Source organism: Lactuca sativa, chromosome 3 (genome assembly GCF_002870075.4).
Source record: "Lactuca sativa cultivar Salinas chromosome 3, Lsat_Salinas_v11, whole genome shotgun sequence".
Classification (NCBI taxonomy): Eukaryota; Viridiplantae; Streptophyta; class Magnoliopsida; order Asterales; family Asteraceae; genus Lactuca; species Lactuca sativa.
Window position 1 is genome coordinate 267,156,369 of NC_056625.2, and position 72,089 is coordinate 267,228,457.

General features: G+C 38.5%; 1 protein-coding gene across 5 annotated transcripts; it reads right to left on the minus strand.

Moving 5' to 3' along the window:
* Positions 1 to 13,572: 13,572 nt before the first annotated feature.
* On the minus strand, positions 13,573 to 24,778 carry LOC111919150 (uncharacterized). 5 transcript variants are annotated; one of them, XM_023914767.3, is made up of 7 exons: positions 24,574 to 24,778; positions 21,222 to 21,782; positions 16,557 to 16,829; positions 15,292 to 15,988; positions 15,092 to 15,207; positions 14,353 to 14,465; positions 13,573 to 14,091 (listed from the first exon to the last, which is right to left on the minus strand). In XM_023914767.3, the coding sequence occupies exons 2-7, from the start codon at positions 21,235 to 21,237 to the stop codon at positions 13,987 to 13,989; spliced, it is 1,320 nt and encodes a 439-aa protein (XP_023770535.1). In that variant the 5' UTR covers positions 21,238 to 21,782; positions 24,574 to 24,778; the 3' UTR covers positions 13,573 to 13,986. The 5 variants fall into 5 exon arrangements, with proteins under 5 accessions (XP_023770535.1, XP_023770539.1, XP_023770537.1 ...); XM_023914771.2 differs by lacking the exon at positions 21,222 to 21,782 and having other exon boundaries at positions 16,557 to 16,715; positions 24,574 to 24,777; XM_023914769.2 differs by lacking the exon at positions 21,222 to 21,782 and having other exon boundaries at positions 16,557 to 16,729; positions 24,574 to 24,777.
* Positions 24,779 to 72,089: the final 47,311 nt, after the last annotated feature.

Genomic DNA, 72,089 nt, shown 5'->3' on the forward strand with positions numbered 1-72,089 from the left:
TGAATATCAAAGTTCTTAAAATACTATTCAAATGTGGGGTATTGTTGGCGTTTGAATAGAAAATATGGGGTATTATTTGAACTTTGCTTATAGCCTAAAAGCATTATCCCACATTGGAGAAAGAAATAACATTGACTAACTTTATAAGCCTTTTTCTCCACATATTCTTAAATGGATAAAGTAAGACAAGAAGGCATTTGGGCTAGAATTATGGCATTGGACTATCAAATTAGTCTTGGATTAAGCTTATCATTAAATATAATTAATGGTTAAATGATAGCCTTGGGCCTTGGGGCTCTTGGGCTCTTCTTGACTAATTAATTAATTTTTATGTACACAAATTTCAAAATTGATTTTTTAATTAAAAAAATATGTTAATTGTTAATTAACTGATTGAATGTTAATTAGGCAGTTAATTTCGGTTTTAGAACATGTATGATGGTTGGTAGTTTTTAACTGCTATTTGATAGGCTATAAATTGATAATCAATTGGTAGATTAAATGGTTGATCACATAGACAATAACACCACTTCTTTCACTCTTGTTTTTTCTAGAAAATCAAGAAAGCATGAAGAATTTCGTCAGGATCAAGATTCAATCTTGATCAGATTGTTGTATCTTCTAGATAGATCCCTACCAAGGAAATTTTTGTTTTAATACACTGCAAAGCAAGCCTCAATCTCTACTTAATTTCGTGATTATTGAAACTGTTGTAAACATCCAAATACAAGTATGTTCTTCTGATTTGAGAGTCTTCGTATATTAATTTGATTTATTTATGTTTCAATTTGTCCAATTTAATATTTGATTGCTTTTGTCATAACATAAAAGTTCACGTCAGGAGTTGTAATTAAGTAGGTCAAGGTCGGGTATCAAAGGTGCAACAACACAAATATTGGTAATTCAGTATGGCTTTTCAGAAACGAGGGTGGGAGGGGTGCTGGAGTTCTTCATGACAAACTAAGATGATATCGGGCGGCTGGGTAATTAGGGCTGCAGGAGAGATATGAAAAGAAGAGAGGATACAAAGATAATTAGGCCGATACCATGATAAACAATATTTTTCCCATGAAACGTGATCTTTCATTAAAGAAATAAATATATAAGGATACAATTACAATATTAACAAGGAAGATGCACATATTTAGATATTTGCACACATTCATTTTACGGTTTAGATCATGTATAAACTGCCATTGAGGCAGGTCCTGGGTTTAAATCATTGTACGAATTCGCTTTAATGGTGGCATGCAGATCGAACAATGACTTCAAGATATTATATGGATTAGTATCTTCACCAAAGATGACCCCAATCTCTAACCTCGAAATCAATGAGAAACCACAATAAGCTATATAAGCAAACAATTTTGTCTCTAATAAGTTCCTTCAATCGGTTTTCCATTAACATGGTGTTACTGAACTAACATTACTAATTAACAAATATTTCTAAAATTGAAAAAACCCACAATCAATTTTAAAATTAAGATTAACCTTACGGCACAATCTCTTTAAAATACGAAAACTAGAAATCTAAGTTTAAAACTTTAACCAACATTATCAAAAGAACTAACAACTGTAAATAATGTCTTAAACTATTGATTAATAGTGTGGATTTATTCAATTTGAACAATGAAATATTTATTGATGCTCATTTTAACTTGGTACGATTACCTAACAAAAATATTTTAAAATTTTTGAGACGTTAAAGGTTGTATATTTCCTGCCATCCTAATTACTAGAACTCATGATCGATGCTGCTGAGTTATTTTGGTTAATGCAGATTTGTTGAGGGATTTAAGTGGAATAAGTTAAAAGTTCATGGGTTGTATCAAAGATGATATATGGCCGAACATGATTTATTTCAAGAAGTACAACTGTGCAATGAGTTACATTAAAAGATATGGAGCTCAAGAAAGTGTCTTCATGTAATTTGTTTGTCCGACGTCGAGTACAAAAACAGTTTCTTATTTTATTGTGTCACCTAATATATATATAGAGAGAGCTTATTGCATTGAGAGATTAGCATCAGCTACTTTCTCTATCATATCACATATAGAAACCCCACAAAGTACTTATTGTCTGCTTCAACCTTTTGTGTCCTTGATTATTTTTCTTTGAAAATTCATAGACTGCTTGTGTAATATTGTGAGGTATGTTTCATTCTTATTAGTTATATAAACAGAAAAATGTACGAGTGTTCTTTGTTAGGTCAGTAGTTTGATTTGTTGTTGAGAAAAGTAAAGGTTTTAATATCAAACTTAAACATTAATTTATAAAGGATTCAGGGTAAGTATTGTATTTTATATACTTGTGTGGGTGTGTTATGAAAAGTGTGCAAGTTATGTCGGGTTTATACGCGGGTTATCATCCGGGTTAAGGGTGTATCCATGGTGTTAGTGACCCGGGTATATATCTGGTAGCTGGAGACTGTTTGTCTCATTCACATCAAGATATTTTACAGAGTTCATTTTCTCTCGTTCTTTTATCATCAGTTCAGGGTTTGTTCATGTTCAAGAGTTAGATCTAGATTAACAGATTTAGTTGTTCATATGAGAGTAAGTGATTTATTTAGTAAGGTTTGAGTTGTAATTTGTTTGATGTATAAACCATCTGTTTCATAGTGAATGAAATGATGATGAAGTTGGGAAATCGTTGAGTTGTTTAGATTCTTTAGATGGTATCAGAGCTATAGTGTTGGGTCAAAAATATAGTTTATACTTTGTTTTTCTAGAAAAATATATAGTATTTTCCTAGAAAAGCAAAATATAAACCATATTTTTGACACAACAATCTCTCCCTTGGTTTATAGCTTTCTTTTCTAATTGGCCCAACAAACTCCCCCTAAAAAGTAGTTGGCTTTTCTTGTTAATCTTCATTGGGAGCTTGGCTTCAACTTTAATCTACAAATTTCTTCACAGCATCAAGATGAACATATGAATCTTCAATAAATGACTTCATGTTGAGCAGTTGGGATTTTCTTCAGAATTTGGCATTGAACGCACGTTAGGTGAGGAGACTTCTTGATAAGATTCTTGAAAGATAACGCTTTCAACTTGAGAATCTTCAGAGAGAAAATATCAGAGAGCGAAACTTCTGGATCACTTCAGCAGGTTCAAGAATAGCAGCAAATTGATTGAGGAGGCTTCAATGCAATATGTCACATAATCTTCAAGCGCAGCTTGACCTTGCTTCTGGGATTGAAGGATTGAGTGTTTAAAGAATAATCTTCATTTCTTGCTCCTTCGAATGAAAATTCTTCGATGCTCACGGATGAAGCTTCGGCTCAGAAATCTCGATACAGACTTCATGAGTCTCATCTACATCTGAATTCATTTTTCAAGACAAAACAAAACTAAAATAAAACTTTAGCACACAATATTTTTTTTGGGTTTTTCATATTTTTTGAAAAAATAAAATAGAAATAACACTATTTTTTTTATTTTGAATTTTCTAATTTTTGTTTGATTTTTGAATTTTTCTGATTTTTTTTTTATTTTTGAATTTTTTTTTTTTTTAATTCTCTCCCTAAATTTGTGCAAAGAGGAAAACTATGAACAAATTTAACAACAAGAAAAATATTTGAGATCAAAGTTGTGAGACAGCCTGAACTTGTTTATCAGTACCTTCACCTTCATGAATAGATCTGGTCAATTGTCGGTATTGTGGTCTACTTAAACACTAAAGATGTCAACAAACTTTTCTAAATAAACCATTTAGCTAACGACGACCACAGGTATTGTTGTCCACTTAAATTAAGCAGCGAGATCTACAGACAACCTCTAAATGATTCAATTTCAGTTGCACTGGAACGTGTTCCCCACTTCCTGATATACCCTGGTTATCAAGAACTTCCTAAGGACTCCTTACTTTAGGTGAGTAAACAATTATTAAGGAGGAAGTCAGATTTAGAGATAGATGCATATGTTGTGTCCCAGGTCGGATCTCTTTCAATCACGCAGAGGGGACAACATATGACTATCAGAGATATAGGGATTGAGAGGTAGAATGTTGCATATGCTGTGTTCCAGGTCGGATATGTTTCAATCACGCAGAGGAGACAACATATGTCTAACAGATAGAAAGAATTTCATAGATAAGGAGGTGCATAGAAATAGAGTTGCATATGTTGCATTCCAGGTCGGATCTCTTCCAATCACGCAGAGGAAGCAACATATGACTGACAGATAGAAAGCAAGAAAATAAATTCCTACAAACCTACTTTATTAGAACCCCCCCAGTCGCCCTATCAGAACCAGAATTAAGGACATAAGTCCGTACATCAAGGAAAAGTTAAGCCACAGTTCTAGATGCGTATTAATTTAGTGTATCCTATGGGTTCTCGTGTTTATCTCACTGCTCAATCTACCCGAGCATCGTATGGTCAGTCCAACAATCCTATCTAAATCCACAGTGTCAAATCCTTCGTGCCTACCAGCAAATTGAACATAGAGTCTAGACAATTCAGATTCAATCCCTTACACATGTTTAGACTGCCCTTTATCACTTTATCTTGATATCACTTCCCAAACAATACCTACTAACGAAAAAACTATTAGGAAATAAAGTTTGTCTTTGAAATGAATCAGATTAAGATAAACTCAGGAGTATAGAGAAGAAAACTCAAACCGTAATTCACTGATTGAATTTGCATCCAAAAGGTCTGAGAACAGCACACATAATCTTAGAATAGATCCGAAAATTCTTCATGACGTTAAGCAAAAACTCCATGTGATCCCTTCCTTTCTTCCCTTCCCGCAAAGGACACATACCCTCAAACAAAATTCCGAGTGTTATACAGTTGAGAGATGCCTCCTATCATGTGCCTGGAACAGCCACTATCAACAAACCAAAGTCTGATGATATGCCTCCATAGTTGCTCTGACACAGTGCGAGATCAATTGGTCTTTGGAACCCAATCCATTTTGAAACTGGGTCGACCTTTATCATCAATGCAAGATACATTCTCCCATGACATGTCCTGTTTATCACAAAGTGAAGATGTAGAAATATTAGAATCATTAGAAGATTTGGGAGAGTGAACCTTTGGTACCCATCTGTAGTTGGGTTTAACCCATTTCTTGTTGGATCGGAAGGGTGCCTAGGTACATGCTTTTGAACTTGAAGTCGGCCGTTGAGATAACTTTGATTTTGGCTTCACGGGAACATCTCTTGGATTGGACTTCTGGACCGACTTTCCCTTCTTGTTTTTAGGAGTTGGATTCTTGGCATTGTGGGTTTGATTCTTGGCTTTCTGCGCATTCCAATCACCATTGCACGATTGTGACCTTGAATGATTTCTTTTGTAGAGTCTCCCACTTTGCGCGTTTTGCCAGCCTTGTGCATAGTAGGGAACGTATGCGCGATTAGGAAAATTTCTGGCAATGTGTCCTGGTGTTCCACAGTGAAAACATGTCTTTTTTTTCACTGTGAAGTTGTTTTTTCCTACCCGTGGTGGCGTACCCTTGCCTTGTTTCTGGTTGCTCCTACAAGCACAATTATAGCAGGCACTCTGTTTAGCATGTATTTACCAACAACAGGTTGATCAGAAGTAACTGAGTTAGAAGCAATAGATTCAGAGTTCAAGGAGACATTGGTTTGTTCAATAGTGTTCTCCTTGTTCTCATCTTCCACTACTTTACCTGCACATGAAGTAGAAACATTAGTATTCTTCACCTCAACACCCTCAGTTGGCCCTGATTGTTCAGTCTTAACTGGAGCTGGTTTAGGGAGTGGGCCAAACTGAGCAGGTGTCTCTTCCTCATGGGTCTCAAGGGTGGGTTATAGTTGTCATTAAAAGGAGGTTGCACACTGTGATACCCTAGACCCTTGTTTTGATTATCTTTGAATTTTAATTTCTTCACAATCATCGAGGCAACTACCTCACTTGACACATCATATTTTCTAAAATTAAAATCTGCATTTTCAAATTTGTTTTTCAATGTGTCAAGTTCGGCAGTCACATAAGCAAGTTGTTTCTTAATATAGTAATAATTTTCACATTTATTGCTATATTCTTCTTGAAGTTTTTGGAAATCTTTAGTTTTGGCATGTATTTGTGTTTTTAAGGGTTTTTTACCTTTCCTTAGAGTATAGCCTTCGTATTTTAGGTCCTCATTTTCCCCTTTTAGCAAATCCATTTGTTCGCGAAGAAATTTAATTATAGCTTCACAAGATGGAGTACATGAAACTTCATTTACCGGAATGGATGAGAAACTCATTTTTAAAAAATATGCCCTTTGACTAAAAACTCAAACGTCAACCTTAAAAGTCAAATTTAAAAAGTCAAACTTGAAAGTCATACCGAAAAGCTAAATTTGAAATTTTAAAAGGTAAACGAAAAAGTCAAAGGTCAAACTTGAAGGTCAAAGTCAAAATTTTAAGTAAAAAGTCAAAAAATAAAAGTCAAAATTTAAAAACTAAAATTTTTGTTTGAAAATATAATTTAAAAATGAAAGAAATTGATTTTTGGGGTTAAAAGTGTAAAAAATGTGAAACTTGGTGCGACAGGAAGTGATTTTGAATTTAAACCGAAAGGAAAGAATCAACAAACAGCCTAGCTGAGTTGGCAAGACACGGAGGTAAAGATCCAGGAGACCCGGGTTCGATCCCCGGCACCTCCAATGCGTTTCACCCTTTTTTTAATATGAGGCTACGATGCGAGGATGCTGCTTGCGAAGCGAGGACAAGGTTCGAACTTCGGACCCTATGCGAGGATCGGACCGTACACGAGACTGAGCCGCACACCAAGTTGGCTGCACACACCGAGCCGCACACCTTCAACAGCCTCGCGAAAAAACGAAGTTTTTCATCCTTTTTTGCTCTAAAACTAGATCAAAAACTCATTTTTATGAAAAATGCACAGAACAAACCCCCCTTATTTTTCAGAGATCTATCCACAAACGCAAATATATTTTCAAAATAAGATCAAATAAGCTCCAGATCTGACAAAATTGACTGATACAATCCAAGCTCTGATACCAATTGTAACTCCCCGATCTGCTTGTGTATCAATCAGATCCAATTGATGGTGCGGAATCCCAATCAATTGGATGATGTCAAATCAAATAGAAGACAAGGAGAAGAAGAAGAATATGAATATTGTGATGTATTCAAAGATATAAGTGATGCTCCAACACATAAGATTCTCTCTCACACACTATTCTTCTCTCTAGTTTCTCTCTCTACAATATGCTCCCTTTGTCTCTACTCTTCTAGCCCTTCCACTCACATGAATCCTCACCCTATATATATGAGACACCATCTGTACATGTGTCTACAACCGCACACCCTGTGTACGGCCGTACACACATGTACGGCCATACACAGCCACAAAATTAATGTAATATGTAATTTTGTGGCTGTGTACGGGCGTACACAGGGTGTGCGGTTGTATACACGTGTACGGCTGGTGTCTAATATATATATATATATATATATATATATATATATATATATATATATATATATATATATATATATATATATATATATATATATAGGGTGAGGAGTCATGTGAGTAGAAGGGCTAGAAGAGTAGAGACAAGGGGAGCATATTGTAGAGAGAGAAACTAGAGAGAAGAATAATGTGTGAGAGAGAATCTTATGTGTTGGAGCATCACTCATATCTTTGAACACATCACAAGATTCATATTCTTCTTCTTCTCCTTCTCTTCTATTTGATCTGACATCATCCAATTGATTGGGATTTCGCACCATCAATTGGATCTGATTGATACACAAGCAGATCAGGGACTTACATATAGGCTTCGTTCTTCTTCTTATAACACTCAACGAGTTCGTTCATCACTTGATCGTCAGGTATCTTCTGATTCTTTTACGTTTTTTTATTTGAATTTGTTTATTGTTGATAGATCTAAGTGTTCCTTTAAACTCTTATATTGTTTAGTCATAAACTGTTGATCATTCGATTTGATTTTAGGTTTATTCCTGTGAGGTTAGATCGAACTTGTTCTTTGTTACGTTATTTCTAGATCCTGGTACTGCGAGACTTGTTTTTGTGATTGCAGGTATCTACTGTGGGGTTTTTTGTGGTCTATGACTTTTGTATCTCCTGTGGATCGTCATCGATTGAAAAAACCTGATAGATTTGTGGTTCATCATCAATTGAAAAAACCTAATCGATTAATCTTCTTGTCTGAAATAACTCTCTAGGGGTCGGATTTTATCACCGATAAACCCTAGTAGGGAACGTATAAGGAGAGTCGATTCCTTCTTCTATTATCTTCAGCACTGTGAGAAGTCTCTTGTTCCTTTCTTCCTCTTTTTGATATCTGTTCTAAGAGATCCTAGTGTCGTGTGTACACTAGCTACTTTTCTTGTTTTGTTTTTTGCTTGATTAGTTCCTTCTGTACTGGTTGTCTTGGGCCCCGACATACGTGGTGACCATCTGGACTTAATATCAGTACATAAGTGCGTTCTTGTTTTCTTTCTGTGTATTGTATATGGTTGGTGGTTCTACTGATCCACCTGGTGGATGTGGAAAGGATGATCAAATCAATGTTGATGATCCTCTTTACATCCACCCATCTGATAATGTTGTTACATCAATTATTACAACAAAATTAACTGGAAATGAAAACTTTAGACTATGGAGGAGTTCTATTTCTAGGGCTCTTAAGGCCAGGAATAAACTTTGTTTTGTGAATGGAACTTTTAGCAAAAGTAAGGTTGATGTTTCCAAACAGTCTAAATGGGATAGGGCCAATGTTGTTGTTTGTTCTTGGCTCTTGTCTTCCATTTATGATTCCATTTATCAAAGTCAAGCTTATTCTGAGGTTATAGAAGAAATTTGGGAAAATCTTTTTGAAACCTATAATAAATCTGATGGGTCAGATGTGTTTAACATTCACCAACAGATTAATTCTCTTAAACAAAATGGTGTTTCTATGTCAGATTACTTCAATAAGCTTGATTCTTTGTGGAAGGAATTTGATGGCCTTACTAGCTTAACTAAGTGTACTTGTGATGCTTTTGTTAAACTTAAAGATCATTCTAATCTCATGAAACTTATGCAGTTTTTATCTGGTATAGATGATTCTTACAATAAATTCAAAAGTCACATTTTATTAATGGACCCTTTACCTAATGTAAAAACTGCTTTCTCTATTGTGTCAAGAGAAGAATCCCTTCAAAGGAATAGATCCTTTTCTTCTTTTCAGTCATCTCAATCTATGACATAGACTCAGTCAATTGCTTTTAATAGCAGATTTAATAACATGTCTAATGCTAAAAATAAGGGTCAAATTGTTCAGTGTAAGAATTGTGGTATTAAAGGACATACTATAGAGAAGTGTTATAAGTTGATTGATTATCCCAAGGACATTAAACCAAGAAATGAAAATAACAATTAGAATAATTTTGTGAAATTTTTTTTGCTAATTCTTCTACTACTTCTTCTGGAAATGGAAGTACTTTTATTTTCTTGATTCTAATGGGGATTCTGAGTTTCATCAACTCACTAAGGATCAATATGTCAAGTTTTTGCAACTAATTGGTGATAGACATGTCAGTGAAGAGTCATCTGTCAGTGCTAATATGGCAGGTACTTGTTTATTTTAAGCTTGTAATGCTTTTGTTAACTCACCTAAATGGATTGTTGACTCAGGAGCTAATTAGCATATGATTGCTTCTGAGTCACTTCTTCATGATACTTTGGATGTGTCAAAATTAGATTTAGTAGTTAGTCATCCTAATGGTACATTTTCTAAAATTGAGAAAATTAGTAATCTGAATTTGTCTGATTCTTTAACCCTGTTTGATGTACTTGATGTTCATGATTTCAATGTGAATTTACTGTCTGTTCATAAGGTTTGCAAAGATAGTAATTGTGAATTTGTGTTTAATGAACATAGTTGTAAAATTCAAGGTTTACAGTCAAAGGTGATGGTGGGGAATGGTAAAGAGTCTGGGGGTCTCTATTAAATAAATAGTGTACCTTCGGGTATTTCTTCTAGTCTCTCTACATCCTCTTCTGTTTGTTGTGTGTCCAAACTGACTTGGCACTATAGGCTTGGTCACCCTTCTGATCAAGCTTTGGGAGTTTTAAAAACCACACTTAGAATTGGTAATGAAAGTCTTCCTCCATGTGATGTTTGTCATAAAGCTAAACAAACTAGAGAACCTTTTCCTGTTAGTCAACACTCTACTTCTAAACTTGGTGAGTTGATTCATCTAGATGTTTGGGGTCCCTATAGGGTGGCAACTGTTGAAGGATTCAGATATTTTTTAACCATTATGGATGATTATATTAGGGCTACTTGGGTCTATCTGTTGAGGTCCAAAGATGAAGTTTATGATTGTATTGTTGTTTTCTTTAATATCCTTCTTAATCAATTTTGTGTTAAAATTAAAATTGTTAGGTCAGATAATGGGACTGAATTTTTAAATAACGGGATGAAATTTTTAATTGAGTCAAAAGGAATTTTGCATCAAACTTCTTGTGTTCATACTCCACAAAAAAATGGGATTGTGGAGAGAAAACACAGACACATTTTAAATGTTGCTAGGTCCCTTATGTTTCAATCTGCTATTCCACTTAAATATTGGGGAGATGCAGTTTAACCTCAGTTTTTTTAATCAATAGAACTCCTACTTCTATTTTAAATGGTGCTTCTCCTTATGAACTAGTTTATAATAGTGTTCCAGTTTTTGATAAACTTAGAGTGTTTGGTTGTTTATGTTTTGCCATTAAATTGAATAATTCAAACAAATTTTCTGAAAGAGCTGATAAGTGTATTTTTCTTGGATATTCTTCTGATAAAAAGGGTTACAAAGTTCTTAGTCTTGAATCAAATCTAATTTTTGTTTCTAGGGATGTAAAGTTCTAAGAGTCTGTGCTCCCTTTCCAACTTAAATCTTCTTCTTTGACTGATAGATCTAATATTCCTATGAATCCAAATGATTTGTTTTCTTATGGTGAGTCATTAAATTCTAGTTCTATTATTGATAACACTAGGGTAGAAAACCTGGATAGCAACCATCAGTTCAATGGTGCTAATGCAGACCATGAATTGGATGAGACATGTCTCTCTGATGTCAGCAACTGGACTGGTGGGGCACATGTGCCTCCCACTGATGAGATGTTTCCATGTTCTTCTACATTGACTGAGGAAAATGTTTTAAATAATTATGATCCTTCTGATAGTTTGGCAACTAGGGAAACTAGATCTGGACGTAGTATTCACATGCCAGTTAGATTTAATGACTATGTTATTGAAGGAAAACATAAATTTGGTATAGAAAAATTTGTTAACTAGCTCTTGATAATGATACTTTTTATTTTGTTTCAAGTCTTAATAAAACTGTTGAACCAAAGAGTTATATTGAGGCAGTCCTTGATCCAAATTGGATTAAGGCCATAAATGAGGAAATGGAGGCCCTTTATAGAAATAACACTTGGGAAATTACTAATCTTCCCAAAGATAGAAAAGCTATTGGATGTCGATGGATATATAAGATTAAATATAAGTCTAATGGTGATATAGAAATATATAAAGTCAGACTTGTTGCTAAAGGATGTAATCAAAGGGAAGGAATAGATTATGAAGAGACTTTCTCACATCTGGCCAAAATTGTAACAGTTAGAGCGGTTCTCTCTTTGGCTGTTCATAATTCTTAGCCTCTTTTTCAACTTGATATTAATAATGCTTTTTTGTATGGAAACTTATCTGAAAGTGTTTTTATGAGTCAACCTAAAGGGTATCATTCAAAGGGTGATACTAGAGTGTGTAGACTATTGAAATCTATTTATGGACGCCCCTAGAAAATGGAATGAGAAGTTGTGTTATTCTCTTTCTAGCTTTGGATTCAAACAAAGTATGAATGATTATTCCTTGTTTGTTAGAATTTTTCAAGATTCTTTTGTGGTTCTTCTTGTTTATGTAGATGATATTATTTTAACTGGAAACAATGAAATTGAGTTAAATAATGTTAAAAAATTTCGTAAATCACAGTTTTTAATAAAGGATCTTGGTGATTTGAAGTATTTTCTTGGTATTTAAGTTTTAAGAACCGATAATGGTATTTGTCTTTATCAAAGAAAATATTGTATGGAGTTACTTTATGAATATGGAATGCTTGCATGCAAACTTGTTAAAACTCCTTTAGAATCCAATCTCGTTATTAAAAGAGAATCAGATCTGGATAAATCAGATTATTTGGTTGATATAACTGATATCAAAAGCTTATTGGAAAATTGATTTATCTAACTATTACATGGCCTGATATTTTGTATGATGTTCAGCTGTTAAGTCGGTACATGCACAAGCCCTACAAGTATCATGTTAATAATGCTTTCGGGTTATTTAGGTATTTGAAAAATGGTCCAGGTATGGGTATTCATTTAGTTAAGTCAAATTCTTTTGATTTAGTTGGTTTTGTTGATGTTGACTAGGCTAAATGTTTGTTTAGTCGAAGGTCAGTAACAGGTTATCTTGTGTATATAGGAGGGTCACTTGTCTCTTGGAAGAGCAAGAAACAGAGTACTGTTTCTTGCTCATCCACAGAGTCTGAATACAGGGCTCTAGGCAGCATAACATGTGAAGTTATATGGATTTTAAAATTGCTTTTTGATTTGAATATAAAACCAAAGTTACCTGTAAATATTCTTTGTGATAATGAGTCAGCAATTAAGCTTGCTTTAAATCCTGGCTTTCATGAAAGAACAAAGCACTTTGAAATTGATCTACATTTTGTAAGAGAAAAAATTGAAAATGGAGTGTTAAAATTTAATAAAATTTTATCTTTATAAAAAATGCAGATATTTTGACCAAGTCTCTTGGTAGTAGTCAACATGAATATATTGTGAATAGACTTAATATGATTAATGTTTTTAAAAGTAACTAAAAATTGTTTTCTGAAATTAATGTTTAGTTTGAGGGGCATGTTGAGAAAAGTAAAGGTTTTAATATCAAACTTAAACATTAATTTATAAAGGATTCAGGGTAAGTATTGTATTTTATATACTTGCGTGGGTGTGTTATGAAAAGTGTGCAGGTTTTGTCGGGTTTATACGCGGGTTATCATCCGGGTTATGGGTGTATCCATGGTGTTAGTGACCCAGGTATATATCTGGTAACTTTGTTCATGTTGAAGAGTTAGATCTAGATTAACAGATTCAGTTGTTCATATGAGAGTGAGTTATTTATGTAGTAAGGTTTGAGTTGTAATTTGTTTGATGTATAAACCGTATGTTTCATAGTGAATGAAATGATGAAGTTGGAAAATCGTTGAGTTGTTTAGATTCTTTAGATTTGTATAGGATTAGAGTGTTTCTTGATGTAAAAGTATCTGAAGATCTTTAATTAAAGTGTGTTCTTCTTATTTCTGATGTGTTCATAAATTTTATCAAAAACATTAACCAACATTATCAAAATTAAGAACTAACAAAGCGTAAATAATTTCGATTTGTTTTATACTTCAATAACTTATGATATCTTGAAAATTTTTATCAAACTTGATTGTTTATTGAAGTGGATGAATCGATTGGTTATTTTCTTCCCGCTCGAGTTTGAGCTTAAAATCAAACCATATAATATAACAAAAAAAAAAAAGTTTTGTTCAATTTAAATATATTTTCATACTGATAACTTTCGGGAACTACAATCCAAAACCATTAAACTTCAATTATCTATTACAATGTAATTTTCTCTCAGATAAGCAAGTAAACAAACAAAAAAAAAAAGACACTTTATTGCCGTGACAACCAAAATCCCTTTTAAGTCGCACGTAAAAGCACACTTCGTTGTTGAAAATCACTTATGGAAGGAGTTCTCTACCCCTCAGGTGGACGTATGGATGTGTACATCAAACTTCTCCCCTTACCCCCACGACCTAATGGGAATTGGGCATAGTAATAGTTGTTGTGTTAACGTGTAACATGTAAACATATGCACAATAATCCAGTGCAAAAAACCAAAATGTGTAAGAAAATTCTACACACACGTTCCTTTGCGTTGTTTTCATGAACTACAAACCCAATGTTTTCCTCTCAGCTAACTTTGAGTACAAATCTTTCACAAATGGAGTCCCTTTATTTGTCGACGCTTTTTGCCACCATGTTACAAGTTCGTCCTATAATTAATAAAAGACATCAAGAATTAAAAAAAAAAAAAAAAAAAAAAGGTAAATGCCATCCATGTTTGAACTTGAGATCTTATTGATAGATTCTCACTCAATTTACTTTTTCTTTTATTAAGTGTGTCCAAATAGATTGCTGTCTAATACTTACACTTGGAAAATAAAAGAAAAAAATATGTTGTCAAACGTTAGGACTTAACAAGGAAAGCCTCATTTTCCTGACGATCTCAAAAATGAAAAGCGATGGCTAATTACCTCAAGAAAATCACAATTAGAGACATATTGACTTTCTACCAAGCATTCAACACCTCCAACTTTAACAGGAATAGGTTGCTTCAGACCTCTCCATGGGTTTTCTCCTTGTAATCCTGCAACATCATGAAGATGTATCAATGTCATACGATTTGTTGTTCACAATACTTTTTGTTTTCGTCTTACCAACATGTATTTAGCTATAAAATGATTAGTTAAAGCTTCTATTAGACTATGTATCAAGTCATGGAGAATGGAGGGAGTGATACTTTGACATGGGCATATTATAGTTTAATCCACCACATATGGATAACTACAAATAGGACCCTTGAGAATTGTCATGGGCAATCTTGATTCTTTACACTCATTTATGGCTTCCTAGAGTGGCATTAAACCAAATTCTCGTACAAGTATGCCTTCCAAGAACGTTACATGAGCATATTATATGATTATTGTTCATGGACATATATATTATTCTATTGAAATAATTAGGATTAAATGCGAGGAATAGCAACAATTTTTTTACTTTATTGTAGCATGCGACTTTCATTTCTTCCGATTACAACATTGTATTTTTAAAATACTAACGATTACAACAAAAGTCAAAATTTATGGATATAATTGTCTAGATTTTTTGATTATTTAATGTATGAAGTCCAATTTAGAAAAAGATTGAAAGCAACATGACATAATATACAAAGAAACGGAAGTACGCTTTTTAAAAATAATATGAAATGAATACCTGTTATGCATGCAACATAGTACCTTGATCCCCCTGCTCCTTCTGCCCATTTGGCAACCCGTAAACGTAGAAAATACCCATCTAAATGTGAAAACGAGAATCCGGAATTCATCCACCTGGCATTACATAACACAACATTCATGTAAATTCACTTCAAAATATCGAGCAAATAGATAAAAAAAAATTGAAGATCTTCTTACTTGAGGATATCTGTACGTGATAACCTAAGCCTCCTTATAGTGTCAAAGATATCTTTTGGTGCTTCTTTAGTTACTCTTTCATACAAACTTATATGTTTCACAACACCCTTGACCTCTTTCTTTTTTATATTTAGAAAATCGAGGGATTCATGATTACATTTGTCAACTTGTGTTATTGGTTCATGTGCCTTCACATCTTGTAAAGGGAGAGAGCGAAAAACACTTTGAAATCCCATTTTTCGGCTCTCTAAACTCTGAGTTTTGTCACAAACACTTTGATTCTCTTGGGATTTTAAACCTTTCAACATATTTGATATCCAGTTCATGAAAGAAACATCATTTCCAACATGGCGTTGCTTCTTTATTCCACTAGTTCCAAGAACCAATTGTTGTTCAAAGCTCACTCTCCTCTTCCTTTTAGTCAACAAATTACCACTTTTGCAACTTTCTATGCTTCCATGGCTATCAACCTTGTGTTTCTCATCTTGGGTATTTTCAAGAAAAGGGTCGTTAATGCAACCATCTTTTTCAATTGTAACATTACCCTTTTCAACATGTTCTTGAGGCTCACACTGAGTCAAAGGTTCAATTTTCAAAGGTGATTTATTATCAGAATCTGACCCATCAACATGTCTAGCCATTTCCTCTTCGGATACCTGGTTAGATAATTGTTCGGATGCACTTTGGTGTTGTGAACCTACAAGAAACCATAGTGCAGTTGAGCAATGCAAAGAAAAAAAAAGATTCAAGTGATTTAACTTTGGGCTAAATACAAGAAATTGCAATATACATTTTAAAACTTTTCATTATAGCCTTGTAATTTCGATTCTTCTTATTAGAACATTGAACATTCTAAATATTTCATAGAACATTGTATTATGAAAATGTACCAATTATAACAATGGGGTGACCGGTTTAAAAGATAGGAGGTTACCACTTACCATTGCTATAATTGGAAAGATAGTTCAAAAAGATAATATCAATAAATAAAAATACATTCTTGTAATAACAATAAATGAAAATACAATGTGATCAAACACTTTTTGGCTAAAATATCATATACTTTGTAACAATGAGTGGTTACAATCGGGGGAAATTAAACTAAAAAAGCTTCTTATCTCGAAAAAAATGTTTTTCTTACCCTTTTCCTTGTTTACTAAAGTTGGATTTAATTACAAAGACAATGGTTTGTTTGCAACAACAAAAGTCAATTATAATATATAGCTAATTATTCATAAAATTAATTAAAAGTTCAAAGAATTCACCACTAATATCGCTTGGGCCAACATCCCACATAAAACACGGTTTCTTCTCGACAATTTTAATGGTTAAACCTGTTCGTGGAGACCAAACTAGCTCGGCTAATGTATCGGACCCCACAAAAGGCATCATATCTTCCCTTGAATTTGCATTTGCACCTGCACCTGCAGCCATATTACTATTCTGCCACTGGTTAGTAATATCGACTGAGAGACCTAAATTTGCTTTCGTATCGTTCTTATATGTCATTAGCCAAATGTTAAAGCCAATGAGAAATCCTGAAATTGAAAGTGAATTCAAGTTGATTTTCAACATGTAAATAATAATCAAAACCTCATATGCAAAACAACTTTGTTGATCATTTTATTAGTATAATCCATAACTTTCATTATAAAACAAATGAAGAAGCAGGTGGACATGGGTTTGTAGGGAGCTTTCCATTTCATCATTTCTACTCTAGGTTGTGTGTTTGACTTAGGTTTTGTTTTAATGAAGATTTTCAGCCAAATAAATTTCCTTTTGTGTATGTTTTAATGGAGTAGGTGATATTGTTGAAAAAAGTTATTGTACATTTATTTATTATGTATGTTCTTTTTGGTTTAATGTAAGTTTGGAAGAAAAATTGGTATTTGCTTTTCTCTTCCACAACACACACAGGAAAACAAATACATCCCAACTTCTTTTTTATTTTTTCTTCAAAAAAAAGTTAAGTGATTATAAAGGCCTTAAACCAACATTTGGTATTCGGGCTACAAGTTTATGCCAAAATATCAACCCCAATCTCCATCCATGGGAGATTCGTCAAGGAATGAGAAGGATGGGCAGATTACACTACACTATCCAATGATGTCAAGAAACAACTATGTTGAATGGGCCATTAAAATGAAAGTATTCATGCAAGCATAAGGTGTTTGGGATGCTGTAGAGCCCAATAAACTAGAAGATGTAGTTGAAGTTAGAAAATATAAGATGGCACTTGCATCCATCTATCAAGGAATCCCAAAAGATATGTTGTTGTTATTGGCAGAGAAACAAACAACAATTGAAGCCTGGGAGACTGTAAAAATTATGTACATGGGGGCCGATAGAGTAAAGACGGCAAGGGTGCAGACGTTAAAAGCAGAATTTGAAGTTCTATATATGAAGGAGATGGAGACAGTGGATAAGTTTGATATGAAGATAAACAATGTTGTAAGTAATATCTAGGCCTTAGGAGACAAAGTTGGGGAAGTGTATGTAGTGAAGAAGCTACTACGAGCAGTGTCATCAAAGTTTCTTGCAGATTGCATCAACCATTGAGCAATTTGTAGACCTTGGTAAAATGGTTTTTGAAGAAGTTGTTGGTAGGTTGAAAGCTCACGAGGAGAGAATCTGAGGGCATAGTAAAGTCGAATAAAATAAGCTTTTGTTGACTTACCAAGAGTGGTCTGAAAGAAAAAAGAAGCAAAGTAAAGAGGACTCAAAATCCTTTCACAGATCCTACCACTGATAGCAGTCCAAGCAATCAACGAGGTCGTGGCAGATGGACTAACTATAGCAACTATGGAAAGGGCCATGGAAGATGTGTTACTGACCAACAACGAGAAGGAAATCGGGGGGGGTCATCTAACAGTCACGAGAAGAGCAAAATCCAATGTTATAATTGTCAAGAATATGGACATTACGCCTCAGAATATAGAAACCCAAGACGTGAAAGGAACCATGAAGCAAATCTGACCCACGATCATGTTGAATAGGCAGTATTATTGGCTTCTATTGACAATAATGAAGCAATAGGGGAGGTGTTCCTGAATGAAGAAAAAGTGACACCAAGACTGAAGTTAGCAAGTGATTAAACGACTCAGTCAAATGTGTGGTATCTAGACAATGGAGCAAGTAACCACATGACCAGCCAGAAAGATAGGTTTTAAGATCCAAACAAACAATTCAAGGTTATGTAAAGTTTGGAGATGGTTCCAAGGTACATATATAAGGGAAAGGTAATATCATATTCCAGTGCAAGAATGGAGAGCAACGAGAGTTGCAAGAAGTATCATAAGTTTGGGTCAACTAGCAGAGAATGGTGATCGGATCTTGATACAGGTATCATTTTTGTGGGTTCACAATGTAAAATGGAGACTACTCATGAAGGTAAAACAATCTCCAAAGTGTCTATATAAAATCATCTTGAATAAAGTCGAGTCTAGATGTCTGTTTGGTGAGACTTGTGAACAAACATGGCTTTGGCATGCATGAATGGTCCATGAAAATTTTACTGTTCTTAAACACATGTCAAACAAGCATTTAGTTTGTGGACTACCAAATATAGATAACCGTACACAGTTGTGTGAGGGATGTCTAGTGGGAAAGCAGACATGCAAACCATACCCAACACAATAGAGGCTTTATATGGGGACCTTTGTGGTCATATTACACCACCCTGATCTGCTGGTAACCAATACTTTATGTTGTTAGTTGATGATTTTACTCGAGTAATGTTGGTATATATGATGAAGACTAAGGATGAAGCCTTTAGTGTTTTCAAAAGATTCTGGATATCTTTTGAAACAGAAACATGTGGAAAATTAAAGACCTTCTAAACAGATCGTGGTGGTGAATTTCTATTAAAACAATTCACCACATATTGTGAAGAAACTCTTATAGACCGACACTACATAACACCATATTCTGCACAGGAAAACGGAGTAGTGGAGAGACGAAATCGAACTGTTGTAGAGATGGCAAGAAGGATACTCAAGAGTATGCATGTACCACAGTTATTATGGGGAGAGGTTGTATATCATGTTGTTTATATTCTTAATTGGGTGACCACAAAAGCCTTAAAGGATGCAACTCCTTAAGAGATGTGGACTGGAAGAAAGCCACAAGTTGAGGAGTGTTTGGGTGTATTTCTCATGCAAGAGCGACAGAAAGTCATCTTCAAAAACTTGATGATCGAAACAAACGTTTGGTGCACTTAGGATGCGAGACAAGAACGAAAGCATATAGATTATTTGATCCAAACACATAGGGGTGTTCGTTTGGATGGATCGGTTTGATCCGATCCAATCAAGTAAATCCATATTGATTTCGGTTTTCAAAACATGGATCCGAATTGTCCAAACTAAATTCAAATCCGATCCGATCCGATCCAATTACAATTCGGTTGGATCGGTTTTTATAATTCGGTTTTCAAAAATCGAAACATTTTAAAACGACATATATTACTCAACTTTACACAAGAAGCAAAAACAAATAATTTAGTTGTGATTTGAAATTTATAAACAATTAATAAGAAGATATATTATAGTTAAGTATTTTATAGATACAAAACTTTTGAGAGAAAATCATATTAATGTTTTTTTTATCGGGTGAAACGTTTTATACCTATTTGAAAAAATAAATTACAAAATTAATAAATAACTATAGATATATATTATAAATAGATAAATAATAAATGTTTATTCGGTTTTTTTGGACTATTCGGTTCTTATTTTTTAAACCAAAACCAATCCGAAATCCAAAATAATAATTCGGTTTTGTTGAAAACCAATCCAAAAATCCGAATATCCGAACCAAATAGTCCAATCCAAATAGTCCAATTGGATAATTCGGTTTTATCCGAATAGTGAACAACCCTACAAACACATGGAAAATATGTATCAGTACGGATGTATGTTTTGCAGAAGATGAAGCTTGGTCATAAGAAAACTCAACCATGTTAAAAAGTACACCATGAGCAACTTTACAATTGAATGTTACCCTCTAGAAAGTAGCCATGAAGATGTGAGCAACCAGGAACATGAAATCTGGATGCAAAGTCCTACACCATAACAAACCCAGTAGACAAGTACACAAGCCTCTACACATACAACCACAAGTTCGACCAGTTCAGATGCTTCTACAAGTACCGCATCACACTTGACATGTTAAGGAGCCCCGAAAAGGTATCGTTTATTCATACTCCATGGCAAGTGATGAATTTTTATGATGAGTGTGATGAATTTTTATTCATGCATGATAGTGAGGAGCCTTTGTCATACTCCATGGCAAGTGAGAATGTTGATTAGGTAAATGCAATGAGATGTGAACTAGAAGCCATTAAAAGAAATAAAACCTGGAACCTAGTTGAAGTCCCACCAGGTCGAAAACCCATTGGTCTTAAGTGGTTTTACAAACTGAAAAAGGATCCAAAAGGAAAAGTACCAAAGCATAAGGTGAGGTTAGTAGCAAAGGGCTATGTTCAGAAACCTGGGATAGACTTTGATGAAGTCTTCGCACCCGTTGTCCGACTTGAAACAATATATATTTTGCTTGCTCTTGTAGGATGGATTGTGCACCACTTTGATGTAAATTATACATTTCTATATGGAGATTTGGAAGAGGAAGTTTATGTAACTCAACCGAAGGGGTTTGTGAATCATAATGAAGTAGGAAAAGTATACAAGCTGTCAAAAGCTTTGTATGGGCTTCGTCAAGCTCCCAGAGCTTGGAACTCCCTTTTGGATAAGTATCTGAAAACTTTGGGTTTTATGAAATTCCCACAAGAATATGAAATTTATACAAGAAAAAGGAATGATAAGCTCTTAATAGTTGGGGTGTATGTTGATGATCTTATTGTTACAGGAAATTATAGTAATGAAGTGAAGCAATTTAAAGAACAAATGCAACAGGAGTTTGAAATGAGTTACCTCGGCTCTTTGTCATGCTACCTGGGTATTGAAGTGGGTCAACATAAAGATGGTATTACGCTAAAGCAAACAGGATATGCGAAAAATATCTTGGAAAAGGCAGGCGTGGCTGAGTGCAACTCATGCAAATATCAAATTGAATCCAGGTTAGAGCTAACAAAAGATGAAGAGGGAGACCCGGTAAATCCCATAGAGTATAGGAACATCATTGAAGATTTAAGATATCTCACACACACTCGACCCGACATCTTTTATGTTGTCGGGGTTGTAAGTCGATTCATGGAGAGACCCACAGTCAAGCATCTATGAGCAGTGGAACACATTCTGAGATATATTAAAGGAACCATTGACTATTGCTTAATCTATACACCAAGGGAGTGAAGAAGACATTGTAACCGGGTACATTGACAGTGATCTTGCAAGGGACGTAAATGACAGACGCAACACATCAGGAATGTCATTCCATCTTAATGAAAAGTTGGTTACTTGGGCGTCGTAAAAACAGAGGAGTGTAGTTTTTTCCGCATGCGAAGCAGAATTCATGGCGGCGACAAGTGCAACCTGCCAAGGGATATGGATGCGTCGATTGCTTAGTGAGTTAACAGGAAAGAATGTGGTGTTGCATGCCAACAACAAATCAACCATAGATTTGATATAAAAAAATCAGTGTTTCATGGGATAAGCAAACACATCGACACAAGATTTCATTTTATTTGAATGTGTCGAGAAAGGAGATATAAAAGTCACCCATGTGAGGAGCAAGGAACAGAAGACAGATATTCTCACAAAATTCATGACAAGCAAGAAGTTTGAGGATATGGGTAACTTGTTGGGAGTGAAGCAACTAAAAATTATGGATCAAGTGTATAATCAATAACTTTTATTATACAACAAATGAAAAAGCATGTGGTACAATCACGTGGGTTTGTTAGGAGCTGTCCATTTCATCATTTCTACTCTAGGTTGTGTGTTTGATTTATGTTTTGTTTTAATGAAGATTGTCAGCCAAATAAATTTCATTTTATGTATGTTTTAATGGAGTAGGTGATATTATCCAGAAAAGTTATTGTAGATTTATTATGTATGTTCTTTTTGGTGTAATGTAAGTTTGGAAGAAAGAGGCATGAATTAATCTTAACTTTTGGCATTTGCTTTTCTCTTCCACAGCACACACACGAAAAATAAATACACTCCATCTTCCTTTCTATTTTTTATGCAAAAAAAAGTCAAGTGATTATAAAGGCCTTAAACCACCATGGTTTTAACTTGATCTGGAGGTTATTGGGCTAATCTATAAATTTGGGCTTTGGGGTGTTCCAAAACTGATCTCATGTGTTTGATTTTGGGTGTAGGAATTAAGTGAGGGAGTTTATACAATGCGTTCCATATGTAAAAAATATGAGAATTGTAAATTCTCAAAGTAACACATCCTATAAGTAACAAGCATCACTTGAGACACTCGCAAAATACTTCGTGGGTCTTTATCATAAGCTTTAAGCTGTGAGCTATATTAACAACTTCCACTATGATTTTAAGTTGATTCATATTTTATTTGGCTAGTATATAGCTGCTTTGGGCTTGGGGTATTACATGGAAATCGGGGAATGCACATGCATATCTTTGGAAAATAAATTTGTAGTGTTTATATTGTAAAAAGATAAAAGAAAATTAAATTTATTTATTTATTTATTTTTTGCTATAATAGTGCAATTAGTGAGCTTCTTATTTTGTTATGCTAGGGAGTCTCCAACCTAACAACAAATCCCATTTTTGCAACATTTTACACTAATCCAACACAATTTGTTGTACTATTTTGGCGTTAAACTTTGATGTATACAATTTAGTTTTTCAAGTTTGAGTTTAAGCATTTGTAGTTAATTTAATTTTATAGTATATTTTAACTATAATGTTTGTTTTTTTTAAGCAACTCCTAAACTACATCAACTGTCTCCAAGACTTGAACACTTAATTATTTAGGAGGAACATTTTTTCCATTTTATGATATTGCTAGGCTATAAGCCTTTTGGTGTAATATTTGTTGCTTGTAATTGTATGTTATACATTAAATTGTTATTAATTACTTATATATGTATAAGTTATTTAGTTATAATTGTTTTAATTATATAGTCTTTAAATTTGTTGCAACAAAAGGATGTAAGACAAATATGTAAAAAGCGTATAAATAGAAGGGGTATTGTTGAAATTTTCTATAGGATAATGAAAAGGTGGTTTAACCGGTTGAAGATTAATCATGTTTGAACTAAATATTACTTCACTTTGGTGCAACCATTGACTCCAATAAAATGAATATTATTGGTATAACAGAGTGATAGCAATACGTTCTTTACCATTTTCGACATTTTCATTAATCTTGCTATATTGATTATCTAAGCACTATCTTTATTTCTCAAATAACACCACTAATCACATCTTTATTTATTCTTATATCATACAAGTATCTTATCCATTATTGAAGTCCATCTTTTTGAATTTGAGTTAGGGTTAAGTTATGAATTATTTAAAAAACAAATGATAAAGTGAAAACCACATCAAATTATAATTATACATAAAATAAGAAGATAGGTAACAATGACTATTGATCACATATATAATGAATACAAAGAAAACCGATCTGGTTATCCAAAATCAGTATCATCAATTGATGTAACTACTTGATAGATAAGTTTATTTTTCCTAAAAGACATTTGACCTAAAGGTATAGATGTGTTCAAAATGTGTAATTTTTTAAATGGTGGAAGGTCTATACACAAAATTTTGTATAGATTTAGAAGTAAAAATTATATAAATGTTTTATCCCCTTCTATAAAACACAATAAATATATTTTAGATCGGAATGTTTCCAAAAAAGGAAATGTTCTCTATTTCTGACAACCATCCAAAAAAGAAAATTATTCCAACTTTAAGAAAAAGCATTTTTAAATTCTCACAATGATCAAAAAAAGAACCAAGTCATCTTGAGATTTTCAACTCCGGAAACAAATAAACCTAAATTACCTTTGCATCCCCAAACTTTTTTCAAAATTTCCATTAAATTAACAAAACAAAATCGGGAAACAAAGAAAAAGAAAATCAAGTTCAAATTCGAAGATGAAAATATATCAATATTCATTTGAACAAAAATGAGAAAAAGCCAATAATTAGCTGACATCCGTAAATCCATGAAATCTATTGAGATTTCTATTAAAACCCCAATATTTATTTAAAGCTATAAACATCCATACACACAAAGGTACACAATGAACCAAAAGAAAAACACCTCAATTGCAGATTCTATATATAAATATTCTCATCACATATTAAAACCTAGAAGAAATGGTGAAAAACGACTCACCTTACACGCCACACGACCATGAATCGGTTGGATTCTCTCTGAAAAGTCAAAACCCCAATGGTTGACCTTTTTGTATTGAACTTGACTACTCGTTTTCTGAATTTTGTAAAGAAAATAGTCAAACACAAATGGAGATAAGACTACTTGTGGGTTTTTACGAAGAGGAGAGAGATGGAGGAAAAGAGTTTATACGCTAGGCGTCATAATACTAACAGTGACATGCATAGAGCTCCTTTAGTAGTGTGGTTGATGATGTGCCACATGGGGACTTGTGAATGGTGAGAAGAAAATTTAGAAAACATTTACGACATTTATGAATCCTTGGCTGTTTATGGTCCCAACTCCCAATTCATCAACGTAGTTATTAAAGTATTTAATTTATATTTATTAATTTATTAACTTTATTTAAATTGTAAAAGATTATTCGAAATCGTTATTTTTTTATTTAAATTTTTATTACAAATGTGATAATTTATTTATTTATTTTGTTATTATGAAAACATTATTTTTTTTTGAATGTCGAGCAAAAATAATATATTAGTACAAAAAAAATTAAGCAAGACGCTTAGGTGAAATACACACGAAGTTTGAAATAAGGGATATAGATTAATCTACATTATAAAATTTAGACCTAAGCTTTGTCCAATTAAAAGTGTTCATACAAATGTCATCCGTAATAACCATAACCGTTTCTTATTTGTTTCAAAAACAGCTCCATTACACACCTTCCAAATAAACCAAAAAGAGTGGTATAGGCAAGAGACAAAATAAGATTGTGAAGATTTCTTCCCCTATTCATAGAATTGGTCATCTCTTGCAAGTCCGGACAAGAAAATGAGAAGCATTGAAAATCGATGACCAATGCATAAGCCACTACCACAATTTAATTGCAAGCCAATAAGAAAAGAAAATGTGATCAACACTTTCATCCATGGACTTGCATAACAGACATAGACTAGAATACGTTCTAATCCCTCTTAATGCCAAGTTAGGAAAAATGGGAACTCTTTTTGGAAAGAAGCACCGGACAAAGGATTAATCTTAAATGGAATCCATTTCAAACAATGAAATTGAGAAGGCGCCACCACACTCGATTTTGGCAATGAGCTCACGCACATCTTTTACCGAAAAAGACTCATTTAAGTCTCATGTCCAGATCCAACTGTCACAATAACTGTCACAATGTTTAGTACTCATTTTACATTCACTAAATGATTTAAGAAGCCTATTTTTACCCCTAATTTTATAACTTTATATAGCTTTTGAGCTTAAAAAAGACAAATTTACGTTAAATTTCATGATGGATTTCAAATCTCATTGATGATGTTTCTTTGTCTCATTCATTTGGGATTAAGCTACTTTAGTGGGTCCCTCATCGCCTATTCGATAGGTGGTGGGAGTTGGACTTCCTTTTATGAAATCCAAATTTCTTAAACGAACTGACAACTCATTAACTTGTTTTTACAAGTTTGCCAAAGTTTCTTAGGTCCCCATCGCCTATTCGACGAGTATTAGTGGGAGTTGGTTTTCATCTCACGAAATCCAAATATAGCTTTTTACAAGCTTTTTGATATAAATTGATGGCTTGCATCACCACTTGTCATCACAAGTGCAAATCGAGTTCCTTGGGTTCCCCTTCGCTTATTCAACGGGTTGGTTGGAGTTGATTTTCTTTTTATGAAAATCAAATTATAAAATGTTGTGCTTATAGTTGAATTGATGAATTTTCTTATTTCACTTGTTATTGCAAGTGCGACCTGTGCTTCACAGGTTTCCTACCACCTATTCCATAGGTTTTGGTAGAAACTGGTCTTCTTTTCATGAAGTTTAAATTGTCTTTATAATGAATTGGCGGAATTTATTTCACTTGTAAAATAAAGTGTGACCTACTTTGGTGGGTTCCTCATCTCCTATTTGATGGGATGATGAGAGTTGGACTTCTTTTTATAAAGTCCAAAATTTCTATGGAATTGACGATGTGATGGTCTTCATTTCATGAAATCCAAATATGCTTTTAACGAGTTAACGGATTTGGTTTATGTGCTCAAAGTTCTATTAATGATGTTTTCATGTTGAATATGTTCGGATTTCATTGAAGGTGCAGTCAAGATAAAAATATTTAAAAACTCATTTATCAAATACCAAAAAAAAAGTCAAGTGGAGGACATCAAATTGCTAGATTTAAGAAGCCCAAAAAGTGTCCAATTCAAGGCTGTTTTTTGTAACAAAGTTAAGTTTAAGCCCATTCCAATTCCATTTTAGTTTTGCTTCATGGAGAGTGGAGACACATAATGACAAATGGAGTCACAAATCTATGCTAACATACAACTCAATGAAAAAAGTGAATGACATTTTCTAATTTGATGATTCATGGAGTTCAAGAAGAAAAGGAATCTTGTTGACTTGAGCTCTTTAAAGATTTCATGAATTAAAGAGATCCTTTCATCACCCTTTCAGTCTCCATTCACCCATATTCATCACCTTCACCCATCTTCACAACCTGAAACTTTCTCCATCACCCTTCACCCCTTGCCATCTTCACCATCACCATCCTTCACTATTCACTACCATGACCCCTCACCCCCCCCCTCTCAATAACCCATACTTCTACTAACACCACAGACAACCATTATCCATATAACAACACCCCAATACCACCTAATGGGTTTTGATTCAAAATATAAGCGTGTTTTCAAAAAAATCGGTCAACGGAAGCATAAAAAATAACATGTTTATTTTTAAATTTATAACAAAACCAAACCATATAGGATCCATTTATAAAGGTTAGAATGATATTAAAGCAACCAAAGAGTGTTTTAGAATGACTTTTTGAAGCCTTTGAACCCACTTGGTTTTGGAGTGTTGATGAAGATAGAAAAATCAAAGAGTATGATTTTCTCTACAAGTATCCAACATCAAATTAAGGCACTTGAATTTCTAGTTCCTTCTTGTATAAAGTACTTCTTAAGCCTTTAAGTGCTGAACTTAAATAAGCACTAATGAAAATGAAATTTAGAGCACCATTTTTTCAATATACTTCAAAAGACAAGAAGAATAAGGAGGGTGAGAGTTATTTCGGCCACAATGAAAAAGAGAGGAAAACTAGTGAAAAAACTAGCCAAAAACTCATGTAAAATCCTTCCTTTTATACTCCCATGCAAGACATACATTTACATTATAATAAGATAAAGTATTGGTAACCTTTCAGAAACATGGGGACATAAGAAGAAAGTTGACAAGCAACCTCTTCTCTTATAAAAATGATTTTGGCCATGCTTAAGAAGAAGACAAAAAATCATCTAGGTAGTTAATTAACTATGATATGTTAACTCATTAAGTTAATCATGGTTAACCAAAGTGTCCAAAACTTTGTACATGACTTATTAATATATCATATAATATAATAACTAGTTGTACTCTCTTTAATTATTATTTTCACAAAATAATAATTATTCTAAATACAAGAAGTGATATTATTTATCAATAATCATATCAATAATAAACATACAAAATGTGCCAACTTGATAAAGATGTGACCCTATAAGATCATATACTATTAGTAATATCACTCAATAATGATCCTTGGGCATATAGATTCAACAATCTCCCATTTGCACAAGATTTATTACAGACTGACATAGACAGTAGTTGGCGTCTAGCAATGGGCTACTATCTCTAAAAACATATGAAGGGTGTCATCTTATCAACAACCAAATCCAAGAGCTCTAATCTACAATTGTTACTAAAGGTGGGGTATTAGTTATTCATTTGTCTTAGACATCATGTTGAACATGAGATATGGATCACGATCAATCTCATTTAGTGGACAACTTTTGTAAGGCCTTATATGTCTAACTCTCAACAAATAAGAGGAACAAATCCCATCTTGACTACATATGCCCATCATTGTAGTTCATATCATATCCAACAATGGCCCTTATGACTGGCTTTTATAGAACAACGTTAAGCCATGTCAAAGCACAACAATTCCTACACTTCAAGTCCCAAATATGTATCTCAGGTCTAAGAATACAAAGATACAACCTTGATCAAAACATCACTCGTGACTATAATCCATAAAGTGATTTTGATACGGGTCAGGTCCAGTACTTATTCTCCCAATCAAGTACCTATGAAGTTGGTAGCAGCTCTTGCTATTTTCATCTCCATGAAAATCAATCATTCCACTCATATTAGTCTTACCTCATAGATGCTCCCACAACTATGAATGACTTTGGACATTTAGAATAACCGAGGTTATTCAAGGATTAAACATGCTAATATAGAACACAACAACTATTTAATGAAAGACTATATCAACTCATTGTGATATATGTTGCTTGTACTGTTCCAATATCCAACTACTAAATTCAATCAAATACATCTACTTAGGACAATAAGGTCCTATAGCACTCGCTTGAATTTCATTATTTAGCTAATTAAGGAACTTAGTTAAGTAGATTTGAGAAACTTAATTTGTATAAACTTTACGGATACAAATATTTTCAGTTTTTATATATAACTCATAAATAGAGAAACTTATTGAAAATGTATTAGATGCTTAAATATGACTTAGATACTAGTACTTCTGTAATGGGATTACTCATTGTCATAATGAACTATACATTAAACATCTTAGTATGTGGTTCCCCGAACAACAATGTACTCTAACTCTAATGTTTAATTGTAATTAAAATCTACATGGAACTACTATCGATGTAAGTTCTCACCATTCATAATGAGAACACCCCCTATTGTGATTGACATTCATCTCAATCTATTTGGAAGTTTAACATGTGTGTAACAACTTAAACATAGTTTCTTTCAAATACTCTGCAGATTAGGAATATTTTTTTAGTTCTCGTAAGTACTTTAGAATGTTCCTATAAACCACACAATGACCTGTTCTCGGATTATACTGGTATCATTCTACATGATCTAAGAATATGAAGTATTTGGCCTTCATGCATAGTCATGACATATATGATTAATCCAATTAAAGTAGCATATGGAATACAATCACATTATCTAGGTCAAAACCATTGTACTAATATTTTGAGGGATACTCAAAATCATGTCATGTGGTATTGACAAGATAAACTCTCTTAGAGTCTTATATCTTAAGCTATTTTAAGATCCTTGAAAATGAATGTAATTTTACTTAATCTTTTATGTTGCCATGAAGTATCTATATAGATCTTTATGTTGCATAAGGTGTCTAAGTCTATAACTATTTCTAGTATGTACTTGACCCAGTTTGGCATGGTCCATTTGGGTTGCATGGCATCATGCATTTGGATAGACTAAAATGAGAGAAATAACACTTATGATTTATTAACATATCATAAGTTCTAATATATTAATAATATTATTTAATTAGTATTGATCAGGAATTAATTAAATGATAAAAAGGTGACTAATTAAATATATGGGTTGATTATGTAAATCATCCATACTTGTATAGTGAGCTAATGCTTCATGGATTATCAAGTTGGGCTAAAACCCATAGGATGGTCCATAGTAGTTATAGAACCCATGGGTCATGGAAATGAAAGGTCATGACAATTAGGGTTTACATGGTGTAACCCTAATTGTAACACACTATATAAGGACCCTTTTGTTCACCAAAATCGGCACTTAAGCAAGAAAGAGAGGGCTAGCCGATTTCAAGTAGTGTGACATTTCTCTCAAAGTTTATTCCAAGTGCATTTGGTGTTGTGTGAGACATTTGAGCCATCATACTTAGGGTGCTAGGCTCTCAAGGTTTTCAAGGAATCCAAACTACTACAAGGTATGTTTTCTAGCTAACTTTTATATTGAAAAGTTCCCCATGTATGCTAGATAGGATTATGAACCTTGGAAATCAATTTTGCATGTATCTTAGTCAAACATAGATCCAAGGTTTCTAGGGTTGCATGAACACCTTAGGAGTGTTAGAATGCTCCAAACCCTACAGTGGTATCAGTGCCTAGGCTTGTTTGTTTGATACTTGATGCAAAATAGTTGAAAAAGTTGAAATTCTTGCTGTCTGCATAGAGGACTCGCCAAGTCCATGGGGGGACTCGACGGGTCCAAACGTATCTTCAACCAACTCGGCGAGTCAGTTCCTGCACTCGACGAGTTGGCCAGGCAAAGTGCAGATTTTCAATTTTTGCTGCTGGAAATGGACTAGAAACATTACCCTAAACTGTTTTGGTGTTTTAAAACTTGTTTTAGATGGTGTAATGGTTGTTCTAATCCATTTACAAATGCTAATAGCAAATATTCATGTTTATATGTGTTCATATGTTCTTGAAATTTTGATATGAATATTCATGTTCTTATAAGTTCTTGCAAGATTATAGGAATTATGTGCTATTGACTGGTAGTTAATTCATGATCATGATGTGTTTTAATGGAGTCCATAACTTGTCCTCAAGTTATGGATAACCAAAATTCACTTTGTAATAAATCCATTAAAAGAACACATAAGTTAAAAAAATGAAGAGTCTTCATTTTTAATAAACAATAACTCATAAGTTATGAACTGAAAAAGTTTTGTAAAGTTACAAAACTTTCCCTCAAGTTTTGGAACATGTAAAGTCATCTTGTAAACTTTAGTTCCAACCCCTAGAATTTTAAAAGTTAAATTTCAACCCTTATACTTTATAATATTATAAGTTAATAATATATATATATATATATATATATATATATATATATATATATATATGTATATATGTATAAGATCAAGTCGTTTTACCGTTAGTAGGCCTCATTCACGAAGCCGGTCTATAAGGGAGGTATAAGGTTGCTGCCTATAAAATGGCAGCTTAATGAGTGTCCACTCTGACCCACCGCTTCCTTGATCGGTGGAGGGTCGTTAGCCGAATGGGTAGAACAATGACTTAAAAATTCTCATTAAAAGTATAATGATTATTATAAAGTAACTAAATGTTTTTTATAAATTTCCAATCTTAGTTACTTTAGGAAAATGTGAATAAGGTGCTAACCCATGAAATTACAGTTTGCACCTTGATTGAGTCGTTAGTGGAGCGTGTGTGGTTAACCGGCACACTAACTTGGACTTAAAAAGGTAGGCAAAGGGTGACTTAAGGTTTTTCATAGGTCGATGGAGCGCGTGTGGCAAACCAGCACATCGATTGAATGAAAAACATTAAGGGTACCAAGTAATTTGCATGGTTACTTCACACCTTGTTTTGTGATCCTCGGCATCCCAGTCACAAAAACATGAAGGGCACACTCGAGATTGAAACATGCCATTGAAAAGTTCAATGAATCTCAAAAGAATCTAGGAGTTTCTAAAACCAATTAAAACCTAATAATTTATATTTCATTTTTCATGGTGGAAATTGGTGAATCGTTATTCACCTACCTTTCAAATATGTTATAGCTTAGATTACGGCATCCCTCTTCTAAGTTATAATATATTGTGATTAGATCCTAGCCTTAATATTACATTTGGGTGTTTTATTAAGCACTATCTTTATATCTAAACTAAACTTGTTTTTTCTTCTTTTCAGATGTCTTCCAACAATGATGCTTCTGGCTCTAACCCTATTGGCTCCTTCTCTCTCATGAACCTTTGTGGGAGAGTCATCTTTCATGGATCCAACTTTATGGATTGGATCAGGAACATCAGGATGCTCACTCGGTATGAGGACAAGGAATATGTCCTCGACAAGGAGCTTAAGGTACCCGAGCCGTCTGCTTTTCCTGAGGAGGTTGCTAAATATGAGGCACATGAAAGAGATGCTACCAAAGTGGCATGCATCATGTTGGCCACTATGACAGCCGAGCTCCAAAAGTCCTATGAGAACTACTATCCTTTTGAGATGCACCACGATTTGATGGACCGTTACCATCAGAGTGCTCGTCAAGAGCGATATGAAATCATCTCCTCTATGATAACAACCCGGATGAAGGATGGTGAACCCATCATGGGCCACATGCAGAAAATGAAAAGGTATGTGAACCGTTTGCTGAAACTAAATGTGAACTTCCCCGAGGAGTTAGCAATAGATATCATTTTGCACTCCTTACCATCGTGTTATGACCAATTCCACATGACATACCACATGAACAAGGGGAAGTTACCCTCAGCATGCTTCAAGGACTCCTAAAGACCGCTGAAACAGGTCTTAAAGGTAAGTCGGTTGTTACCGCTCCTACTCCTACTCCAAACTCCGCCCCTATCCTGGCAATTGGGAAAGGTGGAGGGAAAAAGAGGAAGAACCCTTCGAAGGGTACCAAGGGTAAGACCCTTGATGGCTCCTCTTCAAGTGGAACCAATAAAGGTTTCGTCACTCCTTCTTTTGACCCAAAAGAGGCTAAATGCTTCTATTTCCATGAAAAGTTGCATTGGAAGTGGAACTACCCAAAATACCAGCAAGACTTAAAGGATGGGAAAATAAAACCCTCCCACGTAGGTATTTACACAATATTGTCTAATAACTCACCCTATTCTAACTCTTGGGTCCTTGATACAGGATGTAGAATTCACATATGATCCGATTTGTAGGGACTAAGAAGAAGTGAGAATGTGGAGCATGGAAAGATAAACTTGATCATGGGAAATAGGAAAGCTTCACCTGTCACCAAGATTGGAGTTTATTCTTTGTTTCTAAGTAGTAGGTTTACATTAGATTTAAATAAATGTTGTTACTCGCCTGAAATGGCAAGAAATATTATTTCCTTTCATGATTTGTACAAACAAGGGTTTACCTTTTCTTTTGATACTGAAGTTGGTGAAATAAATGCTTTCTTTAATATTGTTCTTTATTTTAAAGCATTACATTGTGATGGTGTGTATGAAGTTGTGTCTATTGTAGATAACATAGGAAATAATGTGTTGTGTATTGATTCTTCTAATAAAAATAACTTGGATAAAGCAACTTTATGGCATTGTCGTCTTGGACATGTAAGCAAGAAACGCATAGGCTAACTCCAAAAGGATGGAATTGGGAGTCATTTGAACTACATTCAGATGATAGTTGTGAATCATGCTTACTTGGAAAAATGAAAAAGTCACCCTTTACTGGTTCTTGTGCAAGGGATGAAGGTTTGTTGGATCTAGTGCACACAAATGTGTGTGGACCCTTCAAAACTGCCACAAGGGATGCTAATCGTTATTATGTGACTTTTATAGATGATTATAGTAAATATGGTTATGTCTACTTAGTCAAGCATAAGTCAGAGACTTTTGAAAGGTTTAAAGAGTTTAAACAAGAAGTCGAGAATCAACTGGGCATGAACATTAAGATGCTTCGATCCGATCGAGGTGGTGAGTATCTTAGTACAGAGTTCCTCGACTATCGTAAGGAATGTGGGATTTTCTAACAATTAACAGCTCCCAGGACACCACAGTTGAATGGTGTGGCTGAGAGGCATAATCGAAACTTGTTAGATATGGTTCGTTCCATGATGAGTCAAGCTTCGCTACCAATCTCATTATGGGGGTATGCCTTAGAGACTGCCGCCCATATCCTTAATCTAGTCCCTACAAAGAAAGTTGCCAAAACTCGTCATTAGATGTGGACTGGAAAAGTTCCTAATCTAGACAACATCAAGATTTGGAGTTGCAAGGCTTTCGTGAGGCGTGAGACTCACGATAAGCTTAAACCTCGAAGTGAGAGGTGTATTTTCATCTGCTACCCACATAAATCCTTTGGTTACCTCTTCTACAGGCCCAATGAGAATGTGGTCTTTGTAGCAAGGAAGGGTACCTCGCAGATGGAATTCAAGAGTCAAGTGGTGAAGGAACTTCAAACCCTAGTCGTCAACCTGAGGAGGAAACTCCTGTTGATCCAATTGAAGAGTCTGTACCTCTGAGGCGTTCCACAAGGGTTAGGAATGCACCTGAGCACTACTATGGTTTCCATATTACTGCGAAAGGTGAGACACTTATCAGTGATGAGACACTGGTAAGTCTAGATGAACTTAACAACTATGCGGAAGCCATGGCAGGCCCCGAGTCTGCTAAATGGGAAGAGGCAATAGACAGCAAGATACAGTCCATGTATGACAATCAAGTTTGGAACTTGGTTGACAATGTACCAGGTCATAAGACAGTTGGGTGCAAATGGATCTTCAAGAAGAAGACCAACATGGATGGTAATGTACACACGTATAAGGTGCGACTGGTTGCAAAGGGCTTTTCTCAAACTCTGGGAGTTGATTATGATGATACCTTTTCACCAATAGCAAAGATTAAGTCCATTAGGGTCCTGTTAGCCGTTGCTACATTTCATGATTATGAAATATGGCAAATGGATGTCAAAACCGCTTTCCTTAATAGAAGTTTGGCTGAAGATGTTTACATGTGTCAGCCAGAGGGTTTTTTCAATACAAACTACCTTAATAGAGTGTGTATGCTTGAGAAATCCATCTATGGATTGAAACAAGCACCTTGCAGATGGAATCTTTGTTTTGATGAGAAAGTCAAAAAGTTTGGCTTTTCAAGGAGTGAAGATGATTCTTATGTATATATCAAGGCTAGTGGGAGTATAGTTAGTTTTTTGGTACTGTATGTGGATGACATACAACTCATAGGAAATGACATCCCAACCTTGCAGGAAGTGAAGTCCTGTCTTAAGAAGTGTTTTGCTATGAAAGACCTATGAAAAGCTGCCTATATTCTAGGGATAAGGATTCTGAGATATCGGAGTAAAAGACTAATTGGACTTAGTCAGAGTACCTACTTGGATAAGGTGTTGAATAGGTTCAACATGCAAGATTCCAAGAAAGGAGAGTTACCCATCCAGAGTAACGCCAGATTGAGTAAGACTCAAAGCCCGAGTACCGAGGGTGAGATAGCAGAAATGAGTCGAGTACCTTATGCTTCCGTGGTAGGCTCGATCATGTATGATATGACTTGTACTCTTCCTGATGTAGCCTTTGCTTTGAGCATGGTTAGCAAATATCAGGGGAATCCTGGCAAGGCTTACTAGACCGCGGTAAAGAATATCCTCAAGTACCCGCGGAGGACTAAGGACTGGGTCCTTACCCTCGGTGGGAGTGATAACTTGAGAGTTGTAGGGTATAGTAATGCTAGCTTCCAGACTGACAGGGATAATTTCCTCTCTCATTCCGGCTGGGTCCTTACCTTAAACGTAGGATCAATTACTTGGAAAAGTTCCAAGCAGGATACAATGGCTGATTTAACTTGCAAATTAGTGTATATAGCGGCAAGCGAGGCAACAAAGGAGGTAATATGGCTGAAGAACTTCATTGGAGACCTTGGAGTTGTACCAGCTATAAAGGATCCTATGGGAATTTTCTGTGATAGTGAAAGTGCAGTTGCCTTAGTGAAAGAACCAAGGGATCATGGGAGATCCAGACACATCGACAGAAAATACCATTTCATCAGCCACCGAATAGAAGAAGGACTCCTCGTGGCAAAGAGGGTATCATCGGATGAGAACGTAGCAGATCCCCTCACGAAGGGACTGAGTAGGGTTAAGCATCTCCAGCATGCAAGGCGCTTAGGGCTGAAGGATGATATTACTTTTAGTAGTTAGATAGATCTGAAATTTGTAAAGTGTAATTGACATTTGTGTCGGATAAGGTGTCTAAGTCCATAACTATTTCTGGTGTGTACTTGACCCGACCCGGCATGGTCCATTTGGGTTGCATGGCACCATGCAATTGGATAGGCTAAATGAGAGAAATAACACTTGGAGATTATTAATATATTATAAGTTCTAATATATTAATAATATTATTTGATTAGTTTGATCAATAATTAATTTAGAATTAATTAAGTGATCAAAAGATAACTAATTAAATAAATGGGTTGATTATGTAAATCATCCATATCTTGTATAGTGGGCTAAGAGGCTCCATGGATTATCAAGTTGGGTTCTACCCATAGGATGCTCCATGGGAGTTACAAACCCATGGGTCATGGAAATGAAGAGTCATGACACATTAGGGTTTACATGGTGTAACCCTAGATGTGTCAACACTATATAAGAATCCCATTCTCCACAAAATCGACTAGACATATGAAACAAGAGGGCTAGGCCGATTTCAAGGAGTGTGTATTCTCTCAAAAGTCTTTCAAAGAGCATTTGATGTTGTGTGAATCATTTGAGGCATCACACTTGGGGTGCTAGGCTCACAAGGTTTCAAGGAACATAAGCAACAACAAGGTAAGTTATTCTATCTTTCATTCAAGTTAAAAGTTGTTCCCCATGTATGCTAGATAGGAATATAACCTTGGAATTCAACTTTGCATGATTATTAGACAAACATAGATCCAAGGTTATTAGGGTTGCATGTACACTTAGGAAGTGTTAGAATGCTCAAAACCCATCAGTGGTATCAGAGCCTAGGCTTGTTTGTTTGTTATTTGTGCTTAAAAGTTGAAAAAAGTCGAAAAGCTTGCTGTTTGCCTGATGAACTCGCCGAGTCCATGGGGAGACTCGCCGAGTTCACTTGTATCTTCAACCTACTCGCCGAGTAGGTTCATGCACTCGGCGAGTAGGAGCCACAGAGTGCAGATTTTCGACTTTAGTTGCTGGAAATGGACTAGAAACATTACCCTAAACTATTTTAGTACTTGAAAATTTGTTTTAGATGGTGTAATGTCTTTGCTAATTTATTTACAACAACTAGTTATCAAAATTACAAAGTTTTAAGTGTAATTTTTGATTCATGAAAGTGTTCATATTCATGTTCTTGATCTTATGATGTTTAGATGATCATAGGAATTATTTATAACCTGTGTGGTAGATTAATTCTTGATCATAATGTGTTTTAATGGAGTCCATAACTTGTCCTCAAGTTATGGAAAACCAAAAGTCACTTGGATTAAAACCATTAAAAGAACACAAGAGTTAGAAAAAATGAAGAGTCTTCATTTTATTACTCTATTAAACTCATAAGTTACAAGAAATGAAAAGTTTTGAAAGTTTACAAAACTTGCCCTCAAGTTTTGGAACAAGTAAAGTCATGTTAAAAACTTTAGTTCCAACCCTTAGAATTTTAAAAGTTAAAATTCAACCCTTATACTTATATTATTATGATTTAATAATTATATATATATATATATATATATATATATATATATATATATATATGTATGTATGTATAAGAACAAAGTCGTCTTACCGCTAGTACGCCTCATTCACGAAGCCGGTCTATAAGGTTGTTGCCTATAAAATGGCAACTTAATGGGTGTCCACTCTCACCTAGCGCTTGCTTGACTGGTGGAGGGTCGTTAGCCGAACAGGTAAGACAAGGACTTATAAATTCTCATTAAAAGTATGATGAATATTATAAAGTAACTAAATGATTTATTAAATTCCCAATCTTAGTTACTTTAGGAAAAATGTGAATAAGGTGCTAATCCATGAAATTACACTTTACACTTTGTTTAAGTCGTTGGTGGAGTGTGTGTGGTTAACCGGCAACTAACTTGGACTTAACAAGGTAGGTAAAGGGTGACTTAAGGTTTATTATAGTATCGGTGGAGCGTGTGTGGTTTATCGGCACATCGATTGAGTGATAAACTTTAAGGGTACCAAGTGATTTGCATGGTAACTTCACACCTTGTTTTGTGATCCTCGGTATCCCAGTCACAAAACTTGGAGGGTACACTCGAGATTGAAACATGCCTTTGAAAAGTTCATTGAATCTCAAAGAATCTAGGAATTTCTAAGAACCAATCAAAAACCTAATATTTAATATTTCGGTTTTCGTGGTGGAAATTGGTGAATCGTCATTCACCTACCTTTCGAATATGTTATAGCTTGGATTACGGCATACCTCTTCTAAGTTATAATATATTGTGATTGGATCCTAGCCTTAATATTACATTTGGGTGTTTTATTAAGGACTCTTTTAATATCTACACTAATCTTGTTCTCTTCTTTCAGATGTCTTCAAACAATGCTGCTTCTGGGTCTAATCCTAATGGCTCCTTTACCCTTATGAACTTGTGTGGGAAAGTCAATTTTGATGGATCCAACTTCAATGAGTGGATGAGAAACATCAGGATGATTACCCGCTACGAGGACAAAGAATATGTCTTTGACAAGGAGCTTAAGGAGATTGATGAGACCACTGCAACTCCTCAGGAGATCGCTGACTTTCAGGCACATGAAAGGGATGCTACCAAAGTGGCATGTATTATGTTGGCCACAATGACAGCGAAACTCCAAAAGTCCTATGAGGATTTCTATCCTTATGAAATGCACCAAGATCTGATGGAAAGATACCATCAAAGTGCATGACAAGAGAGGTACGAAAGCATCTGCTCCATGATAACAACCATGATGAAGGACAGGGAATCCGTCACGAGCCACATGCAGAAAATGCAAAGGTATGTGGATCGATTGCTGAAGCTTAATGTGAACTTCCCTGAGGAGCTTGCAATAGATATCATTTTGCACTCCTTACCATCGTGCTATGATCAATTCCGCATGACATATCACATGAATAAGGAAGAGGTCACACTCAGCAAACTTCAGGGACTTCTCAAGACCACTGAAACAGGTCTTAAGGGGAAGTCGGTTGTTAACACTCCTACTCCAAACTCAACTCCGGTTTTGGCAATCGGGAAAAGTCGAGGGAAGAAGAGAAAGAGCTCTTCAAAGGGTACCAAGGCTCGGACCCATGATGGCTCTTCTTCAAGTGGAACCAAGAAAGGTTTCGTCACTCCTCCTTCTGACCCAAAAGAGGCTGAATGATTCTATTGCCATGAAAAGGCACATTGGAAGCAGAACTGCCCAAAGTACCAGCAAGATGTGAAGGATGGGAAAGTTAAACCCAACCATGCAGGTATTTACACTATCATTTCTAATAACTCACCCCATTCTAAATCTTGGGTCCTTGATACCGGTTGTGGTATTCATATTTGTTGTGACTTGTAGGGACTAAGAAGAAGTGAGAATGTGGAGCAAGGAAGAATAAACTTGATCATGGGAAATAGGAAATCTTCCTGTCACCAAGATTGGAGTTTATACTTTATCGCTAAGTAGTGGGTTTAGTTTAGATTTGAATAAATGTTGTTATTCTCCAGAAATGGCAAGAAATATTATATTTTCTTTCATGCATTGTACAAACAAGGGTTTACCTTTTCATTTAATAATGAAGTTGGTTCTCTTGATGCTTTCTTTAATAATGTTCTTTAATTTAAAGCATTACCATGTGATGGTGTGTATGAAGTTGTATCTGTTGTAGATAACTTAGGAAATAATGTTTTGTGTATTGATTCTATTAATAATAATAACTTGGATAAAGCATCATTATGGCATTGTCGTCTTGGACATATAAGCAAGAAACGCATAGGCCAACTCCAAAAGGATGGAGTCTTGGAGTCGTTTGACCTAAATTCAGATGATAGTTGCAAATCATGCTTACTTGGAAAAATGACAAAGTCACCCTTCACAGGCTCGTGTGAAAGGGGTGAAGGTTTGTTGGACCTTGTACACACGGATGTGTGTGGACCATTCAAACATGCCACAAGGAATGCTAATCGTTATTATTTGACTTTTACTGATGATTACAGCAAATATGGATATGTCTACTTAATCAAGCATAAGTCAGAGACTTTCGAGAGGTTTATGGAATCTAAACAGGAAGTCCAGAATCAATTGGGCAGGAACATTAAGATGCTTCGATCCGATCGAGGTGGTGAGTATCTTAGTTCAGAGTTCCTCGACTATCTTAGGGAATGTGGGATTGTCTCACAATTGACACCTCCCAGGACACCACAGTTGAATGGTGTGGCTGAGAGGCGTAATCGAACCTTGTTGGATATGGTTCGTTCCATGATGAGTCGAGCTTCGCTACCAATCTCATTCTGGGGGTATGCCTGAGAGACTGCCGCCCATATCCTTAATCTAGTCCCTACAAAGAAAGTTTCCAAAACTCCTCACAAGATGTGGACTGGTAAAGTACCCAAACTAGAAAACATCAAGATTTAGGGTTGCGAGGCTTTCGTGAGACGCGAGACTCATGAGAAGCTCGAACCTCGAAGCGAGAGGTGTATTTTCATCGGCTACCCACAACAATCCTTTGGTTACCTCTTCTAAAGACCGAGTGAAACTGTGGTCTTTGTAGCTAGGAGGGCTTTCTTTAGAGAGAAAGAGTTCATAAGCCAAGGAAACAGTGGGAGGCAAGTTGATCTTGAAGAAGTTCAAGAGTCAAGCGGTGAAGGAACTTCAAACCCTAGCACTCAACCTGAGGAGGAAACTCCTGTTGAGCCAATTGACAAGTCTGTACCTCTGAGGCGTTCCACAAGGGTTAGGCATGCTCCTGAGCATTACTATGGATTCCATATTACTGCAGAAGGAGATACACTTATCAGTGATGAGACACTGATAGGTCTGGATGAACCTAACAGTTACACGAAAGCCATGGCCGGCCCTGAGTCAGCCAAGTGGAAAGAGGCAATGGATAGCGAGATACAATCCATGTATGACAATCAAGTTTGGAACTTGGTTGAGAATGTACCAGGTGGTATGACTGTAGGGTGCAAATGGATCTTCAAGAAGAAGACCGACATGGATGGTAATGTACACACTTATAAGGCTAGACTGGTTGCAAAGGGCTTCTCTCAAATTCCTGGAGTGGATTATGATGAGACCTTCTCTCCAGTAGCCAAGATTAAGTCTATTACGGTTATGTTAGCCATAGCTGCATTTCATGACTATGAAATTTGGCGAATGGATGTCAAAACCGCTTTCCTTAATGGAAAGTTGGTTGAAGATGTTTACATGAGTCAGCCAGAAGGTTTTGTCAGCAACGAGTACCTTAATAGAGTGTGTAAGCTTGAGAAATCCATTTATGGATTGAAGAAAGAACCTCGCAGATGGAATCTTTGCTTTGATGAAAAGGTCAAGGAATTTGGCTTTTCTAGGAGTGAAGATGAATCTTGTGTGTATGTCAAGGCTAGTGGGAGTATAGTTAGCTTTTTGGTATTGTATGTGGATGACATACTACTCATAGGAAATGACATCCCAACTCTGTAGGAAGTTAAGTCCTGGCTTGGGAAGTGTTTCTCTATGAAGGACCTAGGAGAAGCTGCCTATATTCTAGGGATAAGGATCTTGAGAGATCGGAGTAAAAGACTAATTGGACTTAGTCAGAGTACCTACTTGGATAAGGTGTTGAAGAGATTCAGCATGCAGGATTCCAAGAAAGGAGAGTTACCCATCCAGAGTAACGCCAGATTGAGTAAGACACAAAGCCCTAGCATTGAGGCTGAGTAAGCAGAAATGAGTTGAATACCTTATGCTTCAGCTGTAGGATCGATCATGTATGCTATGACGTGTACTCGACCTAATGTAGCCTTTGCATTGAGCATGGTTAGCAGGTATCAGGGGAACCCTGGCAAGGCACACTAGACTGCAGTAAAGAATATCCTCAAGTACCTACGGAGGACTAAGGATTGGGTCCTTACCCTCGGTGGGAGTGATGACTTGAGAGTTGTAGGGTATAGTGATGCTAGCTTCCAGACTGATAGGGATAATTTCCGCTCACAGTCGGGCTGGGTCTTTAACCTAAACGGAGGAGCAATTTCTTGGAAGAGTTCCAAGCAAGAGACAGTGGCTGATTCAACTTGTGAATCAGAGTATATTGCAGCTAGCGAGGCGGCAAAGGAGGCGATATGGCTGAAGAACTTCATTGGAGACCTTGGAGTTGTACCAGCTATTAAAGAGCCAATGGAAATTTTCTGTGATAGTGAAAGCTTTGTTGCCTTAGCCAAGGAACCAAGGGATCACGGGAGATCCAGACACATCGACAGAAAATACCATTTTATCAGACATCGAATAGAGTAAGGACTCCTCGTGGCAAAGAGGGTATCATCGGATGAGAATCCAGCAGATCCCCTCACGAAGGGACTGACTCGGGTTAAGCATCTCCAGCATGCTCGTAGCATAGGGCTAAAGGATGATATTAGATTTAGTAGTTAGATAACCTCGAAATTTGTAAAGTGTAATTGACATTAGATGATGAATAAAAGGTGTTTTGTTTATGAGTAAAGTGTTGCTATCTCTTGTCGATCATTTACTATATTTCTTTTGCATGTTTTGACTTCTAGATTTATTTGTGTTTGGTATAACATATTATTCAAACCTCCACAGTCGGTCATATGTCGGAAGTAGGTATGAATCAAGACTGTCATGTTTGGTTTTAGAGGTCTAAGGTGTTGGACAAGGCTACAACAATCATGAGTGCTCATAAGTTCTGAGGATTGGACTCAACCCACGCTCACTGGACTCACTTCATGGAATTCTATCTCGAGTGATCGTGAGACGGTAATATCATATAAGTCTTCAAACCTAGAGATATGATTTGTTACTTACAAGTTGGTTATGCATTGATTGTATGAAAACGCATTGGTAACTCGATGTTATAAAACATGCTTTTGTGTGTAATTCAATGAGTGGTAGAACAAGCATATGAGTCGAAGTTTATCTGTTCCTTCTTGGATTAGAAGCTGATATCTGGGCCCCTTAATGATTTTGTTTTGGCCTATGTACCGGGCCCGGTCAGAACTAAGTTGATGTGTTCAATTAAGTTCTTTGTCAAACAAATCGGAAATCGGGAAACAAACTGCTGGACAATAAGTAAGACATTGTTCCATGTATTTGTCCAGCTGATATCTAGAACAGAGGATTATATGATCCCTTATCTTAAATGGCGTACCATCATCTTCTCAATTGCGAGAAACCTTGAAAAGAGTTACGATTGTCAGTCGGTTCCTGAAGTACTAGAGTTATAGTTATCAGACTTATCCAAGTGGGAGACTGTTGGATAAGGTGTCTAAGTCCATAACTATTTCTGGTGTGTACTTGACCCGACCCGGCATGGTCCATTTGGGTTGCATGGCACCATGCAATTGGATAGGCTAAATGAAAGAAATAACACTTGGAGATTATTAATATATTATAAGTTCTAATATATTAATAATATTATTTGATTAGTTTGATCAAGAATTAATTTAGAATTAATTAAGTGATCAAAAGATAACTAATTAAATAAATGGGTTGATTATGTAAATCATCCATATCTTTTATAGTGGGCTAAGAGGCTCCATGGATTATCAAGTTGGGTTCCACCCATAGGATGCTCCATGGATGCTCCATGGGAGTTACAAACCCATGGGTCATGGAAATGACGAGTCATGACACATTAGGGTTTACATGGTGTAACCCTAGATGTGTCAACACTATATAAGAGTCCCATTCTCCACAAAATCGGCTAGACATATGAAACAAGAGGGCTAGGCCGATTTCAAGGAGTGTGTATTCTCTCAAAAGTCTTTCCAAGAGCATTTGGTGTTGTGTGAAGCATTTGAGGCATCACACTTGGGGTGCTAGGCTCACAAGGTTTCAAGGAACATAAGCAACAACAAGGTAAGTTATTCTATCTTTCATTCAAGTTAAAAGTTGTTCCCCATGTATGCTAGATAGGAATATAACCTTGGAATTCAACTTTGCATGATTATTAGACAAACATAGATCCAAGGTTATTAGGGTTGCATGTACACTTAGGAAGTGTTAGAATGCTCAAAACTCATCAGTGGTATCAGAGCCTAGGCTTGTTTGTTTGTTATTTGTACTTAACAGTTGAAAAAAGTCGAAAAGCTTGCTGTTTGCCTGATGAACTTGCCGAGTCCATGGGGAGACTCGCCGAGTTCACTTGTATCTTCAACCTACTTGTCGAGTAGGTTCATGCACTCGGCAAGTAGGAGCCACAAAGTGCAGATTTTTGACTTTAGTTGCTGGAAATGGACTAGAAACATTACCCTAAACTATTTTAGTACTTGAAAATTTGTTTATTTATGAGTATAGTGTTGCTATCTTTGTCAATCGTTTACTATATTTCTTTTGCATGTTTTGACTTCCATAATATTTGTGTTATGTATTACATATTATTCGAATTCTCCACAGTCGGTCATATGTTGGAAGTAGGTATGAATCAAGACTGTCATGAGTTAGTTGTAAAGGTCTAAGTTGTTGGACATGGCTACAACACTCATGAGTGCTCATAAGTTCTGAGTATTGGATTCAACCCACGCTTACTCGTATCACTTCATGGAATTTATCTTGAGTGATCGTGAGACGGTAATATCATATAAGTCTTCAAACCTAGAGATATGACTTGTTGCCTATTAGTTGGTTATACATTGATTGTGCGAAAACGCATTGGTAACTTGATGTTATAAAACGTGTCTTTGTGTATAATTCAACAAGTAGTAGAACAAGCATATGAATCGAAGTTTATCTGTTCCTTCTTGGATTAGAAGCGATATCTGGGCCCCTCAATGATTTTGTTTTGACCTATGTACCGTGCCCGGTCAGAACTAAGTTGATGTGTTCAATTAAATTCTTTGTCAAAAAAATCGGAAATCGAGAAACAAACTGATGGATAATAAGTAAGACATTGTTCCATGTATTTGTCCGGCTGATATCTAAAACAGAGGATTAAATGATCACTTATCTTAAATGCGTATCATCATCATCTCAGTTCCAACATACCTTGAAAGAGCTATGATTGTTGATCGATTCCTGAAGTCATACTTGCAATTATAGTTATTAGACTTATCCAAGTGGGAGACTGTTGGATAAGGTGTCTAAGTCCATAAATATTTCTGGTATGTACTTGACCCGGTTTGGCATGGTCAATTTGGGTTGCATGGAATCATGCATTTGGATAGACTAAAATGAGAGAAATAACACTTATGGTTTATTAATATATTATAATTTCTAATATATTAATAATATTATTTAATTAGTATTGATCAAAAATTAATTCAGAATTAATTAAATAATCAAAAGGACACTAATTAAATATATGGGTTGATTGTGTAAATCATCCATACTTGTATAGTGGACTAATGCTCCATGGATTATCAAGTTGGGCTAAAACCCATAGGATGCTCCATGGTGGTTATAGAACCCATGGGTCATGGAAATGAAAGGTCATGATAACACATGGTGTAACCCTAATTGTAACACACTATATATGGACCCTTATGTTCACCAAAATCAGCACTTAAGCAAGAAAGAAGAGGGCTAGCCGATTTCAAGTAGTGTGACATTTCTCTGAAATTTTATTCCTTGTGCGTTTGGTGTTGTGTGAGACATTTGAGGCATCACACTTGGGGTGCTAGGCTCTCAAGGTTTTCAAGGAATCCAAACTACTACAAGGTATGTTTTCTAGCTAACTTTTATATTGAAAAGTTCCCCATGTATGCTAGATAGGATTATGAACCTTGGAAATCAATTTTGCATGTATCTTAGTCAAACATAGATCCAAGGTTTCTAGGGTTGCATGAACACCTTAAGAGTGTTAGAATGCTCAAAATCCTACACTTTATTCCAAGGATTATAAGACTGGGAATGTTATTGTGCTCCCACTAGATTTGTAGAAAACACAAGATTCGTCTTGATATATAATTAAATCACACTATGTAATTATCTTATAAGAAAGAAGATTCTTACTTTGAGATGTCAGCTTAAATCTAAAAAGATTTTTATTCATATTTTCTCCTTTAAAAACTCATTTACTCTTAAGATTATTTCCTGCATGAAGGCTAAAAAATACTTACAGAAAGAGTATAATGCCTTTCTAGCCCAAATTTTCGACAGGAAAGACAATGAGTGAAGGACCAAGGAAGTGCCTTCGGTGTGCGATTACCCTGATGTATTCCCTGAAGATATACATTGATTACCCCCAGTGCGTCAAGTCGGGTTTCGAGTTGATCTAGTTCCAGAGCTACCCCAGTAGAAAAGTCTCCTTACAGATTGACACCGTCGGAGATGCAAGAGCTCTCCAACCAACTACAAGAACTTCTTGACAAGGGATTTATAAGAACAAAATTCTCACCTTGGGGATCATCCATTTTATTTGTCAAGAAGAAAGATAGATCTTTTCGAAAATGCATCGACTATTGGGAATTAAATAAGGTGACCGTTAAGAATCGATATCTACTTCCCCGAATTGACGATCTCTTTGATCAACTCCAAGGATACATTAATTTCTCTAAGATTGACCTATGATCTAGATACCATCAAGTTCGGGTAACGGAAGAAGACATTCCAAAGACTACATTCAGAACTCGATATGGACATTTCGATTTCTTGGTCATGCCTTTTGGATTGACCAATTCCTTAACTGTTTTTATGGATCTCATGAATTGAGTATGCAAGCCCTACTTGGAAAAATTAGTGATACTATTCATCGGCGATATTCTGGTCTATTCACAAACTAAGGAAGAGCATTGGCAGCATCTTTGAGTGATCCTAGAGCTACTAAAGAAACAAAAGTTGTATGCAAAATTTTGCAAGTGCGTTAGAGAGGTACATTTTGTAGGGCACATAGTAAGCAGTAAAGAAGTTCATGTTGATCCTTCCAAGATTAAATCTGTGAAGAATTGGGAAGCACCCAAGAGGCCAAATGAGGTTTGATAATTCTTAGGCTTAGCAGGCTACTATTGGAGATTCATAGAAAATTTATCTACGATAGGCAAACCCCACACAACATTAACCCAAAAGGAAACAAAATTTGTTTGGGGAGAAAAATAAGAAGCATCTTTCTAAAAGCTAAAAGAAATGTTGTGTAGTGCGCGAATACTATCCCTTTTAGAGGGTATTGATGATTTCATCGTGTATTGAGATTCTTCGCATCAGTGATTGGTATGTGTATTGATACAAAGTGAAAAAGTCATAGCGTACGCCTCATATTAACTCAAGGTGCATGAGAACAACTACACCACTCACGACCTAGAGTTGGGAGTTATGGTTTTTGCATTAAATATTTGGGATCATTATCTTTATGGAATAAAATGTATAATCTACACGGACCACAAGAGTATCCAGCACATCTTCGACCAAAAGGAACTCAACATGAGACAAAGAAGATGATTGGAATTGCTTAATGACTATGAATGCGAGATTTGTTATCATCCAAACAAGGATAACATCATAGTTTATGCCTTAAGTCATAAATAAAGAGTTAAGCCCTGTAGATTTAGATCATTTTCAATGACTATCCAGACTAGTCTAATCTTGTAGATTATAAATGCTCAGTTCGAGGCTCTAGCAGAAGAAAACAATGAGGCAGAAGGCCTCAAGAGAATGGAAAAAGAAACTAGAAGTTAAGGATAATGGAGCAAGATACTTCATGAATTGAATATGGGTTCTAATGTTTGGAGATGTCAAGGTACTAGTATGAGATGAGGTCCATAGGAATAGGTACTCCATCCATCCCAGATCAGATAAGATGTATCTGGATTTAAAAACTCTTTATTGGTGGTCGAACATGAAGGCTGAAATTGCAACATCCGTAAGTAAATGCCTAACATGTTCAAGGTCAAGGGAGAACATCGATGACCCTCAGGATTATCACAAAACCGTAAATACCCGAGTGGAAGTGGGAACAAATCGCATTGGATTTTATGGCCAAATTTCCTAAGACTGCTAGTGATTACAACACTGTATGTGTAGTTGTCGATAGATTAACCAAGTCTGCCCACTTCCTACTGATAAAAGAGATAGATAAAATGGAAAAGCTGACTAGGATGTACCATAGAGAGATTTTCAGATTACATGGCGCACCACTATCTATTGTATCTGACATAGATAGTAGATTTATCTATCGATTCTAGAAATCTTTGCAAAAGTCCCTTGGTACTCGCCTCGATATGATTACAACCTATCATCCTCAGACCGACAGTTAAAGCAAAAGGACGATCCAAATGATTGAGAATATTCTCAAAGCATGTGTAGTAGATTTTGGAAATACATGGGACATTCATCATCCATTGATAAAGTTCTCATACAATAATAGCTATCACACCAGCATTAAGGTTGCACCATTTGAAGCTTTATACGGTGAGAAATGTCGATCTCCTATTTTTTTGGGCCAAAGTTAGTGATACCCAACTAGCCAAGAAGTTTGTAGTAAGTACACTATGAACAGACCCAAATATTATTCATGAGACTACTAAGAAGATAATGCAAATCCATGAACACATGAAAGCAACACGCTATCGTCAAAAGATCTATGTGTTGGATAAGGTCTCTAAGTCGATAACTATATTTGAGATGTACTTGAACCGACCCGGCATGGTCCATTTGGGTTGCACTTCACCATAACAATTTGGATAGTCTTTTGAGAATAGTATAGCTATTATTTGTTAATATATTATAAGCTATAATATATTAATATGAAATCATATTATTTAAAATAGTCCATTTGGGTTGCACTTCACCTCTCGCACACAACTCACCGAGTCATCCCTTGACTCGCCGATTCTCGACTCAGCCAGAAAATATTGGGACTCTTCGACAAGACTCGCCGAGTCCAAGAACAGACTCGCCGAGTCTAAGGCTACCTTTAACCTACTCGCCGAGTTGTTCATACAACTCGCCGAGTTCCAGGCCATCTTCATCCAACTCGTCGAGTCCCAGCTCATCTTCAAGCAACTCGTCGAGTCCACTCATGTGACTCGCTGAGTACCACCGTCTGAATCCATTCAGAAACACTCCAGGCCATGCAATTGATCCAAAACATAGATCTAGCCTCCTACAACTCATCCATCACGTAAAGTGGCAAACTTTACGTGAATCCAAAGAGATCTATGCATTTTGCACATTAGGGCTAAGGTTTGGGACAAGATAGCTTCATCCAACACTCAACACAGAGACTTTCCTGCATCCCAACTCTTCTCCATTCCAGATCTGAGGTTGCAACCTCAGATCTAACCTCTAGACTCCAATATAACCCAATATAAGCTTCCCTCAAACCCCAAAATGAAGACAAGATAACAACAGCCTAAGAACGAGATATTACCTCAAAAGAACGCCTCAAATCTGCAAGGAAACTCGAATCCAAGCAAAGCCCCTTGCTCCACACCTTTAAACTCCCAATCTTTCTCCAACAAATGCTTCTCCAAGCTCCAATCCTCTCAACAATGGTGTTTCCTCACGAAATCACGGCCTCTGGAACTCAAGGGATGATAAAGGGGCTGTGAAGGAAACATAATGATCTTTATATAGGGCTCAACCCCGAGAATTAGGGTTTTCTCCACTCAGCGCCTACTCGCCGAGTCCACCACATTGACTCGCCGAGTCGGCTACTTAACACGCGACCAAATCGCGACTCTACTCGCCGAGCCCATCCATGGACTCGCCGAGTCACTCTTTCTCAAATTACTCTTTTAGCCCTTCAACTCTACTCTTGATATTTCGGGATGTTACAATTCTCCCCCACTTAAATTAGGCTTCATCCTTGAAGCCTACAAAAATTCAACTCCGAAGCTACTCCCACAACGCGCTACCTGGCCTCAACCAGACCAGGTCCCTCAAGGCATACCCATCGAAACGCAAACACACTTTCTCTTTCCTTACGGTGTCCTGACCACTGTCTCGAGCCGGGCACCGGCTGTACCCTCTGATAATCACACTCAACAACCGAGGATTACCCATGATGCATCACTGCCCCCATATCTCAACAATCACTCGACCCATAAGGGCTAGAAAAACAAGAACCATCGAATCCCCGATCCGAATCCTACTCTACCCATTCCGTGACGACGGAAGGGCCCATCCTCAATCTCAGAGCAACTCCCACGAGTTCTCCTCTTGCAATCACATACACATGCTGAACTAGCTCCAACACCCTCAGGTTGGAAAACCCGATACACTGATGATATCCTCAAACATCCCCCCAGGATGAACCACTGATACATACCCAATACCCTGATTAGAATCACACTGAGAGTCCAGGATTCTCTCCCTGTATCCCTTCCGAGCCTCCTGGCTCTACACCCGCGGAATCCCTTCCGCGTCCTCAGCAGACATCCCATCATGATGTCATTCCATACCACTGTCACAGACACCGCGTTCAACCCCCATACTCCAAATCATCCATTCGCACTACTACCTTCACTTCCGTGAACCAACACTTCCCCCCCCCCCCCCCGGGGGTTACATACCTTTCTCTTCCCATACCTAGGGAAATCCACTTGACAACCTTGCCACTACTCCATGTATCGCACATGCTCTGGATCTGCTCGCAAGGACTCTCGGGTCCATGCGCTACCTCTCCTCAGCAAATGAGGGTCCGACACCTCCTCCCATACAACAGCTCAAAGGGCGGCATACCAATGCACTAATGATGGCTGTTGATATAGGACAACTCAACCAAGGATAATTACGTTCCGCAACTCCATCCGAAATCTAATACACATGCCCGAAGCATGACTTCAAGCGTCTGAATCGCTCACTCGCTCTGAAGTGTCCTCAGACAACCTCATGATAAGCTCTAGCTCATTTCTCATATCCCTCTTCGAGACTGAGCACCAGGTCAGCTTTTGACTCCACAGCTGAGCCTCCAAAGGTCACCCATAACATGATCCAAATATCTCACTAACTTTTCCCCGTGACCACTATCCCTGCTCAGTGACACGCAAGTCACGAAATTTTCCTTTCCTCATGCGGGGAAAAAAAAGTACAATGCAACCAAGGATCGTCTCAACTCTGATCTCTAGTTTCTGTTGCGCATATCCCTGGCGCATCTCACCGCATTTCCCGACCGAGACGGAGACCCCAGTCTCGCCCCCGGATCCACACCCAGGCTCCAAAAACTCAATACTCGGGCTACTCAAGCCCAAAACTCTTCCACATCATACACTGATCGGAGAACATTCCATCATCACATTCTCTTGCCATCTAGTGAGTACTACGGCTCCCCGCAGTATCACGACACCCTCCGACTAGTGAGTACTACGGCTCCCCGCAGTATCACAACACCCTCTGACTAGTGAGTACTACGGCTCCCCGCAGTATCACAACACCCTCTGACTAGTGAGTACTACGGCTCCCCGCAATATCACAACACCCTCTAACTAGTGAGTACTACGGCTCCCCGCAGTATCACAACACCCTCTGACCCCACTAGCTTATGCTCCGCAGACTATCATAGGCAGCTACCCATACTCGACTCGAATATGCATCACAGACTCTGGAGGCCATCGACATAACAAATGCCACTCTCTTAAATAATCTCCCTGGATGCCCATACTCGAAGGGCTCCCACTAGATCCATAGTTACCTGACATGCCACAAGTCGTCTCAACTCAAGATTCGCGAGTAACTCCGAAATAAGGATATCATACCCGGATACCTCGGAATACCCCAACAGAACATCACAAGATCCTGCCACAACCACTGATCTCCTGCCCCAAGCATCATATAGATACAAGAATACATTTCCTCTGAACCCCATAATTAGATCTGCATTTTTCCCAAATTGCAACTTCGGTGTATCCAATTTCTCAATTGGAATACAAGAAAACGCTAACGCTACTAAATACGCTGATAATTCTCCGAACCCTTTTTCCACCGCTCAAAATCCAAACAAGGATACACATACCGACCCGGGAGTTGGCTGCCCAATCATTCTCTATCTACTTGCAACCACACTGACCACCAAACACCTGTCGTGGAGACATTCATCCTTCTCAACAAGTACTTCCCGCATTAACTCACTCTGACCCCTTTCCTGGATCACCGACATCTCTGGTCTCATGATTTCTTACAGCAGATCTCTATACTCCACTTATAACTGCTCTTGACAAATCTCTGCTTTCTTACATACTATACCCGGTTCTCCCCCACTTAGGGTTCGAACCATCACCAATTAGCACGCAACCAACCCACAACTATTTTTCACTAGCGAAATCGCACCTGCCCCAAGAAAGTGCTACACAACGCCCGATAATCCCCCCCTTAAGGAAATCAATCGACCTCATATACTTTGAACCTCTGATGAACTCCTCAAGAACTTCTCATCACGACTGCTTCTAGTTGTTCCAAATCTCGTACCAATCTAGCACTAAGCAACTCAACTGCTCAATAACATCCCTAGCTCATAGACTGAACCGCAAAATCATCGTACCTCTCACCTCAACTCATCAACCAACGCTCCAACACCGGGATCGTCCCAAGAACAGGGACCCACTCCCATATTCAACACCCAACATAGATAGAAAACTCTCTGCACTGCTAAACTCGACTGAAATCCCCACTGATACCACTACAACACATCCTACTATACTCAAATAGGTGTAGTGTGGTCCTCGACTACCTCAGTCCCAACTGACTGTCTGCTCATGATAAGTCACTGCCTCGCGGCACACATGCTACCTGATACACTGGGGGGAAATCATCATCAATGACGACCTGCAGGGTTTACCCACAAACCCAAAACTCAAACATCATACTTCTCATATTTGCACACGAACATAATCAGGACCACCCAGATCATAGAAGGTGACATCTCCTTTATTGACTGATCGCTCAACTCAGATCGAAATTCTCCCTTCTCACTGACTCCTTACTAAAATACTCTGAGAGGCTCTCGATCTCCCTCTCAAGGGACACCTCTCCAAACTCAATCATAACCGGATAGCCGGAGAACCACCAGCATCATTCCCTACGAATCATGGTATTCATTCCATGACATCTCTTCTCAATATGCTCCGGCGTATGGTACTCGAACCATAACATCACTCCTCCATCCGCTCCGATGTGTGGTACTCGAACCATAACATCACTCCTCAATCCGCTCCGATGTATGGTACTCGAACCATAACATCACTCCTCAATCCGCTCCGATGTATGGTACTCAAACCATAACATCTCTCCTCAATCCGCTCCGATGTATGGTACTCGAACCATAACATCTCTCCTCAATCCGCTCTGATGTATGGTACTCGAACCATAACATCACTCCTCAATCCGCTCCGATGTATGGTACTCGAACCATAACATCACTCCTCAATCCGCTCTGATGTATGGTACCCGAACCATAACATCACTCCTCAATCCGCTCTGATGTATGGTACCCGAACCATAACATCACTCCTCAATCCGTTTCTTAGAACCTTCAGAATGCTCCCTGTATCAAGTATGGGTCCTCTGCTTTCAGTAGTACGAGCCCATACTACCTGCCACATCTACCCATACTTTCCACACAGACCATCCCAGAGCTCCTAAGTAGCTGCTCGACCTGATCTTTCACCAATCCTATCGCGCGTGTTCGCTCCCCAACGAAATTCTCTACTCTACCAGCGCACTCATCTGGCTAGGGTTACTCCCTAGGCTCTTCCTTGGTCCTCCCACTTCTTTGCTATCAGCTGCTGAAGAGCTCCTAATGATGCCAGCCATCTACCTCCTGAATATCGTCATATTCACTTGGTAGCTAACTCCCATCATCGAGAGTTCCACAAAGCACAAAGCAAGCAGCATTCGAGCATCGAAGAATACATAGAACTCACTCGCGGTGATAACTCCACTTTCTCGGCTCATCCTCGAAAGTACCACCGGACTCTGCAACTCTACCCCTTATGGGTTCTAACTGGATACTCTCACTCATCACATACTCAAAAGCATAACACATATAACAACAAGTCCTAGGCTAAGGCATCACAAATCAGGCCACTCTAGTCCTAAGATATGAAATATCTAGCCTGTCTCTAGCATGCAATAATATCTCATAAAGTGCATCATAAATATCTCATAACACAAAAGTAAGGGTATTTTGGGAAATCACCGTTCGGGCTCTGGCTGATTGTACACACTGCTCTTTCTTGCTTTCTCTTTGAACTCTTATTCACTTTTAGAAATTCATTTCTTTTGAAAACTTTTCTTACTTCCTCAGCTTGAGTCCAGATTTACCCGAAGGCGCATCTGAATCCCTCAAACCAAGGCTCTGATACCAACTTGTAACACCGTAAATTTCATAACAATTTTTCATTTAAAATAATCGTTAAATTCTTAGAAACACTTGTTTAAAATCTCATTTATAAACGAATTACCAAACATAACTCCTTTTTCACTTGCATAGAAAACCAGGATCCTCCAAAACATGACTCTTTCTCTGGTGTGTACAATCAAGCCGGTGCCGTCCCGTGATACTGAAAGAAACCTGAAAAACAACACAACACAAAACACTGTAAGCACGAAGCTTAGTGAGTTCCCCAAAATACCACACATAACACATATTAGCCACTCGAGGCTATAACTCTATGGGTCCGTGCACCCAAACTCTGTGAACCCTCAGGTTCTAACTCTCGGAACCTTCCGGTTCCAACTCTAAAAACATGCACAGCATAAATCACATAGAAATAATGCAGTACAACACATCACATACATATAGCATACAAATACTCTGATCACATAACTCTGGTTACCTACTCAAGGTAAAGTATAGTGAGAAGACTCACCTGGCAAGCAGAAAGCAGATATCTCCACACTTGAATCTCGAACTCGCCACCGCCTAACACGTAAGGCAAATACTCTCATGACTAAAACTCTCGAGACTAGAATCAACCCTTTCATGACACCCTCTTAAGGGTAACAGACTATTTTACCCCTCACTTGGCCCAAGGCCACATTGCTGACCAAACTCTAAGTCAACGGTCAACTCTTGGTCAAGGACAAGGTCAAAGTCAACCCCTGACTGGCCCTACTCGCTGAGTCAACCCTATAACTCGCCGAGTTCCCATACTCAGAACTTCACTCAATCCACGACTCAACTCGCCGAGTCACCCCGAGACTCGCCGAGTCCCACAACTCTGAGTCCTCTCGCACACAACTCACCGAGTCATCCCTTGACTCGCCGATTCTCGACTCAGCCAGAAAATATTGGGACTCTTCGACAAGACTCGCCGAGTCCAAGAACAGACTCGCCGAGTTGTTCATACAACTCGCCGAGTTCCAGGCCATCTTCATCCAACTCGCCAAGTTGTTCTTCCAACTCGTCGAGTCCCAGCTCATCTTCAAGCAACTCGTCGAGTCCACTCATGTGACTCGCTGAGTACCACCGTCTGAATCCATTCAGAAACACTCCAGGCCATGCAATTGATCCAAAACATAGATCTAGCCTCCTACAACTCATCCATCACGTAAAGTGGCAAACTTTACGTGAATCCAAAGAGATCTATGCATTTTGCACATTAGGGCTAAGGTTTGGGACAAGGTAGCTTCATCCAACACTCAACACAAGGACTTTCCTGCATCCCAACTCTTCTCCATTCCAGATCTGAGGTAGCAACCTCAGATCTAACCTCTAGACTCCAATATAACCCAAGATAAGCTTCCCCCAAACCCCAAAATGAAGACAAGATAACAACAGCCTAAGAACGAGATATTACCTCAAAAGAACGCCCCAAATCTGCAAGGAAACTCGAATCTAAGCAAAGCCCTTTGCTCCACACCTTTAAACTCCCAATCTTTCTCCAACAAATGCTTCTCCAAGCTCCAATCCTCTTAACAATGGTGTTTCCTCACGAAATCACGGCCTCTGGAACTCAAGGGATGATAAAGGGGCTGTGAAGGAAACATAATGATCTTTATATAGGGCTCAACCCCGAGAATTAGGGTTTTCTCCACTCAGCGCCTACTCGCCGAGTCCATCACATTGACTCGCCGAGTCGGCTACTTAACACGCGACCAAATCGCGACTCTACTTGCCGAGTCCATCCATGGACTCGCCGAGTCACTCTTGCTCAAATTACTTTTTTAGCTCTTCAACTCTACTCTTGATATTTCGGGATGTTACATGTTCTTTATTTTAAAGCAGTACCTTGTGATGGCGTGTATGAAACTGTATCTGTGGTTGATAACTTAGGAAATAATGTATTGTGTATTGATTCTATTAATAATAATAATAACTTGGATTAAGCATCATTATGGCATTGTCGTCTTGGACATATAAGCAAGAAACGCATAGGCCAACTCCAAAAGGATGGAGTCTTGGAGTCATTTGACCTAAAGTCAGATGATAGTTGTGAATCATGCTTACTTGGAAAAATGACAAAGTCACCCTTCACAGGTTCTTGTGATAGGGGTGAAGGTTCGTTGGATCTTATACACACGGATGTGTGTGGGTCCTTCAAACATGCCACAAGGGATGCTAATTGTTATTAGTTGACTTTTACTGATGATTACAGTAGATATGGATATGTCTACTTAATCAAGCATAAGTTAGAGACTTTCGAAAGGTTTAAAGAATTTAAACAGGAAGTTGAGAATCAGTTGGGCAGGAACATTAAGATGTTTCGATCTGATCGAGGTGGTGAGTATCTTAGTTCAGAGTTCTTCGACTATCTTAGGGAATGTGGGATTGTCTCAAAATTGACACCTCCCAAAACAGCGCAGTTGAATGGTGTGGCTGAAAGGCGCAATCAAACCTTGCTGGATATGGTTCGTTCCATGATGATTCGAACTTCGCTACCAAACTCATTCTGGGAGTATGCCTTAGAGACTGCTACCCATATCCTTAATCTAGTTCCTACAAAGAAAGTTGCCAAAACTCCTCACGAGATGTGGACTGGTAAAGTACCCAAACTAGACCACATCAAGATTTGGGGTTGTGAGGCTTTCATGAGACGTGAGACTCATGATAAGCTTGAACCCCGAAGCGAGAGGTGTATTTTCATCGGCTACCCACAGAAATCCTTTGGTTACCTCTTCTACGGACCCAGTGATAATGTGGTCTTTGTAGCAAAAAGAGGAGTCTTTCGTGAGAGAGAATTTATAAGCCAAGGAGATAGTGGGACGAAAATTGACCTTGAAGAACTTCAAGAGTCAAGTGGTGAAGGAACTTCAAACCCTAGCCCTCAACCTGAGGAGGAAACTCCTGTTGAACCAATTGACGAGTCTGTACCTCTGAGGCGATCCACGAGAGTTAGGAATGCACCTGAGCATTACTATGGGTTCCATATTATTGCGGAAGGTGATACACTTATTAGTGATGAGACACTAGTAGGTCTAGATGAACCTAACAGTTACGCAAAAGCCATTGCAAGCCCCGAGTCTGCTAAATGGAAAGAGGCAATGGACAACGATATACAATCCATGTATGACATTCAAGTTTGGAACTTGGTTGAGAATGTACCAGGTCGTAAGACCGTAGGGTGCAAATGGATCTTCAAGAAGAAGACCGACATGGATGGTAATGTACACACTTACAAGGCACGACTGGTTGCAAAGGGCTTCTCTCAAACTCCAGGATTGGATTATGATGAGACCTTTTCTCCAGTAGCCAAGATTAAGTCTATTAGGGTTATGTTAGCCATAGCTGCTTTTCATGACTATGAAATATGGCAAATGGATGTCAAAACCGCTTTCCTTAATGGAAAGTTGATTGAAGATGTTTACATGAGTTAGCCAGAAGGTTTTGTCAGCAACGAGTACCCTAATAGGGTTTGTAAGCTTGAGAAATTCATTTATGGATTAAAGCAAGCACCTCGCAAATGGAATATTTGCTTTGATGAGAAATTCAAGGAATTTGGCTTTTCTAGGAGTGAAGATGAATCATGTGTGTATGTCAAGGCTAGTGGGAGTATAGTTAGCTTTTTGGTATTGTATGCAGATGACATACTACTCATAGGAAATGACATCCCAACCCTGCAGGAAGTCAAGTCCTGGCTTGGGAAGTGTTTCTCTATGAAGGACCTTGGAGAAGTTGCCTATCTTCTAGGGATAAGGATTTTGAGAAACCGGAGTAAAAGACTAATTGGACTTAGTCAAAGTACTTACTTGGACAAGGTGCTGAAGAGATTCAGCATGCAGAACTCCAAGAAAGGAGAGTTACCTATCCAGAGTAATGCCAGATTGTGTAAAGCTCAGAGCCCAAGTACTGAGGCTGAGATAGCATAAATGAGTCAAGTACCTTATGCTTCGGCTGTAGGATCGATCATGTATGCTATGACGTGTACTCGACCTGATGTAGCCTTTGCCTTGAGCATGGTTAGCAGGTATCAGGGGAACCCTGGCAAGGCACACTGGATTGCGGTAAAGAATATCCTCAAGTACCTACGGAGGACTAAGGACTGGGTCCTTACCCTCGGCAGGAGTGATGACTTGAGAGTTGTAGGGTATAGTGATGTTGGCTTCCAGACTGATAGGTATAATTTACGCTATCATTCGGGCTGGGTCTTCACCCTAAATGGAGGAGCAATCACTTGGAAGAGTTCCATGCAGGAGACAGTGGCTGATTCCACTTGTGAATCAGACTATATAGCAGCGAGCGAAGCAGCAAAGGAGGCAATATGGCTGAAGAACTTCATTGGAGACCTTGGAGTTGTACCAGCTATAAAGGAGCCTATGGAAATTTTCTGTGATAGTTAAATTGTTGTTGCCTTAGCTAAGGAACCAAGGGATCACAGGAGATCCAGACACATCGACAGAAAATATCATTTTATCGGACATCGCATAGAAGAAGGAATCCTCGTTGCAAAGAGGGTATCATCAGATGAGAACCCATCAGATCCCCTCACGAAGGATGATATAAGTTTTAGTAGTTAGATAACTTATGAAATTTGTAAAGTGTAATTGACATTTGATGATAAATAATAGTTGGTTGTTTATTTATGAGTAAAGTGTTACTATCTTTTGTCAATCATTTACTATAATTTCTTTTGCATGTTTTGACTTCCAGAATATTATGTTATGTTTCAACATATTATTCAAATCTCCACAGTCAGTCATATATTGGAAGTAGATATGAATTAAGACTGTCATGAAGTTGGTTGTAGGTGTCAAGGTTTAGGACAGCACTTCATGAGTAGTCATAAGTTCTGAGTACTGGAATCAACCCACGCTTAATGGAATCACTTCATGGAATTTATCTCGAGTGATCGTGAGACGGTAATATCACATAAGTCTTCAAACCTAGAGATATGATTTGTTACTTATGATTTGGTTATGCATTGATTGTACGTAAACGCATTGGTAACTCGATGTTATAAAACGTGCTTTTGTGTATAATTCAATGAGTAGTAGAACAAACATATGAGTCAAAGTTTATCTGTTCCTTCTTGGATTAGAAGCTGATATCTGGACCCCTCGATGATTTTGTTTTGACCTATGTACCAGGCCCGGTCAGAACTAATTTGATGTGTTCAATTAAGTTCTTTGTCAAACAAATCGGAAATCGGGAAACAAACTGTTGGACAATAAGTAAGACATTGCTTCATGTATTTGTCCGGTTGATATCTAGAACAGAGGATTATGTGATCACTTATCTTAAATGGCGTATCAATATTTTCTCAGTTCCAAGAAACCTTGAAAGAGCTACGATTGCTGATCGGTCCTGAAGTATTACAGTTATAGTTATTAGACTTATCCAAGTGGGAGACTGTTGGATAAGGTGTCTAAGTCCATAACTATTTCTGGTATGTACTTGACTCGACCCGGCATGGTCCATTTGAGTTGCATGGCATCATGCAATTGAATAAACTAAATGAGAGAAATAACACTTATGGTTATTAATATATTATAAGTTCTAATATATGAATAATATTATTTAATTAGTTTTGATCAAGAATTAATTTAGAATTAATTAAGTGATCAAAAGATAACTAATTAGATATATGGGTAGATTATGTAAATCTTCCATATCTTATATAGTGGGCTAAGAGGCTACATGGATTGTCAAGTTGGGTTCCACCCATAGGATGCTCCATGGAGTTAACCCATGGATCAAGAAATGAAGAGTCATGTTACATTAGGGTTTACCTAATGCAACACACTATATAAGCAATGTGTTTCTCCCCAAAATCGGCTACACTAGATAGAAGAAGAGGGCTTGGCCGATTTTGCAAGTGTTAGAGTTTTCTCTCAAGTTTGTTCATTGCATTTGGTGTTGTGTGAAGCATTTGAGGCATCACACTTAAGGTGCTAGGGTCACAAGGTTTTAAGGAACACTTTCAACAACAAGGTATGTAGTTCTATCTTTCATTCAAAGAAAATTGTTCCCCATGTATGCTAGATAGGAACATAACCTTGGAAATCAACTTTGCATGATAATTAGACAAACATAGATCCAAGGTTACTAGGGTTGCATGTACACCTAGGAAGTGTTAGAATGCTCTTAACCCATCAGAATTGACATCATAACTGTAGGTGTTTAGTGTATGCATCACGGTTGTGCACAATAAAGACCTTATAACCTGAGAATGTTGATTCGGCCTTCGGGTAGGATCGGATATTCTAAAGTCTATTGGGTCCAGCGTTATGTGCAGCTATCATGCATTAGCGCTGCAGGGGATGATGGAAGTTTCATGGATGTGTGAGTCGTGATAAGTGGTGAGTCTAGATGCGAGGTATTTGGTATTCCCCTAGAATGAGGGTTGAGCGAATTTCTTATGTTGATGATATTGTTAGGGCATTGTGGTGATACTTAAGACAAATACTGGTAGGTGTGGAAGGTGGTATGGGCCCGTACTACTGAAAGCACAGGACCCATATGCGTAGCAATGAAATCACAACCCCTAGGGTTTTTGGGTTTTGGTCTCCCCACATTATGTTAGTTATCTGATGACTTGTATATATATTTCAGTATGGTGGTGACGAGACGTGTTGCTTCGGGATCCGGATCAGGATCAGGATCAAGATCGGGGTCGGGAGACGGAGGGTTGGAGGTGCCAGTAGCACTTGAACCCGTGGTTCAGATAGGGACAGAGGAGTTGGATGCCAGGATCCGGGAGATCATGCACGACGAGATTGCTGCTGCATTCCGAGCGTAACTGCCAGAGACGTTTGGGTCGATTAAGACCGCGATGGTGAAGTACTTTGATGAGCGATATGCAGCTCTAGCAGAGACAGCTGCCGCTGCAGCCACTTCAGCTGTAACTACGGCAGGGGTTGGAGGAGGAGCCGGCAGGGCTTTCCAGTACCGGGATTTCGATAATACGAAGCCCCCAACATTTGATGGTACACCGGATGCGATCAGGGCTATGCGGTGGTTGTCTGATGTGGAGAGCTGTTTCTTCACGTGCTTATGTCCTGCTAACTAGAAGGTCAGGTGTGCTCTGAACCTGCTTAGGCTCGGGGCAAAGGACTGGTGGAGATTGACGACAGGTTCATATTCTGATGATCAACAGGCTGCTATTACTTGGGAGCAGTTTCGGGATATGTTTCGCACCTGCTACGTTCCACGCGTGGAACGGGAGCGGCTTGCTCAGGAGTTTGTGACATTGAGACAGGATGGGGAGTCTATGATGGAGATCACCCGTATGTTCACGGAAAGGGCTATGTTTTGCCCTGAGTTCGCTTCAGAGCAGTCTCAGATGACTCGTTATCTGAGTATGCTCAAGACTGATATTCTACAGTTCGTGTCTACACAGCGATGTGATACCCTCTGGACCTTCAGGAAGCCACGAGGCGGCGTGAGTTGGAGATAGAGTTGTAGCTGAAGGAGCAGCGTCAGGCATCGGCACAGTCTCAGTCGGCTCCTAAGCGGTCTAAGATCGCTGATACATGGTCTGGGGGTCAGCAGAGCCGCACTTGTGGAAAGTGTGGTAGGGTTCATTCGGGAGCTTGTAGAGCAGGAGGTGGGTGCCACAAATGTGGCAAGGAGGGGCACTATGTCAGGGACTGCTGTCAGTCTGCCCCTCCTGCAGATATGAGGATTTGTTACCATTGTCATCAGGTTGGTCATGTGAAGACCAACTGTCCGCAGCTCGCCGCCAAGCCGGCACAAGGTTTCGCGCCAGCTACTGTGAGGATTGGAGATGGGAGGCTAGTTAAGGTGGAGCCTCCGAAGGCTCAAGGTCACGCCTTCCAACTCACAGCCGAGGAGGCCAATTCAGCACCAGATGTGGTTGCTGGTACGTTTGTATTCTCTGTCTCAGTTATTGTATTTGTGTTATGCTTATTGATTGTACCTGTGATTATGTACGTTTTTAGTAAATTCTTTGCCCGCTTTGGTATTATTTGACTCGGGGTCGAGTCGGTCGTTTGTATCTCAGTCCTTCTCTAGAGGGTTCAGTGTGCCGATAGATGATCTTGAGTGTCCGTTGCGAGTTTCGATCGCCAACGAGCATGGGGATTGTGCTTCTTCGGTCTACCGGGGATGCAAGTTAGAGATTTTTGGGGTGTCCTTCCCAATAGATTTGATTCCTATCCCGATGGGGGATGTATGCGTGATTGTAGGGATGGATTGGCATAGCCGTTTTGGCGCCATGATCGACTGTGAGGGACAGCGGGTGGTGGTTCGAACCCCAAGTGGAGGAGAACTTGTAGTATATGGTGAGGACACCAGGTTGGGATCAGGGTTTTGCTCGGCAGCCAGTGCTCGACAGTATATTCAGCACGAGTGTGCCTGTTATTTGGCATATGTGGTAGATACGCGAGTTAGAGAGCAGCTCTTAGTTTCTGAGGTCCTAGTGGTGAGGGAATTTGTTGATGTGTTCCCAGAGGAGTTACCCGAAGTGCCTCTGGAGAGGCAAGTAGAGTTCAGGATCGACTTAGTTCCAGGTGCGGCCCCTGTCGCCAAGGCGACGTACCAATTGGCACCGCCTAAGATGCAGGAGCTATCATCTTTGTTGCAGGAGCTATTGGGCAAGCAGTTTATTCGTCTAAGTAGTTCACCCTGGGGAGCATCGATCCTTTTCGTCAGGAAGAAGGACGGTTCGCATACGATGTGCATTGACGATAAGGAGCTGAACAAGTTAACGGTGAAGAACCGTTATCCACTCCTGAGGATAGATGATTTTTTTGATCAGCTGCAGGGTGCATCTTGGTTTTCCAAGATTGATTTGAGATCAGGATATCACCAGGTCAGGGTGAGGGAGGAGGGCGTGGAGAAGACCGCGTTTCGGACTCGTTATGGTCATTACAAGTTCGTGGTGATGCCGTTTGGGCTCACCAACGCGCCAGCGGTGTTCATGGATCTGATGAACCGAGTCTGCAGACCGATGCTCAATCGCTCGGTCATCGAGTTCATAAATGATATCTTGGTGTATTCCAAGACTCAGGAGCAGCATGAGGAACATCTTAGGGAGCTGCTGGGGGTTGTAACGCGAGAACGGCTGTATGCCAAGTTCTCGAAATGCGAGTTTTAGTTACGAGAGGTCCAGTTCCTCGGACATCTCGTTAACCAGGAGGGGATTTTGGTCGATCCGGCCAAGGTGGAGGCGGTAATGAAGTGGGAGACTCCGAAATCTCCCTCGGACATCAGGAGTTTCTTGGGTTTAGCAGGGTATTATCAGAGATTCATTCGTGATTTCTCCAAGATTGTCGTACCCCTCACTCGTCTAACAAGGAAGGGATGGATTTCCGGTGGGGCCCTGAGCAGCAGAGGGCGTTTGAGACCCTCCGACAGTGTTTATGCGAGGCGCCGGTGTTGACACTCCCCGAGGGAGTGGAGGATTCTGTGGTATTTTGTGATACATCCATCACAGGCTTAGGGGCAGTCCTCATGTAGAGGGGACGAGTGATAGCCTACCCATCGCGGAAGCTGAAGCCGCATGAGACGAGATACCCTACGCATGATCTTGAGTTGGGAGCGGTGGTCTTCGCTCTCAAAATTTGGAGGCACTATTTGTACGGGGTCCGTTATACTATATACACGGATCACAAGAGTTTGAGACATATCATGCATCAGCCGAACCTAAACATGAGGCAGCGTAGGTGGCTGGATGTGGTCAAGGACTATGATTGCGAGATCCTTTACCATCCTGGTAAAGTGAATGTGGTTGCAGATGCTATGAGCCGCAAGTCAGCTGGGTCCTCGACCCCAACTAGGTGTATGAGGATAGCAGTGGATTCGCCACTGGTGGGTTTGATCAGAGATGCTCAGATTGAGGGCATGAGGCTAGAGAACTAGCAGTTGGAGAGGGTCAAGGGCGAAAGCGCCCAGTTTGTTTAGGATAGTCGCGGATTTCTGACCCGTTACGGTCAAGTTTGGGTTCCGATGTCCGGAGGGGTCTGACAGACAGTGATGGAAGAGGCTCATAAGTCTCGTTTTTCGATTCACCCGGGAGCCACCAAGATGTACCGTGATTTGAGTTCAAGTTATTGGTGGCCTGGTATGAAGCGAGATATCGCTTGGTTTGTTGAGAGGTGCTTGACCTGTAGGATGGTCAAGGTCGAGCATCAGAGGCCGCATGGTAAGTTACAGCCTCTGAAGATTCCCATGTGGAAATGGGAAAGGATCGCAATGGATTTCATCACGAAGTTGCCGAAGACGGCAAGGGGGTTCGATGCTATATGGGTCATCATGGATCGATTGACCAAGAGTACCCATTTCCTAGCCATACGGGAGAGTTCGTCAGTAGAGAAGTTGGCCGACCTGTACGTCAGAGAGATTGTCTCTCGCCATGGGGTTCCAGTTTCTATCGTTTCCAATCGAGATGTCAGGTTCACTTCCCGTTTTTAGCAAAAGTTCCATGAGGAACTGGGTACACGACTGCATTCTAGTACGGCATTCCATCTACAGACTAATGGGTAGAGTGAGCGGACCATTCAGAACCTCGAGGATATGTTGAGGGTATGCGTTATTGATTTTGGTGGGAGTTGGGATTCTCACCTACCGCTTGTATAGTTCGCCTACAACAACAACTATCATTCCAGTATTGGCGCCCCGCCTTTTGAGCTGTTGTATGGGCGGAAGTGTAGGACCCCAGTCTGCTGGGGCGAGGTTAGGCACAGAGTGATGGGTTGGACAGAGGTAGTTCTGCAAACTACCAAGATGATACAGCAGATTAGACAGTGACTGCAGACCGCTCAGAGCCAGTAGAAAATTTATGTCGACCGACGCTGAGCTGAGCTGGAATTTCAGGTGGGTGACATGGTTCTTCTGAAGGTCTCACCCTGGAAGGGTGTGATCCACTTCAGGAGGAAGAGAAGAAAATTGGGTCCACGTTACATTGGTTCGTTCAGTATTATTGACAGAGTTGGCTGGGTGGCTTATAGTCTAGAGCTTCCGGAAGAGCTTAGCCGGATCCACAACACATTTCATATTTCGCAATTGCGAAAATGCATTATGGACCAGGAGGCAGTGGTATCATTGGATGACATTCAGGTCGATGAGCGCTTGAACGATGTGGAGAGGCCTGTGGCTATTTTGGAAAGGAGGAAGAAGATTCTACGGAACTAGGAAATACCTTTAGTAAAGGTAAAGTGGGAACATCGGAAGGGATCCGAGTGGACATGGGAGCTGGAGGCGGAGATGCGCGAGCATTACCCGGCATTGTTTATTCCAACAGACTTCGAGGGAGAAGTCTAGCTCAAGTGGGGGAGAGTTGTAACGCCCCGATTCTCAGGTATTGCTTAAATAAGTTTTTATTGGGTTCAGCTCTACTCAACGATTTGGTTGACCTACTCGTCGAGTAGCAGCGGGGTGGGATCGCGTTTTAAGTGACCTACTAGACGTGTCCAGGTTGGGACTCGGCGAGCGGGAGCTGGCAGTGGAAACCCTAAATCCTGGGGTTTGTATCTCTATTTAAAGGATCCTTAGCCTCATTTGGCCTCTTTACAGTCTTTGAGAGCCCCCTTCAAACCCTAATTCATGTGTGTGTGCCTTGGTGTGGTGTTGAAGCTTGGAAAAGAGGATCTTAGAGAAAGAAAGCTAAGAGTGCAAAGGAATTGAAGCAAGGAAGGAGTGGGAGGCCGGATTTACCTCAGCTAGCATCCTTTAGAGGTATCAAAGTGCCATTTCTACTTCCCTTTTTCCGTTTTGTTGACTTTCTAAGGCTTTTATGGACTTTCAAGTTGGTATGATGAGTTATCGGCAAGATCTGAAGTTGTAACTTTAGATCTGAACCCTCCTTGGATTCTAGAAGCAAAAAGTCATAGTTTTGGTTGTGATTGAGGTCCCTCTTGGGCATGAAGTTCCATTAAGACCTTAGAATAGACATTTGGAGCCTTTAAGGCCATGCATGCACATAAAGTTTGCAACTTTACGTGATAAGCATGCCCTAGAAGCATGGATCTGTGATTTGGAGCCGCTGCATAACTCAAAACCAGTATGTCTGGAAAGAGGACTGAATGGACTCGGGGAGTCGCAAGGTTGACTCGGCGAGTCACATGAAGATGGTCGAGAACTCGACGAGTTGGATGAACAACTCGGCGAGTCCGATGAAGATCGTCATAAGACTCGACGAGTTGAAGAACAACTCGGCGAGTCGGATGATTTTTCTCTTGGATATGTATGAGTGTGTATCTGTCGAGTTGCAAGGAGGGAACTCGACGGGTGGCCTTAAAGTTTGATCAAGAATCGAAGGAACTCGACGAATCACTCCGATGACTCGGCGAGTTGGAACGTACTGCAGAGAACTCGGCGAGTACCCAAGGGTACCCGGCGAGTTAAGGTCAACATGGACTGTTGACCTTGACTGAGGACTTTAACTTTGACCAGGGGTTGACTAGTGGGTTATGGAGCACCTTATAAGGTTAAGGACTTATGAGTATATTGTACTATGATCTTAGGTGGTGGAGCCTGTGTCAAGTGAACCGAGAGTTGGAGTTTGCCTTTCGAGTCGACATCTTCAAAGTGAGTTATCCTCACTATATCGATAGCGTCTACGACACCAAGGCCGGCCCTTTAGTTGTTATTGTTATGGTATGCTACATGTGGTTATGATCTGTTAGACCAGAATCGGGGTAGACGGTATGTTATGCTCTTATGATCCATAGGGATTGGTATGTTAGTGACCTGCTAGGTCGGCACTCTAGTTACAGGAGATTTCTATGATTGATGATCAATAAGACAGATATGTTTGATGTTTGTATATCCCAGTATATGATTGTATGCGCACATGGTTATTTGCTTGTGGTTGGGTTGAGGCGGTCTTGCTTGTGCTAAAGGCAAATATACCTTATGAACGGTCCGGGGAGATTGCAGGCCCATGTGGCGGACCAGTCATGCCGAAGGCTCGGGATAGATTCAGACAGACTGTAGACCCGGTAGGGCGGTCGAGTCAGGCCGATGGCCCAGTATGCATGTTAATGGATTGATTATTACTGTTATGGTTTTGTTAGTGTGGTATTGGTATTTTGGGGGTAGCTCACTAAGCCATCGGGCTTACAGTTTTCAGTTTATTGTTTCAGGTACTTCAGGAGATCGTGGAAAGGCGAAGGCGTGACCGTATCGCTCCTCATCCTTATGTTATGATTTTTGGGACACTCTGATGGAAAATGATTTATAAACATTTTGTAAACAATGCTATGCGGTTTTTATTTATGATTGAAAAGGTTTAAATTTGGCGTAAAATTTATGGTTGTTACAATCACTGAGCAAAAAGCCCGTATAAACCCATTATCGATTCTATACGGTAACAAGGAAAATCTAGGATCTATAATGAGGTCATAACCGAATTGTGACCAATGCCTCTGCACCAACAATTGGAAGTTTAAGTGCTGAAAGTCCACACCCACGTCTACTCATTACCGTGGACTTTATCGTTTGGGAGCACCAACGCTCGTTTCGACTCGTCATCCGATGGTTGTACTTAGCAACCGATGGTGGGATGTCAACCGATATAAGTATGTGATCCATAACTTATACTCGACGTTCCTCGTTCCATGCTGATTAACAGTTATGACACAGAGGCCTTTCCGCTAAGATGTACGGTCCTAGTATTTTTACAAGGTAGCCCATTTAGCTTAGGAAATGATAATAACTCATATATTTAGGAATGAACGTAGCTTCTATAGATAGACTAGGGAGTTTCGAATCCTAACAATGAGTCTAGGCATCCTGGTCCTAAACTTTCTATTATAAGTATATCGAACACCTATAATTCTCTGATGTTTATGATTAATAATTGGTTGAAATCTTATGATATTTGAGATTCGTAAGACCTAACACCTTTCCAAATTTAATTATTTGTCGTGATGAAATTTGGATAGCATAACAACTATTTTGATAATATTTTCCAGGATTCCACAAATGTGAAACCAACAATTCCCATAACATTTATAGTTCACGTTATTAATACAATGCGATATTTCGCAAATAACGACTCTTAAGTCGTGAAGTCGATCATGTTATTTATTACAGTAAAAATCCATAACTTAGTAAATTGAGTTATATTTTTATAATTAATATAAAAATATATTAACATATTTTCCATTCATTTTACATAACTTTTATGTATATTAAAAGTTAATCTTTCAATAATTTAAACTATTAATTATATATTTTTATAATCTTGGTCTTTTTATCAATTATGACCATGTACTTTCATTTTCTACTTGAATAATATTTTTGGTTATTTGTATATATTTCCTACTTCCAGTCGATGCTTTAACTCATACATATAAAATTGTCATTTTTATGACTTATAATCTTAACCTGTGTTATCATAGCAATCTATCCAAAATCTTGTGATTTTTAATATTATTAATTAATATATCACAAGGAAGGATAATTATGTCATTTATAATATTCTACTTTAACTTATATGATTTATACAATTTAGATTACTAATTCATAAACTTTCGACCAATAATAAAGTATGATGCTATCTATCTATTTATATTTATCTATATCATACATACTTATAAAGCTAGTATTTTTTCTTGAATCTCATGCATTTGAAACCCCCTTTTTTAACTTTCTCAAACCACATTCATTTGAAACCCCTTTTTTTTAACTAATGCAACTCAAAAGTTTTCTTAATTATGATTTAACACTCAAAACTTTTATAGCTTTTTGAGTGGTTGAGCTCTTAAAAGCCGAGATCTGTCCCATACTAGCTCATTTAGTGTTGTTATGTGATAAAAATCCAGTCTTGGTTGTTAAAGGTTGTTCATGCATGAGATATGGACCTTTTAAGGTTGGAAATAGAGTGTTTTGGGTGTTTGTGACTTCTACAGCCATGCAAAGGCTTAAAGTCACCAACTTTATGGATTAAGTCGTGTTAGAGAATTCAGATTTGGATTTTGGATGCAAGACTTAACCGATTAAGACCTGAATGAAGAGGAGGAGAAAGCTGGGAGTTACATTGGATCCCAGTACGCGCGGCGTAAGGGGTCGCATACCCTAATTATGTGAAGCCATCGGGTACGCTCAGCGTACAGATCTGGTACACGCCACGTACCCCAGAAGGTTGACTTTTCTTGAGTTTTAGGGTTTGGTCAACTTTAGAGTACTTGAGCCTTGAGAGGGGTAAAATTGTCTTTTACCCTCCTAGGAGTGCTAAGAGAGGGAATGGTCTAGCCTTGGGAAATGTGTTGACGCCTAGTGTTTTATTTCGTATGATTAGGCGGAGGCTAGATCCTATTTTCACGGAGTCCGAGATTTTTGAGTTACCAAATTACTCGAGGTGAGTCTTCTCATTATACGTTACCTAGAGTGGTATTATGAGTTGACCGGAAGGTCTTATGTGCTATGTATGAGATTGTGTGCCATGTATGAGATTATGTTCTATGTGATGTAAGTATGATATATAAGTGTATAGACCGGACCGGAGGGTCCAACGATTCAGATCGGACCGGATGGTCCAACGAGACAGACCGGGCCGGAGGGCCCAACGAGCTATGACCGGACCAGAGGGTCCAACGAGCTACGGGACCAGAGGGTCCCGCTGAGACACATCGGCCGGAAGGTCGTACAGTAGCCTTTAGTGTCGTATGTGTTGTATGTGGTATTTTGGGGAACTCACTAAGCATTTATGCTTACAGTTGTTGTGTTATGTGTTTCAGGTACTAGCGAGGACCGTGGAAAGGCGCCGGCGTGACCCGTACGATTTTGTGATCTTAGGATATGTTTTGATTTGATAACTATTGTGGAATACTTTTTGAGAATATTTTTATATAAATTTGGTTGTTGAAAAATGAAAATTTGGTTTTGAAAATCTCATCGTTACAAGTTGGTATTAGAGCCTTGGTTTGAGGGACTCGGATGCACCTTCGGGCGTATCTGAACTCAAACTGAGGATTTGAGAAATTTTCAACAAATAAAAACAGATTTTTCAAAAAAGAGCAATAGGTTTCAAAACAATCAGAGTGAGCAGTGTGTACGGTCAGCCAGCGCCCGAACGGTGAATTCCCAAAATACCCTTACATTATGTGTTATGAGATATGATATGTTATGTTATGCATGCTAGAGTAGGCTGGGTATTCATATTAGGACTAGAGTGGCCTGATTTGTGATGCCTTAGCCTAGGAGATTACTCCTGCTATGAAATGCCTTGAGAGTGAGTAGGTAGCAGTTAGGAGCTCATAAGAGGTCTATCAGAAGGTAGCCAATGCATAGTGAGAGTAGAGTACTTGCGATCCGGGATCCAAGGAGGAGGACTTGGGGTAAATGCTGATGCGGTGTGGTCAGTAGTATAGGGCCCGTACTACTGAAGACACCGGATCAATGAGCAATCCAAGTAAGAATCCTTAGGATATTGGAGGACGAGTAGCGTTGCGTTATCGAGTGCGAGTATGCTCGATCGAGTCTCTGATATTTTTATGTTGTATTTCAGAGACATCATGGTTGGGACACGACACACACCTGGGAGCAGTGGTGTCAGCGACGAGGAGATCCGTCGATTGATTCACGAGGAGGTGGTTGCTGCCATCCGGGCCGAGATTCCAGAGATGTTCGGGGACATCAAGACCACATTGATTGAGACCTTTGACGAGCGGTATGCAGCAGTGACTGAGGCTGCGGCTGCTGCAGCTACTACTGCTGTTGCTGTTGCCAGACCTCAGGGAGGTGATTCATTGTTGTTTCGGAAGTTCAGCAACACGAAGCCACCAGAGTTCAATGGGACGCAGGACCTGATTGCTGCGATGAGGTGGATCTCAGATATCGAGGGATGTTTCTACACGTGTTCTTGTCCAGAGCACTTGAGGGTACGGTTCACTCTGAACCAGCTCCTCTTAGGAGCGAAGGATTGGTGGAAGTTCGTGACGGCGAGCTTCACTCTAGCAGAGATTTCTGAGGTGACCTGGGAGAGGCTCACCGCCATGTTCAAAGACGAGTATGTTCCCCCAGTGGAGAGGGAATGGTTGATTCAGGAGTTCTTGACCCTCAAGCAGGGTACTGATTCTGTTACAGTTGTTACCAGGAAGTTTCATGAGAGGGCGATGTTCTGCCCTGAGCAGGTGTCTACCAAGCAGGCACGCATGAGCCGATATTTGGGCGTTCTGAGGAGAGACATTCGGGAGTTCGTATCGAACTCAAGGTACCGGACATTTGCTGAGCTCCAGGCATATGCCCGGAAGAGGGAGATTGAGTTGGAGACTCAGGCCAGGGAGGAGGCCGAGTCACAGAGGATGGATCGACGGCCGGTTCAGTCTCAGCCGGTAGCCAAGCGGGCCAGGCCCGCTGATTCGAGATCTGGGAGCGCGAAGGGCCGCACTTGTGGGAAGTGTGGCAAGAGTCACGAGGGGTCATGCAGAGCGGAAATATGCTACAAGTGCAGGAAGGAGGGGCATATCGCGAGGGATTGCCTCAAGGGATTTTCTGTTTGCTTCCATTGTAAACAGACCGGCCATTGGAAGGCCGAGTGCCCTCAGCTACATCAGGGATCAGTGCAGGGATCTGCGTCTGCTGCTAGGGCTACCGAGGTTCGGCCAGCAAAGGTCGAGGTGCCGAAGGCTCGCGGGAGAGCCTTCCAGTTGACAGCGGAGGAGGTCCGCGCAGCACCCGCCGTTGTGGCCGGTATGTATTCTTCTCTCTATTTATTTGAGTCTGAGATATTATGCTTATATTATGTTATGCGTAGGTACCTTTCTTGTGAATTATGTACCTACCTTAGT

Bases quoted from the DNA above. Each gene is read 5' to 3' on its own strand.
- LOC111919150 (XM_023914767.3), bottom strand. The intron at 15,989-16,556 runs GTGAATTCTTTG...GGTTTCTTGTAG, and splicing joins TGGCCCAAGCGATATTAGTG to GTTCACAACACCAAAGTGCA. The intron at 14,092-14,352 runs GTAATTAGCCAT...TATTAATTATAG, and splicing joins CTAATTGTGATTTTCTTGAG to GACGAACTTGTAACATGGTG.